The following is a 69,411-nucleotide window of genomic DNA, read 5'->3' as shown; positions in this document are numbered from 1 at the left end:
AGTAGATAGGGTTAAAGTAACCCTGAGTCGTCTCCCAACGAATACGGAATTGCCTTTTAATATTTGAATCTTATGAATGCAATGCAATGTTCAAGAATAAAAATGATGTTTGGAGAAGGTTTAAAGAACAAATAAGAAACTTAAAAACAGTTATGATGAAATAGGCTAATTCCACTGCTTTTCCAAGATAGATTCATCATCGGTTATTCACAGATAATTGTTCAATTGATTATTATTTAAGTTTTAAATTAATTAAAGTACATTCTTAATTAATTTGAGGGCGATCATGCATTTAACCAAAGTAAATTCTCAATCAAATGCAAAACCTTTCTAGATTATTCACAATGAATTCAACCAAAGTACATTCTCAATCAAATCCTATTGTGTTTAATCATGTCGAGTCTTAAATCTCCTAACCAAATTAAAAGCTAATCAATCAAAGTACATTCTCAATTGATAGTAAAAACCATTTAATCATATGAAAGTTCCTAAATTAGTGACTACTTAAGATACTAATGTCTAAATTGGTTTCCAATTAAGTGACCAATTTAGAAATTAATTTCTTTAGTAGCCAAAACCAAGTAGTTAATGTTAGAGATTAATTTAGTGACCAATTTATAATTCAATTATGTTTCTTTTTTATTCATAATAGAGATTATTTTAAATATTAATAATTTTTAGTTTATAAATTGATATCTAAAATGACTATTTTTTTTAATCTTTAAATTGGTTAGTATTTTAGTATGTTGTTGTATTATTAACTTAAATTTTATTGTTATTATGAATCCTTTTAACTAATTTGATCGGTACAAAGTATTATAAAAATATTGTTCACACTTAATATGTTGTTCATACTTAATATGTTGTTCACACTTAAGATTGTGTGACATATAGTTCTGTAATAGTGATTTGAAAATATATAACAAATTTTCATCTTAAAGTGTAGTATAAGAAATCTATACAAAATTAAAAGAATTTATTTCGTATAAAACAATATTTTAATAAATGTGAGTTTAAATCCAAAGGTAACACATATAAAATCGTGGTATAGAGTATTATGAAAATAAACTGAAGGAAAAAACCGTGTTATATGTAACAATTTTAAAAATATGATCGTACCAAACAACACTCACTACAAAAAAGTTGGGCATTACCGAAGGCCAGAAGCCCTCGGAAATTGCCATAAGCCGTCGATAAAGGGTGTTTACCGAAGGCTTATCGACAGCCAAAAATCCTTCGGTAAATCTCTTGTCGCTAATAATTACCGAGGGATTTTGCCCTTCGGTAATTACCGAGGGCCAAAAGCCTTCGGTAATTACCGAGGGTCAAAAGCCTTCGGTAATTACCGAGGGCCAAAAGCCTTCGGTAATTACCGAAGGGCAAAAGCCCTCGGTAATTTCCGAAGGGCTAAAGCCTTCGGTAATGACCATACGAGGGTATTTACCGAAGGGCAGAAGCCTTCGGTAATGACCTACTGTGGGCATGTACTGAAGGGCAAAAGCCTTCGGTAAATTGCAGAGAAGGTTTCAGAGCAATGGTATTTCTTGTGCAACCCAGACCTGTATATCAAATTTCAATTACAAACAGACCTGCATATCAGTTTTCAAGCACATACAAACATGCATAATGTGCATCTCAAAGATGCAATCAATTATCAATATCCATTGAACATCAATTAATCCAACGAACATCCATTAATGTATAAATTAGTGCAAATATAAAATAATGTAACAAAAGGATGTTCTAACATCCAAAGTCTGGAAGTAGATCTAACTAACATTGAAATCATATCAAGTCAAAAATGTTCTAATATCCAAATGTTTGTGTAACAAGTAATAAGAAAATGAAACTAATAATGTACATAACTATCATCAGAATGATCTTCATCATCCTGCTCCTGTACTGATGGCTGGACTGGTGTGGGTTGGACTGATGAGGGTTGGACTGATGTGGGCTGCTGAGTGGCAGCAGGTGATGAGGAGGGTCGTGGCTGGGTCGGAGGGATATTTTGTACGTCCTGTGAGGTTTCAGGCAAGACTCTCATGACCAGGGACTTAAAGTTTGTAAACTCTGCTCTGAGATCAGTGATCTCCTGGTCACGTTGCCGGAGTTCTTGCGTGAGGCAAAGAACGACCTCGTCAGGAGTACTGGTGGAAGAAGAAGGCTGGTGCTTCAGAGTACCTCCTCTGGATGCTGTATAGTTTGTAGCAAGCTGTCCCGCACCATACACTCGTCCTTTTTTCTTCCCACCAACGATGTCGATCCAGCACTGTGTCCTACGGATGTCATCATCTGCATTACTGGCATCATCCGGTGTAGGAGCTGACTCATGTTCAGATCTAACATGTGAAAGTCTCGTAGAAAAGTCTTCCTGTTGAAACATTAAAAGCAATGTCAGGGAACGATAGTATAACATAAATGAAAAGTTAGTAATAGTAATAGTGTTATTTGCTTACATGAGTCTTCCGAGATCTTTCATCAACAAATTGATTAGTTCCCTTCCGAACATGAGTTTGTGCAAAGACCTCATCAACATGGACCGCCCGTCCTAGAGCCTGTGCCTGTAACATAATTAAGAATTACAAGCGTACATATGAAATAGAATATACATAACTTATGTATGAAAGAAAAAGTTATGTAATGAGATTATACCATACGAATGGCATGCTCATGAATGGTGATCGACCCACCAGTATGCAGGGTGCCACCCCTTTCAGACGCTCTGTTCCTCTGGGCTTTGGCACATTTATTGCGAAACTCTATTGTATTCCAATGAGCCAGTAAAGAGTTCCAAATTATTTCACCCACTGCATTGCGGGCATCCCTAAACATCTCTGACAGTCGATGAGATGCTTTCATGTGGAAATTTCTGTGTATCTGACTTTCATGTTCAGGTTTCCACTACACCTTCATCTGTAACATTAAAGAGAACAAACATTGATTACAGAACATAGTAAAATAAGAGGGACAATTAGTTAAATAGATTGTTCACCTGAAAGCGCTGCCAGAAGGGCTTTTTGTCGTCATCAGGAATTGCTCCCCAAGTAGGCCATGGACTTAGAAGTTGTTGCTTAATTGAACGTGTGATGGCCTGGGAAGCAACCCTTGATGGAATAAACCTGCAGGATAAAAGTCAAACATCTCTTACAGTAGGGTTTAAACATCAAATTATATCAAGATATTAAAAACTTACCCTTTACCATACGGCTCAATCCATGGTCGATCATGGAGGGGCGGATCAAGACATTCACCTTCACCACTTGAATCTTGATCAGCAGATGGTCTGACAGTGTCAGAAGACGGTATAACAGATGAGGAAGGTATAGAAGTAGGGTCAGGGACAGGAGTGGGGGTTATAACCACAGGGGGAGGAGTGGGGGTTATAATTACAGGAGGAGGAAGAGGGTCTGTTGCAGGGGTAGTAGAAGGGTGTACTACAGGGGTAGGATAGGGTCTACTGAAGGTGTAGGAGTAGGGTCTACTGCAGGTGTAGGAGGCTGTACTGTAGGGGTAGGAGGAGGCCCCACAGATGATGTACTGCCGGCAGCAGTGGTAGGTAGTCTAGCAGGCACCCTAAGTACATACTTTGGTGCCTGCCGTTGCCTCTTTCTAGGCCTTGCAACCCCCTTTCCTTTATCAGGACGTTCTGAACCTTGTCCTGTCATTACTGCATTGAAATGGTTACAAATAAAGTGAAAAAATAGAAATGATTAACGAAGGATTAATGGTTTTTAAAGTAAATGTATAAATAATTGCATACAACTTTTAAGAAGGTATTTTAGATAACTCTATTGAAATGATAGTTCAATTTGCTACAATGGATGTCCAACATTCAATCGTCATCATCATGATCTTCATCTTCATCTTCTTCTTCATCATCGTCTTTATCATCATCATCTTCGTCTTCTTCTTCGTCGTCGTCATCATCATCATCATCTTCTTCTTCTTCTTCTTCTTCTTCTTCCTCTTCTTCTTGTTCTTCATCACCTTGTATTGTTGCTTGTAATTCATCTCCATCACCATCAGGGTCGACCAATGCGGTTATACGTTCAACTTCAATAACTTCTTGTGGTTGTGACATTTAGTCAAGTTGGTAGGCAACATCTTCCTCAACCTCATTTGAGTCAATGCGACCTCTAGGCTTGGTTTGTATTGCTACGGCCCAACCACGCTTGTCAATATTGCGGAATGGTGGATATGGCACATAATAAACTTGTCTGACATTAGTTGGTAGAATGAAAGGATCAAACGGTCCATATCTTAATCTCTGGTTGAGTTCGACAATATTAAAGCGTGGATCGACTCTAGTACCAGCTCTAGAAGGATCAAACCATTGACAATAAAAAAGTACTACTCTGTTTGGAGAAGTAGTGTTGTTGTACTCTAACTCATATATTTTATGAATGATGCCGTAGAAATCATCATAACAACCCTCTGTTAGGCCCTTCACATACACACCACAATTTGATGTTTTCTTTCCTTTAGACCATTCATGTGTATGGAATTTGTAACCATTGGTGAAGTAAGTGTGCCATTCTTTGACACATCTCATTGGCCAATTCGAGAGATGTCTTAACTCTTCAACCGTGGGAGTTAATGCCTGATTAAAAACCTACAAAGGTACTAACAAAATTATAAAAGCAAGAGTCAAATTAACCTTGCTCTAAATGTAGGAAAAAGAACGGACCTGATTTCTAAAGCAATGGGGAAACTCTGAATGTATTCTAGTAGAAGTATTTCCTTCTGCGACTTGCTCAGCCACAATAAATGAGCTGGTACAAATGAAATTCATTATTGTATAACAATTAAAGAAGTTACTAAGATAAGAGATGGATGATGACATACTCAAGGTACGACTTTACTTCACTGCAATTGATCAAGACATGGACATGAGCAGAGTTGAATTCAGCATCAGTTAACCAATGAGTGAATTCTTTCCCTGCGTGACGGCCTGTTTGTCGGAAAACTGATAATGCACCTTCACGTGGTTCAACTTGTCATTGCATTTCATTTCTGACATGAGTGGGGGACAACATGAAGTTCTTGAAATAATGTGAACAAAAATACGTTGTCTCTCTGTGCAAGTAAGCTGCACAAATTGAGCCTTCTACTCTAGCTTTATTTTTAACTGAACGTTTAGATTCTCCCATAAACCTTTCAAATGGATACATCCACCTGTATTGCACAGGTCCCCCAAGCCAAGCTTCATATGCAAGATGAATTGGGATATGCTCCATTGAATCAAAGAATGCAGGAGGGAATATTCTTTCTAATTTGCAAAGAATAATTGGGATATTTTCATCCTCTTTTTAAGGGAATTCTCCTTTAGTGTCGTGCAACACAGATCTTTAAAGAAGTTACTGATTTCTATCAGTGGATTTAACACGTGCATTGGCAAACAACTGAACGCAAGAGGGATGAAAGTCTCCATGAATACATGACAATCATGACTCTTCAACCCTTGAATAGTACCGTTCTGAACATTGGCACATCTGGACAAGTTAGAAGCATATCCATCTGGCATTCTAAGCTCCTTGATCCATCCACACACTATTCTTGCCTCGTCTTTTGACATGGTGTAATTTGCTTTTGGTTTAAATAATCGGCCGTTACCTTGCGCCTTCAACTCTAAGTCTTTTCGTCCACAATACAAAGGTAAATCTTTTCTTGCTTTCTCATTATCTTTTGTCTTACCTATAACATTCATAACTGTGTTGAAGACATTGTCAAAGAAATTTTTTTCTGTGTGCATGACATCGAGGTTGTGTCTTAGCAAGTTGTCTTTCCAATAGAGAAGTTCTCAGAATATGCTTCTTTTAGTCCAATTATGCCATTCTCCAAACCCTTCTATCCTATTCTGACCACATTCAGTGACTTTTGGATAGTCTTTCACTCTTCTCCAAACGTGTGATCCAGTCAACTTCGGCGGGGGCATATCCGTTTCAACTTGCCCTTTGCGAAATGCCTTTTTGTTTCTTCTAAAGGGGTGATCAATGGGCAAGAACCGTCGATGGCAGTCAAACCAACTACTTTTCTGGCCATAAGTCAATTGGAATGACTTTGTATGTTCCATGCAATGTGGACAAGCTAATCGACCATGCATGCTCCAACCAGATAACATACCGTACGCTGGAAAGTCATTAATAGTCCACATCAAGGCTGCCCTCATAAGGAAATTTTGCTTCCTTGAAACGTCATACGTCCAAACACCAGTCCATAACTTCTTCAAATCATCAATCAAAGGCTCCAAATAAACATCAATCAATGATTTGGGATTAGATGGACCTGGTATTATACACGATAAAAACATGTAAGGCTTTGTCATACACATCTCAGGTGGTAGATTGTATGGGGTAACTATCACAGGCCAGCATGAATATGGTGATGCAGCCGCCTGAATGTACGGGGTAAACCCATCAGAGCATAGACCAAGTCTGACGTTACGTGGTTCACTAGCAAAGGATGGATGTTTACGATTGAAGTGCTTCCAAGCTTCACCATCAGAAGGATGACGCAAAAATCCCGGAGTTTTGTTACCATCATGCCATGTCATGTGTTCTGATGTTTGCATTGAAGTAAACAATCTTTGTAATCTTGGAATTATAGGCAAGTAGAACATGGACTTTAAGGGAATTGGTTTTTTTTGCATCCGTCCAGCATGCATTGTATGATATCGAGGTGAGCCACAAAACTTGCATTCAACCAACAATGCATCATTTTTGCCATTGTCATTGTCATAGAATAACATACATCCATTAACACAACAATCAATCTTTTTGACATCTAATCCCAACTTTGAAACACATTTTTTGGCTTGGTAATAATTCTTCGGCATGAAATTGTTTGGTGGTGTCAAATCTAACATCAATTTTGTATAGAAGTCCACTGCTTGAATGGGAACGTTCCAATTAGATTTCCCAGCCATCAGTCTAATGCAACCTAACAATTTTGACTCAAATGAACCTTCAAATACAGGTAGATTTGCCTCTGTCAGTAAATTGTAAAACCTTTGAGTCGTTTCATTTGGAGGCTCTTCATTATGACTATTGTCTGCTTCTTCAGCATGGTGACGAAAAGCATTGTCGACCATCTCTTGCATATAGGCAAATTGATCTATCTCAGATGTATGTACAATAGTATTCGAACCTGATGCAAGCCGTTTTTCAGGTGCAGTGGAGGTCGAAGGAATTTCTTCACCATGAAATGTCCAAACCGTGTAATTAGGCATGAACCCTTTTTGGTAAAGGTGAACTTTGACGACTTCATCTTTCAAAATCCTTGTACATTCGCACTTGATACATGGACATCGAATCCCTCCATCAAGGGCATAATATTGATATCGTCGGGCCGTCTCCACGAACTCTTCAACTCTGATGACAAAAGATTCCTTCAAACCTCTCCTTCCACTATAACAACGGTCGTACATCCATCCACGATGGTTGGGAAAATGGGCCATGTTCTGTGACAAGCCAAACAAATAAAAACTTAGCCAAAACAACAACAATCCATGTGACATAAGTAATAAACCTATTACTACTCAAGTCGAACATGGAAGGCAATTTCCACACTATTGTCATAGGCATTCAATAAGGGCATCCAAAGAGAAGTCCTCAGTATTGAAATGCCCCTGACATCCTAAGTGATTATGTGTACAATTTGGGGGAGTCAATAATCTGGCATCACTAAAGTTCTCTTGTATAGAGTACTTTTACATATTTTGTACATTGTAAGTGTTTAAGGTACTGTTACCCTTCTCATTCTATTGAGAATGTTTTTAGTACCATAAGAAATTAAATGACTACTTAACTTAATGAAGGAGTAGCCTAATACATGAACATACAATATACAGGAGCATACAATAAATACATCAATATACAACATATAGATGAACATTCACTGGTGGTCTAAATGCAGGTTTGCACTTTTAGTGTATTTTAGATACTACTTTTAGGTTCTTAGTTGTCAAATTTTGAGTTTAACCTACTACTTTTAGCTACTTCATCTATTGTCTATTCGGAATAATTAATAGCTATATTATGAGCATGGCTTTATCACTTTCCAAACATAAAAGTCAGACAAAACTCCTAAAAGTTCAAAGAGAATTCATCATTACAAACTACACTTTTAATATATGAAGCAACTTCAATAAGTTGCTTCTGTCAGAGATGTTATAAATGGTAAAAACCCATATGTAGTTGCATCTTTAATTATTACCCATATTGTTCATAATATGCACTTCCATTTTCAATTATAATATGGTAGTTAGTGACAGCAAACGCTGCATCTAGAGCATTTGCTAGATTATATTTCAGTGCCTACTTCGTTTATAAACTTTTCTTAATTGCCTATTCAATCTTTGGCCATCTAAGTTGTCAAATTGAAGTCTAAAATTATGTGTTGTCCAGTAACCATTTATGGTGAGTTTATGATATACTTTGGTGCTAATTTGGTGTTCCTTAATGTTGTTTTAAACTTAGAATCATCCAAGCATATTACAGGTTCTTTGTACTTTAATGTTGTATTTCACATAAGCTTTTAATTCTAACCTTGTTCTTAGTTGTTTTGTGTAATTGTGTTTGCATACATATAGGTTCTGGTGTAGTCACACCAAAACTAGGCTCTATCTATCACTAATGTAGGATACTGATTGAAAGAGAAAGAAACAGAAAACAAAGAGGGAATAACAGCCATACATAAGATAGAAATAGGGAAATGAGAGAAAGCAGGACATGAAAGACTTGTCAATTTTCGTGCTGATGTTATTCTTTGCTAATTGGCAGTTTAAAGAAGTCCTAAATGTTGTTTTAAACTTGTTAGAACAATCAAATTGAAGTTGGATTCATCTATGTGTAAAATAGCATATTCCAACCTCATTTTTTACTGAAATTGGGAAGTAGAAGGGTGAATATGCGAAACAGTTTGCTTTTGAACCCGATTAGAGTTCAAACAAGTTTCCATTAATGAATTAAAGTTGTTGAATGTATTACTAGAGTCTTAGAATTAAGTGTCCACGAATTCAGTTTTAAAACCACCAATCTTGGGTCAATTGTTTTGGTACAAAACTGAAAAACATAAACTAATTTGCTATTTTGTCATCCAAATGCAATTTAGATTGTACCAAGACCTGGTTGATTGCTTTCATGTGAAAATAAATTATCAAAAGAATTAATGCAAGGTGTTAAAAAGGTTTTTGAGTATTCAAAGATCAATAACATCAAAACTGATTTTCATTGAGGCAATTCATGAAACAGTTTCGAAATAACTTGGTTTCAATCTGCATTTCAATTTTCTTACTTTCCTAATTTGTTCTACAACCATTCCTAAGGTCTAATTGTGTGCCTCCTTCATTTGTACACCCTTTTTCATTGCTTTAAACATCTGAACCTAAATCTTCTTATGTCTTGTATTCAAACAACCAATTTGGAAACTTTGTAAACTTTTTTTAATGTAAAACACACTTGGGAAGTGGAACAAAATTGACTTCAGTTGTTGAAGGCCAATTCCTCTGATTCTAGTAAAGATCTTAACTCTTGACGTAGAAGAAATTACTAAATTGAAGAGGATAATCTAAACCTACACATTCTATGATCTTACAAACATGGTAAGATGTGTCATGGCTAATTCTGAGAGATTAGAACCAATGGAAGAGGCCATTGTACATGCTTAATTTTATGAAATTCATCATTCACAAATTAAAGTACCAAAACAAACCTCTTACATATTTGGCAATCAGTTTCAAACCATACACAACAAAGTTTCACAATCCTCAATGTTTACAATATCATAAAACTTCAATCAGGATAACTTAACATTCAAACTCAACATTCACAACATCTAAGAACAACATCAAATTCATGAAATAAGAATCAAAAATAAAATGACATAGATACAATCATCCAATTTAAGTTTAGGTCCCCATACCTTTGCCTTTGCTTTCCTTTCCTAGTTAAGTGTTATCCGTAGACTCTCCTCCTCCCTTTGTGGCCACAATCCAAAGTCCTTTAAAAGCTGACCCTAACACATGAAACGAATCCTCTAAAAACTCCTTTAAATGTCCACACAAAATTCAATCCAATTTTAAGAACTTACAGTCATTCCAAATAGCCTAACACTTTAACATAAATTATATTAAACTAATGAACTTCCTGACAACTATAAAAAGCATATGGAAGTGATTTAAACAAAGAAAGTACAGAAGTGTGTTAAGGATGAAAGAGTAATTTCAGAAAGATGGACCTCTGCCACTAATTAGGTAACACTTAATTCTGAAACAGAGCCTATGCCACTAAAACAACCATGCTTTACTATAATCACAATGCTTAACACCCATCCATCCTTTTATTTTTTCCCCTTTTCTGGAACCTTTTTAATCATTTGACATTTACTTTGATCAAAAGTTAGAGCACTCTCTCAACCATATAAAAACAAAGCATGCAAATTAACACAGGAGATAAGACAGTTGGATTTGGTTTTGGACATCTCACTCATGAAAATTACACAAACAAAGCATGCAAATCAACACTTCCCAACACATGACTTTATCTATTTTTTTAGATTTAAAAAGACTAATCATGGGAAAGACCACCATATATGGTATTACCCTGTTGGAATCATAATGTACTTCCTTATTAAACCAAAGTGAAACGAAATGATGTTAAGCTCAACATGAGTTAAAGGAAACGCCATTTAGCTATTTTAACAAGAAGTTCATTTTCATGGGACTGACACTACAAATTGCCATGAACTCAACCATACAAGTTTGCACTCACATTTAAATTAATTTCCTAAATAAACTCATGAACCAAATTTCTATTGTAGGATCATCAATCTATAACATTATTTATTTTCTAATGATGAAGGAATAAATTTGTTTAATAACAAGACTGGTACATATATTCTAAATCATATAAACCTCAATCTGGATTATGTATTTGAGTACTACAACTTGAAGAGAAGCAAACATCATTTCCCTGGACAAGACCAACATCATTTCCCTGGTCAAGACCTTCGGGTTTCCGTTCTCCAGTAGCCATGGTTCGTGTTGGTGAGAACCCATTTTTGTTATGTGGAGGTTTTAGCTAGAAGAAACACAAGCCAAAAAATGTGATGCAGTGAGCCTTTGGTTTTGGCAGCATAAACCTAAAAAACTACAGAGGGTATCTTCTTGCAGTTACTATAGATAGCTACGTGTGTGCATGTATTTTTGTTGGTGAAACAGAAGAAGCTAAGGGTGTATTTATAATAAACCTTTTGAAATCTATGTGGGAACCTTCCTGGAAGTTTCCCTTGCTTGATATTTTCTAAAAATTCCTCTTAAAGGTCATTATTAGATGTCATTCAGATCTAAAAATTAAACCTGGTTAATATAATTTTCATTCGGGTCTTAATCCTTGTTTAACATACAAAACAAAATATGTAGCTGTTGTTTCAAACAGAGAAAATAAGGGCTGATCAAAGTACAAATCACTGTACGGCTATACTTTACCATGGATCTTTAACAACTTCACTTCAAAGGATGTAAATTTTGAACAATTATAATTATTAACTTCTCACTCTTACACCAAGATGATTTTATTATTATTACTTAAATAAAAATGTTTATAAAATACTGTAGATTTTAATACTATATTAGTGTAGAAAATTTTTTGTTTTATTTTCGATGTCAATAGTAAACTTTATATAGATTTATAAAAGGAATGTTATTTTTAAGTAAATGTTATGAACTAAAAATGATTTTGTTGAGGACTATTACAGCCGTTGAGATAAAATTTCTAACAAGAAATAAAAATTAAAAAAGTAGACATCAAAATTAAAACTGTTTATCTTTTTTACTTAAATTCACCTTTTCTCACTACAGTTTTACAAATACACAAAGTGGTAACATCTTTAGGTAAACAATTAAGTTGGTTTATAAAGAACAAATTTATGCATTTTCAAAATTATAGGACGAGAAGTGGATTAAAACAAAAAATAAGAACAAAAAAACTAGTTGTTTTGAGTTACCATTAAAAACTTCAAAATTTAGTTCATATTTTGTTCATTGAAACTGCAAAGAAAAAAATAAAAATAAAAGACTTTATAATAGAAGTTTAGATGAAACACTAGAGGGAAGATTGTAACAACTTTAAATAACTAAAACCATAGTAAATCAAAAAAGTAACTTATTTACACCTGTGGAAAATCTTAATTAATAACTAAGTGGCAAGTGACTTGAATTAAATTATGCTAATTTGTATATTTTCCTTAACTTTGCACTATTCAACATACTTTCTTGCATATGAAAGATAGTGTCTTGACTGTGCAAGACAAGAAGAAATTAACAAACAACTTAAATGCTGGAAAGTAGCTGACATTGACATAGAAAGTCGTAAGAAATTTCCCATAGCAAAAGACATAGTGTTTTTTATCTGCTCTATATATTACTCATAATCATCTTGCACAAAACAATTGTTCAAGACATTTAGAGAAGAAACCAGACATGGTCGTAGTTTTTCTCAGAGGTTTGGGAACAACCACATTCCTTAAGGTACTGTGTCCTTCGCCTTCCTTCACACTTGCACGGATTCCTTGAACTCGCTGTGTTTCTTATATTACATATTTCAGTATGATTCATGAATTTTTTCCTTTACTTAATATATTATTTGTGAAAGTAAATTACGGTTCAAGTAAATCACGGAGTCCTTTGCTTATATGTTCAAACATCATGCACCTATTCTGGCACATTCTATAGTTACAGACATTTGACCCTAATTGTTTGATTCTAGTGTGATCCACTTGTGTAAGCTACATTGTACAACTTGTGGACATTTTTGTTACTGTCAATTGTTTTGAGCACACTTGAGGTACCAAAGGAAAATGTAGTTAAGTTTGGTGTTCAAGAAAAGTAGGAGTGGTTGTTGTATTGTGGTGTGAAAGGTGAATGATGAAGCGAAAGTCTTTTAATTAGTGTTAACAGAAGGAACTTCCAGGGGAGACAGAGTGTGGGAAAATAAGAGATGAACAAAGGATAACAATAACATATATAATGGACAAATATAAAAGACAAAGAATAAATTAAGTGAAATAGGAGTAAAAGTAAGGTCAGTGGCAGTGTCATAATAAATTGGTCATGAGTTTAAAGGAGTGAGAGAAGGCAAATGTTGTGGACTGTATTATTCTCTTTCGGATTTAATAATGAGATAGGAAGATGGGAAATTTTGCATAGGGAAAAACAACATTCCAGGAGTACGAAATGGGTGGTGTTTTAAGTTCAAGAAATTTGCCATTTGGCAGGATCTTTAATTATGCCTCACTGTTCAATTGCTCTATTTCAGAATCATGTTCTAGGTCCATTAACAGAACATAAAGTTAAATCCTTAAAACTAAAACATACATAAATTCAGAACCACAGAATGATAAATGTTGATAAAATTTTATATAGGTGACACATAGATATGGGCCAAGGACAACTAAAAAAGGCACTGGTATCCTTCTAAATTCTAAGGTGCCAGACAAGGCACCAATTATTAGAATCAGACATATATCAAATCAAAACCTTTATAATTTTCCTACTTCTGTGACATTCTAGGCTTATTTTTATACTCTTTCATTGCACTCATAACATGATGATGGTGTTTGAGTCAGGATCCTGGTTTGGGAAACTAAGAAAGTGGACCCCAACTGGCCCAGTATGAAATTGTGTAAATGGTAAATGAGAGAGGGAAAATAAAAGGTAAGTGTAAAGTAATTCTGGTCATGGTAAAGGGCACACTTAACTGGTTTAAAGGTCAAAAAACGAAGGGTGATGTGCACTCAGTACATTGTATGAATATAATATTATATTGAACAAGAGGACTCAACCTAAAGAGAATAAAACCTCTAGGCTGATGTTGATTTGGTTATGAAGTCTGGGAACTTAATTTGTTGGTTCACTTAGTACTACTTTAGTTCTGAATAAGGAATTGTAAATTAGACTAACAAACTGTGCAAGAAACAAGTTATTGAATCATAAGTATTGGTTGGATTGCTTGGCTGTAATGTACAGATTCACATAAAACAACCAGAAAATGCAATACATACTTTTCACATAGTGATGTACAGTTTCATATCAAATCATCAAGAAGTAGAAGCATCCACAGCACTAAAACAGGAACTTGTAAATGCAGTTAACATATAGCGGTGGAAGTTAGCAAACCTGATAAAAAGCTCCACAGCACCCTCTGCAATGGCAACCCCAGCACAAGTAGACCACCACTTAAAGCAGCACCCACAACACGTCACCACCGCAATGCCCTCCTCACACTATCCACCAAGCACGACCCCTGCTGCCACAACCACTACTGGAAAAGTATTTATTTCCGACGGCTAATTACCGAAGGCCTTGTGGCCTTCGGTAAATGTATTTTACCGAAGGCTTTTCCGAAGGCCACAAGGCCTTCGGTAATACCCTACTTTTTTGGCCGTCGATAAGCCTTCGGTAAACACCCATTATCGACGGCCTTTGGCATTTTCCGAGGGCTTCTGGCCTTCGGTAATACCCTACTTTTTTGTAGTGAACCACAATCCAATATACAATGACTTCCAAGTATTTGCAAGAAATTGGAAGCACGAAAACAAATATCAATCAATTACGGAGCAAGCCCAAAACCTAAAATTCACATGAACAGAACACTAACCTTAATGCAATCCTAGCGGCAACACCGACCCAATCACCGTCGACGAACACCCTTCCCGCAGAATCACTCAACAAAAGCTCCAACCGCACCAAATGAAGGAGGACACCTCAGTCCCCAACCGTCCCTACTCCACGGCAGTCGCCTCAGTCACAACCGTCCTCACACCGTCAACGACAACCGGTGTCCCCCCTCACTAACACGACCGAAGGAAGGATGACGCAGTTACGCACGCCCTCACAACATCCGTGAGCACACTCACACAACGCGGTTGAGGAGAGGATTCGCAGGGAGAGGGATATAGGGTTTGGTCGACGAGCTCAAAATGGGAGAGGGAAAACAGAAGTTTTGGTTTTAATTCACCCTCATACATACCGACGGCCTAAGACCCTCGGTATTTAAAATCAGCACTTAATTACCGACTGCCTCCAAGACCTTCGGTAATACTCTAAATGGCCGTCGAGAAAACAATTTTACCGAAGGCCTTGAGGCCGTCTGTAAATACCCTTCGGTAAAACACCAATTTCTTGTAGTGACGGTCTATTATCAATGATCATGCAAACCTAGATCACGGTTGGAAAACTGTTGCCTAAACTTTAGGTCACAACTTTTATAATTTAGCCCACGCTTTTATAATTACCTAAAGTGTTATTTGTAATGAGTATATCTTTCTATTACGGTTAAATTTCATTTAGTACATAGTCCAATTGTCTACCCTAAACTAAATACAATTTCAATAACCTACATTACTTTGCTCAAATTCAAGCTCAATGTATTACAGTTTTATAAAATGTATTTTATATAGTAATGTCTTTTTCTTTCACCAATTTAAAGCGAGATAGTCTTAGGTTGACGTATTTTCATCCACGTTATTCTGAACTTGATAAAGGAAGAAAAGTTTATAATAACACCCTCACGATGAAGTAATATTAATCGAAAAATAAATGAAATAATAAATCAATCATACATTATAATATCGTTAACTGAGTTCCATTTTTAAAATCTCTAAAATAATCTTAATTGTGACTATGTCTAATGCTAATACTAGTGTAGGTCTTCATCTAATACAAGCATTTAGATTTTATTTAGGAGATTAAAGGCATTTTCTGAATAGACCAAGATGTTATTGGCCTGTATACGTATATTTACTTCTTTTAACATTTTAAAAAATAAAGGGAAAACACAGAAATAAAGATGTCCAAATGTAAATGTTTTCTGAAAGAACGTGTCCTCCTCATATACCAATTCAGAATTGCCTAATTTGAAGGTTAAAGAAAGATATATGTTGAGTCATGCATGGAGTTAGGCATCATTGACTAAAGCATGCATTTCAATCCAAATGCCTTGTTACCAAAAGATAGGCAAGTCTTTACCAAACGCTGTCTTTCCCTTGACTTTTTTTTTTTCATTTTATGTATTTATCTTCATTTAAATAACCTTCCATCCACCTAATTTACGCCCAATACCTTAAAAATAAACACTCTTCATAATACATACACCTAAATCTTAACCAATTTAAATTCCCTATTAGCCACATTGATACTTTTATCTACTAAAAAAAATTATTTATTATAACTATGATTGGTGATAACTAGTTATAAAATATTTGTTTTACACGCTCACGAGAAAAGTGAGAAATAGGAAAAGAAAAAGGGAAATAATATATAATTAGTAACATAACATGATTAAAAAAAAAAATGAGAAAGTGTTTAAAAAGGAACAACTAGCTAGTATCATATTTATAATACATACTCTTCCGAATTTTCTTTACTATTTAACTGAAATGTATTGAATCCCTTACTTTAGCCCGAGAGTTCTATTAACATTTCTAATGAGTAAAAACTATATATATAAATATAATTTAAAGAATAATTTTTTTTATAGAAGTGTTAATAATGTATCTCACTGTGAATTTTAATAAAAAAATTATATTCATTTTTCAAATCCATGGCTGATGGCATTTAACATCGCATAAAATAATGTTATTTTAGTTTTAGCTAACAAAATAAACCAAGACTCCTACCTCCTTTCTTTTTAAGTTGGTGGATATTTAGAAAAGAAAAAAAACTATTTATATTTACTTTTCTAAATTAAAGATTATTTTAATTATGATCTTAACCTTTATTCTAATAAAGGCTAAAATAACAACTCCACTACTACGACAAAAAAAAAATTATTGTGTTTGAGTTTCAATGTATAAACTTTAGAACAAACATAAAAGATGGTAAATTTTATTTTACTTCTATAAATGAACTTTTTAGTTATTTAGTCATTTTTTATAAATTGTTTCATTGAGTTTTACGTTCAAATTTATGGTATACGAATTTATTGAATGAAGTTTGAATTCAATATTGTTTGATCATTCATAATGTATTGACACGCGGGTCAAATTTTGGCGCCGCTGCCGGGGATCAAACGGTTCAGTCTTTGGTTTTTTGTTGTGTCATTATGTGTTGTGTTTTGTGTTGTGTTTTGTATTTAGTTGTTCTTTCTTAAAAAAAAATTAATTAAAAAAAAACTGTAATTTTTATTTTTACTTCATGTTATGCTTTCGTATAATCTTTGCGTGAAGTGGAAGTCCAGGTCTGAGACAGATTTTGAACTAGAATAGAGAAAATGACGGATTCTCAAGACTGGACGTATAAGCTGATCAAGAGGCTTCCCAAATTCCATGGATTGGCACATGAGGATCCACACAGGCACTTCAAGGAGTTTTATTCGATGTGCTCATCCATGAGGCCTGTTGGTGTTTCAGAGGAGGAAGTACATATGAGAATGTTTCCAATGTCACTTCAAGATGAAGCAAAAGACTGGTTCATATACCAGTATCCTTTTAATAGTTGGCAGGAAACACAACAAAAATTCCTCGACAAGTTTTTCCCAGCAGAAAAGGTGATCAGCATTAGGAGGAAGATAACTGCCATTGAGCAGTTTAAAGAAGAAAGCCTGGCAGATTATTGGGAAAGGTTCAACAGGCTCTGCACAACTTGTCCAAACCACCAAATTTCAGAGCATTTGCTCTTGATTTATTTTTATGAAGGGCTCCTGGACAGTGAAAGGATACTTGTGGATGCAACTGCTGGTGGATGTTTGATGGATACAACCCCAGCAGAAGCAAGGAAGTTGCTATGCAAGCTGGCTGGTGAAAATCCAATTGAGGTAACAAAGGAAGAACTTGAGCAGCCTGTTCTGGATTCTGACACTGATAGCCCTGAGGATGCAGTTGATGACTTAGAGATTGGTAAAGAACTTTTCAATGAGCAAAAACAGGTTTATTCTGAACCTGATATTCCAATTTTACCTGATTTGCATACACATTCAAATGCTTGTGATTTGATGCACACTGATCATATAGGGTTTGTAACTGATACAGATACAGATTTGATTGACCATTCTAAAATTTTTAATTCAGTGTCAGCCATTGAACCCATTGGTCAAAGTCGCGTCAATTTTGATTTTGAAAGAGAAACTGTGCAATCTGATGATTTTATAGAGTTAGGACTAAACTTTGATTTAACACAGTTTTCTGAAAATTTTGAATGTGATTGCGAATCTGGTTCTTGCTCCATTTGTGCTGAAATTGGTTTTGCGTTACACCCAGACTCTAAGTTTATTACAGATGCTATTAAATGTGAGTTTGATGACAAGAATGCAGATTTAAAAGAGAATGCAGGTGCTGACATTAAAGAATTGATGATTGATGAAGAAGAGTATACTGCTACTTCTTTAAGCGAGCCAGAGATATCTATTCCGGTGTCACAGACTCCACAACTGCTAGTGGAAGGAGAGATACTGCTGAAACAAATTGCTACGAGAAGAATACTGATGAAGCAGTTCTTCCTCAAATTTTCTTTGCTGAATCCTGTGATCGAAAACATCTCTCTGCTTGTCCAAGTTTGGCAACTGCCACCATAACCGGGGGAGTTTTCCTGTTCCTTCTTCCCTTAATTTTCTTGGTTTGTGAATTAGGGGAGAATTCTGATTTTCTTAGTTTTCGATTTGTTATTTTTATTTAAAAAAAAAAATAAAAAAAATTTGTTCTGTTTTTGGTCTGTTATTTTGTTAATGTATGTTTTGTAAATATGTGTTTTGTCTGCTGTTTTTGACATTTGTGTTCTGTCCTGCTTTGATATTTTGTGTTCGTTATTTGGTATTAGGTATTTTGTTTCGTTAATACGTGTTCTGTTTTATTTATTTATTTAGTTTTTGTTTTTGTTAAAAAAAAAAAAAAACTGAGAGCAAAATTGCAGTAATAGGGCAGAGAGGTGAGGTTTGAGCAGAGATATAAATCTGAGTGCTTTTATTAATAATTATGATTCACCGAAAACATTCTGTCTTACACTGCTGATAATAAAATAAAATACATAAAAACAAAATAAAGATGTTCAGGGTTCGATCATTTCTGATCGTTAAGTATTACAGACCATAAAAAAAAACATAAAAAAAAACATAAAAACATAAAAAAAAAAAAAAATAAGTGTTCAGATTACATGCCTTGTTCAAATTCTGGCCACACTCGGCCAGCAAAAACATAAAAAAAAAAAAAAAAAAACATAAAACATTAAAATTTCAGCGAAAGAATTCTCGAGCTGGTTGTGGAGGTCTAAGGGAGAGCTCCGTCGAGGGAGCTCTGGTTCGGAATGTGAGAAGCATGGGTGGCGGGATTTGTCGTACGTCCCTATCGTCGTCGATGATGATCGGAACGGGAAACAGATTCAGCAGCCTCGGTGCCCTCATAATCACCCAGTCATAATCTTTCGGCCAAAAAAAAAAAAAAATTGTGTGTTAATAATAGAAGAGGAAAGGAAAATAAATAAAAGTGAGTTTTGATCAGAGTCTTACCGTACATATATAGCGGCAGTTGCGAAAACTGAGTGCCAGTAGGGTCTATCTCCGCTTGCCAGCGCCTGACCCGATTGCCGTGATTGTTGAACCAGCAATGTACGTTGTATTCGCTGGCATCTCCGAAGATCCTTAGTCGAGACGTGATCTCGACAACTTGCGCTCTGCTTGGGTGTGTGACCCCAAAGTTGTAGATTCTGGTCATCATCTGGGTCTGATCTTCGGTAGGACGCCACCGCTGACTGGTGTATCTCTCTGCTTCCATCTCACTCATTCTTCCTCTCGCTGTTAAAAAAAAAAAAAAAAAAAAAAACAAAGCATAACTCATAAAAATGCATAATTAAAAAAAAAAAAAAAAATTTCTTAGTTCTGTGTTTTCTTTATTTGTTCTTGTTTCCTTTTAGATTTATTTTGTCCTGTCTCTCTTTGTTGTTTTTGTGTTTGGTCTCAGATCTGTTTCACGGTCCTTGCAAAAGGGTCCTAAACGGATCTACGTCTTGTTGTCCTGTTGTCCTTGTCCGTGTTGTTCTTGTTTTAATTTATGTTTCTGTGTTTTTAGTTTTTAGTGGGGTACGTGGCGTTGTTCTACCCGATTGTCTCTGCCATACCTTCAAACGAAGGGAGATTAACGTCTGGTTTCCAGCCTATATACCCCTTATGTTTTAAGACAATTGTGTTTTTAGTGTTTTAAAATTAAAAAAAAAATTGAAAAGGAGAAGAAAGAAGATGGAAAGCAGTAAAGGGAAAGCAGTAAAGGGAGAGCAGCACAGAGGAAAGCAGAGGAAAATAGAAGAAGAAAAGAGAAAGCAGAAAGAAGGAAAAGTAAGGCAAGTAGAAAGAAAGGGAGATCCAGATGAAGAAGGACTTACCTGGAGAAGTGGGCTTGCAGAGGCTCCTCGACGGTCTCAGACTCTTCAGAAGGCGCGGTGGCAGAGGCTCCGCGCAGCTCCGGATGCTCAGAGGATAGAGTGGGAGAGAGAAGAGAGAGAAGAGAGGAGTAGAGAGAGAGCAGGGCAATCAGAAATGTCGCTCAGGCGCTGAAGTTGGCCCATTTATAGCCAAATTGTTTTCACTGTAGCAATAGTTCCGGTCATTCCCACCGAAACTATTGTCACAGTACCGGTCTTTTCCTTTTTCAAAACAAAATAAAAAATAAAAAAAATAAAAATTAATTAAGTTAAAAAAAAAATTATTTTAGCATCTACTGATGGGTGCTAGGTGATTTGGACATCTGCTGATGGATGTCAATGATAACATCTACTGATGGATGTTACTGAAAATTTCTTCCCATTTCTCTACCTTTTATTGCACTTGTCCATAATATGTTTCGTGTTTTGATTGCTGATGTATGCTTAGAACACATTGAGGACAATGTGTAGTTTAAGTGTGGTCTATTGGGAGAGATTCTGATTGTTCTTTGTTTTGTGTGTTAAATTTTTTGTTTTTGAGTGTTAAATTTTTTTCTGTTTTAGATTGTTTTTAGTGTGTTTTTGTGTGCAATTTTACATTTTTTCTCTTCAATTCTGGATTTTGTTAAAGTTGTAGACTCGTCTTTCATTTCACTTGATTGATACTCATGGCATGAAATCTTTGCTTTTCTCTGCTTGGAAAATGATTATGCTGTTTAAGAGGTTGATTTGATTGTGACAAATACCCTGTGAGAATTTGAGCCACTTTATTTCTTTCTTGCGTGTGACATGTCTCTTGATTGCTTGCACATATGCCTTGGCTTGACTCTTGTTGATAATTCCTGATGGATATGCATGTTTAGAAATGATAAAGGCATTTTATTTCTTGAGCCTCGTTAGCCAAATAAGCCTACCATGTTATTATCATTTGATAACCCCTTTGAGCCTATACTGTATCCAATTCTTTCTTTTAAAAAGCTCATACACTCGACCTAAGTGAAAAAAAACCATGATTACCTTAACCTTAGGAAATTTTGGAGCTTTGGAAGTGTTTTGGGAATAAGTGTGGTCTCCGTGGGGATTCTTATAAATTGGCTAGTTGGTTCCTCATCTTGTTTTATTTTTGGAAATATGATCTTGTTGAGTGATGAAAAAAAAAAAAAAGAAAAAAAAAATTGAAAAAAAAAAGGAAAAAAAAATTGAAAAATGAAAAAAAAAACAATTTTGTGAATAATGGAGTCAAGAAGAGGATTGAAATAGAGGTTTGGTTGTGATTTGACTGTGTTTACACTTGTTCCCCATTGCTCCTCTATTTCTTGTGGTTTGTAGCTACTTATCCATATATATCCTCCCTTGTCCTTGGCCCCATTACAGCCATAAAAGACCTTTTGATTTAAACATGCATATACTTCTGAGTGTTGATTTTAGAGGCTTGCCAAGTCTGTTTGTGTTTGCTTTCTTGAGTGCATCGAATTTGTACGCGGTGCGACCCGCGTGTCAAATTTTGGCGCCAAATAATGCAGTATAGCTAGGATGTGACTCCTAGGTCGTCTCTCAAGGACCAATATTGTGGTTCAGTCTCAGATCACACACGAAGTGGGGGGGTTTGAAATGGTTATTTTTGCGATGAAAATTAAATGCGACTGAATTTTAAAAAACGTTGAAATAAATACGATGAAGTAAAACGCAGTACAGTAAAACAAAATTAAAACGGTAAAAACGAAATTACTACAGTAAAAACGAAATTGCAGTGAACAGTAAACAACAAAAATAAATCTGAACAATAAAAACGAAAATACAGAAAAACAGAAAATACAGAAAACAGTAAATATAGAAAACAGTGAAAACAGAAAATTTTAGAAAACAGTAAAAACGAAAATACAGTAACATGAAACAGTAAAAATTAAATCTGGAACAGTAAAAACGAAAATACAGTAAAATAGAAAATACAGAAAATAGTAAAAACAGAAAACAGTAAAAAATGAAAATACAGTAAAAAGTAAAAACATAAAACAGTAAAATTCAAATCTGAAAACAACATCAACATAACGGCGGCAAAACATTTAAATCCAAACTACAGCTAATAATTTAACGTGCAATAATCAACAACGCAGTGTAAACAACAGTAAAAATTAAACGATAGGCACACAACGATAAATATTAAATTGCTACTGAATTTGAATTACAACAACAAAATAAAAGCAACAAACAATTCTGGAATTTAACAACATGAAATTGCATTGAATTTAAATTGTGCATGAAATTATTACAACAACCAACACAGTTAAATTAGAACTTGCACACCGTTTTGGCCTCCAAATTCTACTGTGCTATTCTTCACTCTGCCGTGAATTTTCCAGCCTTTGTTTCTCACCACACGGATCCTACACTACAGCAACCTACATTACATTTTGCATGAGTCTACACTACTGGATTTCTCTTGGAATGAAGAATGGAAGCTACTGGAAGAGGAACTCTCCCAGACCGTGACTTCTCCTCTGCTGAACTGGGACTCCTTCTTTTATACACTAAATTCTCAAGTCTCGTTTTGGTACTGCTTGTGCGTTTCCAGCCAAGTTGCCATGCTGTTGTCTCCCATTAGCAACCTTCTTAATGAATTTCTTTAATCCACCATTGCTTCTCTGTCAGATAAAGCCATGTGGGGCCCTCCATTTTTTTACTTCTGCATATGCTCTGCACCGAGAACGCCATGCTGTTACTCCACCTAGTCTTCTCTTTGCTGAATTGCTGGACCCGTGATGCTCCTGGATGACGCTGGATGCTCCATGGACTGCTGGACCTTGGTGAAGCTTCTTCAAAGTGAAACCACCAGCTGCAGCGTGCTACTCGCCTGGAAGTCCAGCTGCTTCTTTGCTTGCTTCTGCTCTCCATCCAGCCAATGAATCCATAAACGGTGGCTGCTGTATCAGCCTTCATCACTGTGAATCTCTAACTGATGTTGTTGCTGCTCATCAAGTGCTGGACATTGAGCACGCTGCTGGAGCAAATATTTTTCTGCTGAAAACGCGTGGAAGCATCAAGTCATGGCTGCAACGTGCATGTGTTCTTGGCTGGACAGCAACTCTCAATGACTGTTGTTCTCTCCTTACTCTGGATGCTCCTGGACATGCAGCTCATCCAAGCTTCTTCTTGAATCATCACCGTCCAACCTCCATGAATGTGCCATGCTGCTGTGTGCGTTTTGGAGCTGCTTTCATGAGCTGCCCATGACTTTCTCTCCCTCTCAGTGGTTGCTTCTTCTTCCAACAATGCTGGATGTACTGGACCATGTGTGGGCTGAATGGTGGAGCGTTTGGTGGATGCTGGACGTGTAGCTCATCCAAGTAGACCGTGACAGCACCACCTAGTTGCTCTTGCTTCTCTGGCCGTGGTTGCCTATGTGTTGTTGCAAACTGGAACGTGAGGCTCCTGGAAGAATGAAATCATGGCTGCACGTGCATGTCCTCTTGCTGTGTGGTTTTTCAAAGCTGGCTGCCGTGAGCTATCTTCTTCATCTCAGCTAGACTGGACGCTCTCTCTGTCTGCTGCTGCACCAAGGTCTGCTACACCAAGGTTCCAAGAGCTCTTCTCTCGTCACCGTTTCTGCTTCTACTCCAAAGTGAAATCAGTGTGAACAATCAAAGTTCAGCTGGTGGCTTCTCTTTAACGTGCTGCTGCAACTGCTCTTAAGGTGGCTGGACTGTTTCTCCTCTCTCATGTGTAGCAAGACCGTGAGCACCTCTTGTGGACCAAGAACAAGGTTGTGTGAAGTGTGTTGTTCCCATGCTTTCTTCTAAAACTTCCTTCAATAAAAATCAAGTAAAGGGGGCCCTCCACTTTTGTTATTTCAGCCGTGAGAAATTCTTTGAATGTTGTTGCATCCTACGTGAGAGTCATGCACTCCATGCCACACAATAATGAAAAGAAAGCAAGGTGTTGTCCACCTTTTCATTCCATTATCAATTGTATTTTGGTGCTCTTCCATGTCAACATAGCAGCTCCCACATGCAACTCTACTTCTCACTCTTTGCTTCCACGGCACATGCATGACACCAATTCAATTTCCAAATTGCAATTTCAGCATGAGAGTTTTTTTTAAGGGCCGTGTGATGTGTTGTTCCAAGCCATTCTTAAAATTTAATAAATGAAGAACTTGCTTAAGAGTGTTAGGAGGTTTTAGAATCGTTCAATGATCAATTCCAGCAACCACAAATACCAAACAACAATAAAAAATGTAAAGAGATTAGAAATCACTCAAACAGTAAACACTAGACTGACATAGGAGAGTAAATAAAATACTGGGAACAACACAGAATGAATTTGAACAAAAGAAAAACTATACTTGAAACTAGACATCCAGACGAAACTATGAAAAAAAAATTGCATGCAAAACGGATAAGAATTGAACTCAAACGAAGACACACAAGATGACACAACATTCACGCAGCACTGGTAATCGTTTACAGCACTCCTGTAAACGATTACCCGAGAGGAATTGCAAATTTGTACAGAAAGTCCAACACAGGTACTCAGTTAGGTGAACACAGGTCACCATTGGCAAAAAAAACTGACTTTTAGGCACTTCTGCCCCTGTAAACGATTACCCGAGAGGAATTGGGAATTTGTACAGAAAGTCTAAATGTCCAAAAATATTTTCCAAAATTTTTCATGCACTCAATAATGTAAATCATTCGTTTCAGATAATTCAAATTAATTAAAATAAGAATTTCTGATCGGATTAGGCTCAATTCAGTAAAATGGGAAAATACTGGACAATTAAGCACAATTCCCTGATTAATTCTAGCACAATAAACTAAATGAAGTGAATAAAATAATGATTCATCATGTATATGTTTGGATACAGAAAGAAAAGAGGGAGAAATATAGATGATATTTTTTATTTAATTGAAATAAAGTGAAATTGAAAAAAAAAATCTTTTCAGAGTGTTTTGGTAGATAGGAAGTTTTATTTTTTTTTTAAATTTGGAGTTTTTGTTTGATTTACTTTATACAAAAAAAAATAACATTATCATGAGAGAAGAGATTTTCCGAAATAATTTTTGTACTAGAAGATCCACCGGACAATATCCCCATCCTGTACGTGCCAGTAATGGGTAATGGTAAGTGGAAGATTAAGATAAAATGGTTGGACTCCGATTGGACTTTGATTAAGGTTTTTTTAATCTATGATCCACAATCGAAACTATAAATACAGGTCAAAAGTAAGAGATAAGAAGATTTATTAATTACGCATTTATTACAGCACTTTACTTACTGATTAGACTATTACTGACATTGGCATCAGAGCACCTTTAACAGGTACACCTCCGGTTGGTGCACAGGAGATTGGACGAAGCTTGACCGGACGGAGAGAATGGGGAGAGCGTAGGCCGGACAATGTTTAGAGGAAATTGTGCAGGACTTAGGTGACTCGACCTTATACCGGAACATTTTGGCGTCCACCGTGGGGTCGAGTGACTTAGAAGACCCAATGATGACCACTACGAATATGAGCGTAGAAGACCCGATAGAGATGATAAGGATGCTACAACAAAGAATGGAGGAAATGCAGCAACGACACAAAGCGGAGATGGAAACCGTCAGAGCCGAGTGCTCGGCTCGCATAGCCCAAGAGAAAGGATTGGGAGCCGGAGATAAGGCGAAAGAAGAGTGTGGCAAGGCCGCCCAGGAGGGCATGGTTGAGCATAGCAGCATGTCGGATACGACGTGGAAACCAACCAAGTCGGAGGTCGAAAAGAGTAAGGCTAAGGCCGACCAGGCTGAGAGCACCACACTAAGCAAACAACTGGTGGTGAAGGTTGAAGATACCTCTGGCCACTTACCTTTCGTTCAAGCCATCATGGACGTTCATATTTCAAAGCACTTCGTCCCGCCACAACTCAATATTTACAATGGGACAACCGACCCTGATAACCACATTAAGGCGTTTACCACCCGGATGGCATTCCGAACAGGGAACCAAGCGGTATGGTGTCGGGCATTTTCTTTGTCACTAGAGGGGGAGGCTTTGGAGTGGTTTAACTCCCTACCTCCAAACTTTATTGAAAACTATGAGGGCTTGAAGGCTATGTTCGGTAGTCAATTCGCCAACAGCCGTTCCCAAGACTTGACCATCTTTGAACTCTCGAACCTTAGGCAGGGGAAGGAGGAGACGTTGAAGGCATTCATGGATTGTTACCAGAAGATGATCCGACGAGTGAAGGGCCTCAGCTCCGAGTTGGCCTTCCAATATGTCATGTCCGCCCTCAAGTAGGGACCCTTTAAGGACAACGTTTGTCGGCGGGCACCGAAGACAATGAAGGAGTTGCATGAGAGGGCGGCTGATGAGGTAAGGGTGGAGGAGATGAAGCGATCACACCGGAAAGAAGCTCAGGAGGCAAAGGAGAAAGCCGAGGGGAAGCGGCCGGAAGGGAAATCATGAAAGACAAGGGGGTTCAGGTAGAAGGAGCCTCCCAAGGGGCCACGTTTTCAGCAATACACCCCGTTAAACTCCCCCCACGCTAAAAATTGCAAGAGGCATTGAGCGCCAAACTCATACAAGCACCCAGGAGGCGCCCTACGCCGCCCGGGGCTGATGGGAATAAGCATTGCTTGAACCATCAAAATTTGGGCCACACCACTGAAGAGTGTTTGATTCTTAGAGATCGAATTGAGGAGTTTATCAGAGCAGGACAATTGAAGAAGTATGTCAAAACCAATAGTTAGGTGGACTCATCGGTACAACCGCACAATCCCCGAAGAAGGAGACCGACAAGGCGGGATGACCTGGGCCGCGCACGGTACAGTAAAAATGATTGTCCTAGATCAGAGAGACGGCGCAGCAAAAGCCGTAGCAGAAGCAACAATCGCCCGTTACGCGACATTTTTAACACCATTTCATGAGGGTTCGCTGGGGGAGGATCATCCTCCTCAGCCAAGAAGCGTCATGTCCGGGCCCTCCGATCAGTCAATAGCTTGCAGAGGCCTAAGAGATCCATGCCGACAATCACTTTTACGGATGATGACTTTCATGCACCAGATCTGGAGCAGGATGACCCCATGGTGATCACGGCAGAAATAGCCCGTTATGGGGTGAGCAAGGTGCTGGTTAATCAGGGAAGTTTTGTCAATATTCTGTACTGGAAGACTTTTCAACGCATGGACCTGTTAGAGGATCTCATCATTCCTTATAATGAACATATAGTAGGCTTCGCTGGAGAACGGGTGGACACGTGCGGTTATGTTGACCTTCGCACTCGCCTAGTTGCCGGACGAGAGGGCGATGAGAAGAAGGTTCATTATTTGCTGGTAGACGCTAACACGTCCTACAATGTCCTCTTAGGTCGGCCATGCCTAAACGCGTTTAGAGCAATAATGTCCGCCCCCCATTTGACTATGAAGTACCCCTCAAAGAAGGGAGTGATGTTCACCGTCCGGGCCGACCAGAAGACGATTAGGGAATGTTATGCAGCCGAGTTGAAACTCCATCCCCAATCGACTAGGCGAAAGATGGTTAGGTCAGAGGTGGTGATGGAAGACCTTGACCCGCGCACTAATACTGACCACCAGATAGAGCCGCTTGGAGAGTTTCACACAATTAAGGTGGGACTGGAGGACAAAGACCGGTCGCTCAGAAGAAAAGAAGATTAGGGATGGAGAAATGGGAAGCCTTCAACGAAGAAGTAAGGAAGTTGAGGGAAGCCAGCTTTAGCCAGGAAGTGACCTACACCATGTGGATGGTGAATGTGGTCATGGTTAAAAAGACTAGTGGGAAGTGGCGAATGTGCATAAACTACACGGACCTCAACAAGGCATGCTTAGGGACTCTTACCCGCTCCTTAGCATTGATGGCCTGGTCGACGGGGCGTCCTGCCATTATATGCTCAGTTTTCTAGACGCGTACTCCGGTTATAACTCGATCCCGATGTATGCCCCAGATTAAGAGAAGACGGCCTTTATAACTGAAAAGGCAAATTACTGTTATGAGGTCATGTCGTTCAGCCTCAAGAATGTTGGGGCCACATATCTGCGCTAAATGGACAAGTTCTTTGCGGAGCAGATCGGTCGCTGCATGGATGTATATATCGATGACATGGTGGTAAGGTCGAAGTCCGGCAGTGATCACATAAAAGACTTGGAGGAGGTTTTCGGGCAGGTCAGGCGGTACAGTATGAGGTTGAACCCCGCCAAGTGCACTTTTGGGGTGGCCGCTGGGAAATTCGGGGCTTCATGCTGATCTCCCGAGGAATAGAGGCAAATCCGGACAAATGCACGACCGTCCTGGAAATGAGGAGCCTGACCAACCTAAAGGAAATTCAACGGTTGGTCGGTCGGCTCACCTCACTCTCTCGATTTATTCCCAAACTAGCAGAGCGCATCCGGCCCGTCGTCAGACGAATGAAGAAGGGAAAAGGTGCAGAGGTGTTGGATGCAGAGTGCGAACGAGCATTCGTGGAAGTCAAGGGCGTCCTAGCCAACCCTCTGGTCATGAATCGATCGTGGCCAGACGAAGATTTACAAATTTATCTAGGTGTGTCGATTGACGCCATCAGCCACTTTGGTAAAGGATAACCTAGAGCCCCGGCTCATTTACTTTGTCAGCAAGATACTCCAAGAGGCTGAAACTCGTTACCAGCAAGTGGAGAAGGTTGCACTCGCACTTCTTAATGCAGCTAGGAGGCTCAGCTCGTACTTTCAGAGTCACCAGGTGGTCGTACGGACGGACCATCCCATTTCAAAGATCTTAAGAAAACCCGACCTGACTGGGGGATGGTCGGTTAGGCGGTGGAATTATCAGAATTTGGGCTACGATACGAGCATTGAGGATCGGTCAAAGGCCAACATTTGGCCAATTTTGTAGTAGAACTACCACAAGCACCCCTTGTCGGTTGAATGGAATTTATATGTGGATGGAGTATCCAGAAGGACGGGTGGGGGCGCCGGGGTTGGTTTGGAAGGGCCGGACGGTTTTCTGCTGATGTACTCCCTCATATTCAGGTTTAAAGCGTCCAACAATCAGGTGGAGTATGAAGCTTTGATAGCAGGCCTTGAGTTGGCTCGCGATATGGGAGCACGCAGATTAAGTTGCCGAACAGATTCCCAACTGGTCGTAGGGAAAATGAATGGCAATTTTCAGGTGAAGGAAGACCACCTCCTCAAATATTTCCACAAGGTCAGCGTCTTGATCAAAGAATTCGAGCAAGTTGATATCAAGCACATCCCATGCGAGAAAAAAACCTGAGCGGACATGTTCAAACTTAGTAGTGGGAAGGAAAAGGGGCAACTAACGACTGTCATCCGACAGATGCTACCAGAGCCCTCAATAGAGTGTTTGACCATTAGTGGCACCGACGCAGAAGATTGGCTGATCGAAATTCGCAAATTAATGCAAGAACCGGATACCGGACATCCCATTCGACCAGGTGATGCCTGCAAGATTGCGCGGTACGTTCTTGTTGGAGATGATCTATACAAGAGAGGATTTTTCACTCCTCTTCTCAAGTGCCTAGCTCGCCCGGAGGCATTGTACGTATTAGACAAACTCCACAACGGCATTTGTGGTTTTCATACCGGCCAGCGTACCTTGAAGGCACGCGTCATTCAAGCCGGTTATTATTGGCCGACGATGGAGGAAGATGCTAAAAGTCTTGTTCAGAAATGCGAAGGATGCCAAGCCTATGCTAATATCCACAAAGCCCCGCCCAGCAAATTACACGCAATGGTCTCACCTTGGTCGTTCACCCAATGGGGGAATGGACATTGTGGGACCCCCTCTTGGACGAGCGAAGAAGAAGTTCATTTTGGTCGCCATCGATTATTTCACGAACTGGGTAGAGGCTGAGGCCCTCGCCACAATAACCGCCCAACAGGTGCAAAAATTTGTGTGGAAGATAATATGCCGATTTGGCCTTCCACAGATGGTGGTTACAGACAACGGCATGCAGTTTGACGACAAGAAGCTGGGATTATTTTAACAAGGTCTGGGGATAAAACCCGTCACAAGCTCAGTAGAGCACCCCTAGATGAATGACCAAGCAGAGGCCGTAAATAAGATAATAGTGGCCGAACTAAAGAAAAGGTTGGGAAACAAGAAAGGTGGATTGGTATAAGAACTCCCGGAAGTCTTGTGGGCGTATAGATGCACCCCGCATGGGACGACCAGTGACATGTCTTTCAATCTAACATATGGTACTAAAGCCATGTTACTAGTCGAGCTGGGAGAACCCTCCTTACGGCGACAGTTGGAAGACCTCTGGATCAATAATGAGGAGCTCAAGGTTGAATTGGACACCCTGGATGAGCGACAAGACCGCTCGGTCTTGCGTGCAGAAGCATGCAGACGAGTTGTGGAAAGGAAGTACAACACCAAAGTACGGCCTAGGAGCTTCAAAGAAGGTGACTTAGTCTGAAGGAAAACAGGAGATGCCCGAAGAACGGCCACCCACGGAAAGCTCGCCGCAAAATGGCAGGGGCCATTTAGAGTGGCCGAAGACCTTGAAAACGGGGCCTAGCGTCTGGCCAAGCCAAACGGCCAGCCTATCCCAAACACGTGGAATGCTTCACATTTGAAATTTTATTTTAGTTAAAATTACTGTTGTAATATGTTCTCCCTCTTTAGAAGGTAATACAATGATCAGGATTTTAACTATACGCATTTCACTTAGCATCAACGCATTACCAATGGACCAGCAATAGAAAGAATTTACAGGAGTTATCCATTCACTAAGCCGGGAGGTGAACGACGAGTTCATTAAAGAACCACTACCACTCGGTCCGCCAAAGAAAATTGAGTTCTTAAGTGAACCATTCACTAAGTCGGGCAGTGAACGACGAGTTCATTAAAGAACCGCTACAGCCCGGTCCGTAAAGAAAGATTGAGTTCTTAAGTGAACAATTCACTAAGTCGGGCGGTGAACGACGAGTTCATTAAAGAACCACTGCCGCCCGGTCCGTAAAGAAAGATCGAGTTCTTAAATGAACCATTCACTAAGCTGGGCGATGAACGGCGAGTTCATTAAAGAACCACTACCGCCCGGTCCGTAGAAAAGACCAAGCTCTTAAGTGAACCATTCACTTAGTTGGGCGTAAACAGTAAATTCATTAAAATTATCCACCGTCCTAACTGGGACGGTGGAGCACAAAATGATAAATAAACTTAGACCATATTCTGGTTTCATTGACGAACGATCATTAATGAATTACAATAACAATAGACATAAACATAAAATTGTATTACAAAATAGAAAGGGATGTACATCAAATTGTATCAACTGGTCGGCAAGAAAACGACAAAACCTGTTTGACTCCGATTGAAATCATCACCATAAAACAAAAAGAACAAACAAGTTACCCTCCCCTCACTTAAAGCTATCTACTGTTTTCCGTCCTCATCAGCCACACGCCCTTCCGCCTCAGCAGCTTCCTCCTCGGCCGCCCCAACGTCATCACCGGAGGAGCCCATTATGGGAAGTAGATTCCCATCATACACATCCTTCGAGATGTCAAAGCCGGAGGCCAAAGGGTCTCCTCCCAAGAGATAGGCTGCTTGGCGAAGGGCCTTGTTGAATTCCTCTTCATGTTCGATTTGCACGTTGGAGTTCAAAGTACTGATCGCCTCATTCGCCTTGACCAATTTCGCGGTCAAGCTCTCGTGTTGGGTCGACAAATCTTTTTCTCTCTTCCTCAGCAGCCTCACCTCCACCTTCAAATGACCGACCGCTTCCACCAGCTGATTGCCCTTCACCCGACTATCCTTCAACTGTTGAACAACTGTCCCTAGCTCTCGATTCGCCTCGTCCAACTTCTTCTGCAACTCAGATTACTGCTCCCCATATCCATTATGTTCAAGAGTAAGGGCTTCCAATTGGGCCCGGAGATCTTCGACGACCTTCTTCTCTTCGGCCAACTCAGCTTGAACATCCCCAACGCCACGCTGGTCGGCAAACTCGTGGAGGTACCAAGTGAGCACAGCTTCCCTGGTTGCAAACTCCAGGGCGACATTAGTGATGTCCTTTTCAGACAAAGGTTCCACCACCGCCCTCCGAGAGGAGCTCATACGACAATCGACCCGATCCCTAATGGCGAAGGTCGGACCAAAAAGACCGCCCAGAATAGGACGACTTCTCTTTGAGGAGGACTTCTCCCCTTCTTTGGATTTTCTTCTCTTTTCCGGAGGGACATTTGGGACCGACTCCCCGCCCGTGGATGCCAAGTCCATAATAGGAATCGGTTGAGCAATCTCCTCTACAGCCGTTGATGGGTCGGCTTCACCATTGAGCGAGATTGGGCGGCCGTAGCATGGCTGGAACCGGCCGAGCGAGGATCCCTAGCTTTCGAGCTAACTATCCCCTTGTGCTTCGCCGAAGGCACGTAGCTAGTCTTGTGAGGGGTCGGGAGAGACATAACTCCTGAAAAGAAAACAAAAATTTAGCTAAGTTAATATCAAAATGACACACAGCTAATGGCAAACGCCATACCGAACGCCATCTGATCAAAATCCTCATGGCCAAGGCATTCAACCAAACCGCGGGCAAGGATACGGTAGGGCAAGGCGCTAATCATCTTAACAGCGTCTACTTCGGTGAGGGTCATAATGCCGATCGGTGTAACATTTAACTTCTGAGGATCCCTTGTCCAATAAAAGGGGACAAGAGAACGCCTGCCTCGTCATAAAATTTGGATCAACCAATCTCTTTAATTATTACTTTGAAGTATCTCTTGTTGAAGTTCTTGAAAGACTCTGAGTACGGCTTGAACAACCAACAGTCTCGAATGGAGGTTAGGGACACCCAACCGGTTTTTGCGAGCAGTCGGACATGGTAGTAATGAAGAAAAACGGATACGGTTGGAGTGATCCCTAGAGCGGAACACATGGCCACGAAAGCTTGCAGGCAAGCCAATCCGTTCGGGTGCAATTGGGAAGGAGCAACGTTTAACTTCCAAAGCACGGTTGATTCGAATGAAGTAAAAGGTACCTGGACGAACATCTGGTTGAATAAATAAGTATATACAAAGAAAAAATCTTCAATGCTGGATTCCTTCCCGTGAAAAACCCGTTCGTTAGGGTGACTAACGCCAGTCGAATCAAACAAGAGTCTTCCCCGTCCTGCACCACAAACAAACGATTGACCCACCACTCCAGCTCCTCCCGGGTCCTATAGTCTAACACGTACAAGCCCACATCATGCGAGGCCCATCCGTACCCATCAATAAATGCCCAACCACCCTCCGGTTTGGCCCGCTCGACATCGATCTCAACCCCTCCCTGAAGAAGGAAAAGTGAAACCCTGTTTATGACCCTCTCACCACTGAACACTGGGGAGTTTGGTTCCGACCCCCTCTCTCGGTCAGTCCTGTCAAGAAAGGACGACGACACGGAGTTGGGGGAGGAAGACCCATTGCCGACAGATGAGTCGCCGTCGTCCCTTCCCACTGACCCCTCAGAGGAACTCCCACTAATGATAACCATTTATTAGTTACCTTGGAAAAAGAATGTTGTCGGACGGTATGTATGAAAGGAAAAAGAGAAGTGTGAAAGTGATGACACCCCACACACCTATTTATAGCAAAATTTTCGAAATCGTTAGTTCATCGCAGCCGTTGAAATCTTCCACGATCAACGACCCAGATCGAACGACACTCCGATTACCCGAGGATAACAGCTTGCAATAACGCGCCACGTGTCTTTCCTGCCAAAGCCCAATTCAAAACTTACCGACCGGTTTTAAACCCAACGACAATTGATTCTCTAGGGCTTGGGGGGCCTGGTGTACTGGAGGATCCACCGGGCGGTATCCCCATCCAGTACGCGCCAGTAATGGGGCAGGCGACCACAAAATGGTAAGTGGGAGATTAAGATAAAACGATGATTATGAGTGATTGGGTTGCTATTGGGCCTTGATTAAGGTCTCGTTAATCTATGGCCCACAACCGAAACTATAAATACAGGTCAAAGGTAAAGGGATTCATTAATTACACATTTATTACAACACTTAAATTACCGATCGGACAATCACTGACTTTGGCATCGGAGCACCTTTAACAGGTACACCTCCGGTCGATGCACAGGAAATTGGACGAAGCTTGACCAGACGGAGAGAACGAGAAGAGCATAGACTGGACAACGTTTGGAGGAAATTGTGTAGGAATTAGATGACTCGAAAAAAGTTTTCAATCAAGTTTTCCAAGAAAAAAGTATTTTCATGTGGAAAACTAAGTTTCTTGAATTCAAATAAATAATTATTATAAAATACATCGATATAAATTAAATACTATAATAATAATAATGTAATAAAACAAAATATTTTTTAATTTGAAAAAATACATATGAATAGTTTTATCCATTAACTAACATTTGAGGCGAGTCTTCAAAACACACCAACTTTTAATTTCCATTAAATATTTTTCTGTCGAATCCAATTAAAACTAAAATTTATTTCGAAACTAAAATTCACTTTAACTTCATTGAAACTAAAATTCGAGCATACACTTATTAATCCATAAACATCATAATTCGAAGATTATTTATTCTTCTTAAAGCATATTTAAGAAAATTCTTCATGAAAATGCACCCCTTCGTTTAAATTAAAAATAATACTGGAACTTCGCTACCTCTTCCATGGTATATAAAGTAGGAAATGAAAATACTGTGGCGCAAATTCCAAGCATTGATTGATAGTGTACATGACACTGATTCATTCATCAACCTCGTTTATGTCAATATTTTTTTATAGGAGTGCGATACGTTGACAACGCAAATTTGACAATATTTTGACAATTATATGTGTCAGTGTTGTATTGGGTTATTTTGAATATATTATTTTTAAGAAAATCTGATTTGAAAAAGAGTTCAGGGTTTCAGATTTCATTATTCTGAAAGCAGTCTTCTTCGTTCAACACTCTCTCCTCTCTCAATTTTAGGATTTTCAGTTTCATTTGAACTTCTCTCTCTCCATTTTGTGCATTTCTCTCTCGACGTTCAGCAATCTCTCTCGACGCTCAGCAATCTCCATCGTCGCTGGCCCCGTTCGAAGTCTCTCTTTCTCTATCAAGTTCGTGATTTCGACGATCTACGTTCACTGATCTCCGTCGTTGGTTTGTTCAAAGTGTCTCCTTCGGTGTCGATTGTGTCGAAGTTTTGAGCTTTTTTTGTGCAATGGGTTTATCCGCTGACATAGGTTCTTTGAACAAGATATGTACTTTTTTCCTTTTTCGTATTCGTATTTTGGGGTTGGGCTTTTGCTTTTGGCTTTTTTTGATTATTTTGGTGGTTTTTGTTGGTATTCGTATTTTGTTAACCAAAAATATTTTTTTCTGCAGTTGTTTGTTCGTCATTCATTGAGAGGTGAGGTCCTGCACCATTGACACAGGACATATGCACTTGTAATCGATTACTAGGACCCTGTAATCGCTTACTAGGGAAAAAAAATCCCTTTTGTATTGAAAGTTGACAAGAACTACCCAAGCTTGGCTTAAGCACACCCAGGGTTGTTTTGGAGTCCTTATCACTGTGTTTTCCGGATGGATCACCTTGTTGGTGATGGTTCAAGGTGTCCACAACAAGAAATGTGAAGTTTGGTCAGTCCTATGTGTAGAGAAGACCAACTAAGGGTGTTTATAGGTTGACAAGTGAGGTCCTGCACCATTGACACCAGATAGATGCACTTGTAATCGATTACTGGGACCGTGTAATCGCTTACTAGGGAAAAATTCCCCTTTTGTAATGAAAGTTGACAAGAACTACCCAGGCCTGACTTAAGCACTCCCCAGGGTGGTTATTTTGGAGTCCTTTTGACTGTGTTTTGAAGGTTTTCTGGATGGATCATTATTGAAATACTTCAAGTTGGAATACTTCAATATTAAACAAATAAAAAAGGAATAATGAAGGGTATTGAGTAATGAAAAATTATAACAATATTAAAAATCACATACATTAATAGGAAAATGTAACAACATTTCATCAAACCACAAGTTTTGAAATTAAAAAGTACATAACAGTATTAGAAAACGTACATAACAATTCATCATACATTGGTGCACTAAATACCACTCATGACCATTAAACTCACTCAGCCATCTAAAATAACAAACATGAAACAATACCTTGAAATGAAACTCATTTATGAAGCTTAGAAAAACGTTATTTTGGGGAAATTAATTTCACCTAGTACAATGGTCTAAAATTTATGAGTTAATAGTCATTCGAAAGCTCTTTGAGTCTAGATGCCAACAAAACAATAACCAACTCATTTAGAGTTCGGTAGAGAAAGTTAAGAGCAAAAACAGCAACAAAGGTCAGAAAAACACAGTTGGGGAGTGTTGTTCATCCAGTTGGGGAGTATAGTTGAAGTTTCTGTACAAATGACCATTTTTCCTCTGGTAATTGATTACAAGACCCCTGTAATCGATTACCAGGGCAGAAAATGGCCAGAGATGCATATGGAGCTCATCTAACTTACATGAAAATGGCTAGAGGAAAAATGATCATTTGTACAAAAACTTCAACTATACTTCCAAGCTAGATGAACACTACTCCCCATGGTGGTTATTGCTCCATTTTTGTTGAATTTTTCAACTTTTAAGATGGGTGAGTGAGTTCAATGTTATTGGATGTGCTCCCTGCACCAATAATGAGGTTAAGTCATTGATTTCTTCCAAAAAAATGTCCATTTAGGTGGTTTTGTCCAACTGAGGTGAGGTGCATGACCATTATTGCAACACCCCTTCTCGGAGTCTCATAGGAAAAATTTTCATTTTATCAATAAAGAAATATGCCATCTAATGTTGTTACAATACAAAAATTTTAAAAGACATTTTCAATAAATAATAGATCTATCAACAAGAGGGAAAGATATACATATAAGATAACATGTTGTCAACTTTTTCTTTGCTGACTATTTTAATCATAACTTTTTCCACAGACCTCCAAATGATGTGATTCTTTTTTGTTAGAAAATAGACTCAAATATCTTTCCAATGACTACTAATTTATAATTTTTGGACATCTGAGTAGGTGCAGTTAATTCCTTAAAGTTAACGTTTTATATATTTCTACCACCTCTGACCTTTGCTGGTTGTGTTGCTCATAACTTTCTCCACCGAACTCCAAATGAGTTGATTCTTGTTTTGTGGAATGTAGACTCAAAGATATTTTAAATTATTACTAACTCATAATTTTTAAACCACTTTAGTAGATGTAGTTAATTTTCCAAAAACAACGTTTTTCTAAGCTTCCTAAATGAGTTTACTTTCAAGTTATTGTCTCATGTTTCTTATATTATTCTAATTTATTTTATTTCTTTATAAAATGTTCATAATTCAAGGTAAAATAGTAGTATAATTAAGGTGTGATGTGATTCTACTAGCATAAGCCAAACACTTATATGGACTTCACCTACCTTGGTTTAAACACCTATATGAACTATTTGTCCACAATTGAGTGGGGTAAATTGTGTTTTGATGGACTTGACACCATCAGCAACATGAGACATCCATGCAAAAACTGGAAAAAATCACCCATAAGGACACAAAAATAACCCTAGGGAGTCAAGTTCTCCCAACTGGGGAGTACAGTTGAAGTTTGTGTACAAATGACCCTTTTTCCTTTGGTAATTGATTACAGGGGTCTTGTAATCAATTACCGGAGGAAAAATGGTCATTTGTACAGAAACTTCAACTATACTCCCAAGCTAGATGAGCACTACTCCCCATGGTGGTTATTGCTCTTGTTTGTGACTTTTTGCATATCTTGTGAATGGGTGACTGAGTTCCATGTGAATGGATGTATTCGCCAAGCGTTTCATTTACTTTTCAAACAAACTCAATTACTACATTTTCCTCAAATTCCATTTCTCACCAAACAAAGCTCAAACCTTGGAGAAAGGAGACACCTTTACTCGTTGATGGAGAGCGCGAGAGAGGCAAAGAGGTGGAATGCTACAAAGCTGATGGAGCAACGTTAAGGGAGGTCACCTTCGAGCTCACAATGGATGGATGAGAAAGCAAGGACAAATCGCGAGAGAGAAAGGGAAAATAACGCGACACAAACAAAAAGAGAGGGAGGAAGAGAGGGGAAAATGCGGCAGAGAAAAGCGAGAATGGTAATGGGACCAAGTTCTTTAACAATGGAAAAAGGAAAAGCGAGACAGATAGATGAGGGAGACAGAGTGAGAACTTTTGTGGAGAGAAAATGAGAGCTTTCGCGAGAGGAAAAAGATACAAAGCATGAAGATCTTCTCAAATAAAACCGTAAAACCCTTTTTCATTCCAAAAATTTTCTCATGTAACATTATTGGTTTTTAAAAAAACATTTAAAAGAGTCAATCCAGTCCCCCACGTGGTGTCAAAATATAGTTGTTAAAGAAACATTTTCCTTTTTTATAACAGCAGCACCCGGTAAAAGTTAATTGGATTTGTGTGAGATTAGGTTGAAGACAACTCCGTTGACAGAGGAAAAAGGTTTTTGACTATTATGTATACATCAGCTAAAGAATAGACGCGTAAAAGAAAAACAACTATATTAAAGTGGCAATGGGCGATTATATATTACCACAAAATTTAATGGATATATATTTTTTAATATTTTCTCTTTTATATAAATGTCAAACAGTATACGTGGGACAATTTTGTGAATCCTTATAAGATATATACCATGCGTGAAATCTCATTGATGTCCCAAAATAATAACTTGTGAGTGCAAATGTACTTGCCAAGCATATTCCTTTTCCCACTTTTTCAAACTTGCAAAGACTGGTCTATGATCTCCAACTTTGCACTGCAATTGCACTAACACCCAATTGCCCAACAATATATGCATTCATACGTACATGTAAAAAGCTAAATGCATCACACAATCTTTCTATTTAGAAAACCACCACCTTTCCTATATAAATACCAACGATTGAACTCAATTTCCATCTCACACTCAGCTCTTCCAAACTACCCAACTCTTACTCTAACATATCAAGTCCCAATGGCAAATAAATTACGTAATTCTCTCCCCAAAACATCACCATTTCTCAACCTTTTCATACCCTTGTTATTCATCTCCCTGGTTTTCGCAGAAACCCCACCAACCACTTCTGTATCTCCCGTAACCATATGCAAATCCACCCCAGACCCATCTTATTGCAGTTCCGTCCTCCCTCCCCGAAACGCCAACGTTTACGACTATGGCCGTTTCTCAGTGAAAAAGTCTCTTTCACAAGCAACCAAGTTCTTGAACTTGGTTAACAGATACCTTCAACGCCGCTCTTCTCTTTCAACCTCCGCAATCCACGCGCTCCAAGATTGCCAAACCCTCGCCGAACTCAACGTCGACTTTCTCTCCAGTTCCTTCCAAACAGTCAACCGCACAACCACGCTCCTTCCCACTTCGCGAGCTGACGACATCCAAACCCTTCTAAGCGCCATTCTAACCAACCAACAAACCTGCTTGGAAGGCCTCCAAGCCACAGCCTCCGCTTGGCGTGTCAGCAACGGACTCTTCCTACCGCTTTCCAACGACACCAAGCTCTACACCGTCTCTCTCGCGCTCTTCACCAAGGGCTGGGTCCCCACCAACGCTAACGTCACCGCGTTTCAACCACCCGCCAAACACCGCGCCTTTCGAAACGGTCGTTTACCGCTCAAGATGTCCAGCAGAACACGCGCGATCTACAACTCCGTGAGTCGGAGAAAGCTCCTTCAGGGGAATGTGGGTGACGAGGTGAAAGTGAAGGACATCGTCACTGTCAGCAAAGATGGTAGCGGGAACTTCACCACCTTGAACGACGCCATTGCGGCGGCGCCCAACAAGTCTTCCTCTACATCGGGGTACTTCCTCATCTACGTCACTGCTGGTGTTTATGAGGAAAATGTGTCCATTGATAAGAAAAAGACATACCTGATGATGGTTGGAGATGGCATCAACAAGACAATTATTACAGGAAATCGAAGTGTTGTTGATGGCTGGACAACTTTCAAGTCCGCAACTTTTGGTACGTACCCTAGATTACATAACGACTATAAAAGAAAAATAAATGAAAAATGTTTTCTCAACAATTTTTTTTCAAAGTGATGGATTCGTTTTAAATATTTTTTTGAAATAAATTCAAAGAGACAAATAAAACAGTAACATACGACCTATTATAAAAAAGTTGTTATAAAAACTTATTAATAGTCTAAAATAAATACAAAACAAAGTATATATTATTTGATAAAATGATTATAAAAAAGTAAATTTTATATTTATTTAAAAAATAAAAAAATGGAAAATAATAGTACTAAATGAATATAAAAAATTTATGCTAAATACTTTTTAAAAAAAAATTATTAATAAAAACGATACACAAAAATTCTTACATTTGATACTATTTTCTTATTTTTTATTTTTTTCCTTTCTTAAAAATACAATTTTTTTATTATTTTACTTTTATAAAATGTATCAGATCAACATAAATATATCTCTTAGCATATTTGTCATGTCTCATGAATAAATATAATTTCATAAATATATTTAAAAACAATAGATTAAGCATGTGTGAAAGAATAAAAATAAATGTAAGATCGTAATTAATAATTATGAAAAAAAAATAATAGAACACACATATATATATATATATAATATATATATATATATATATTATATATATATATAATATATATATATATATATATATATATATATATTATATATATATATATATATTATATATATATATATATATATTATATATATATGTATATATATATATATATATTTATATATTTATTTAACATATATTATAAAAATTTATTTAGCATATATCCGAAAAATAAAATATTCACAAAATAATAAACTTTCATAATTTAAAAAAATAAAAATAAAAGAAAATAATATCAAATAAATATGAAAATTTTGTGTGTTATAAGTAAATTTTATTTTCGAAAAAAGAAACTAGCTTTTAGTTATATAATCATTAGACATGATGAGTTTCACCTAAAGAAATGAGGCATTATGACTGATATTATTACATTATGCACTTTTATGCAGCGGTGGTTGGAGCAGGATTTGTGGGTGTTAACATGACCATTCGCAACACTGCTGGAGCAGAGAAGCACCAAGCCGTAGCACTTCGTAACGGGGCAGATTTATCGACGTTTTACAGTTGCAGTTTCGAGGGGTACCAAGACACACTCTATGCGCATTCCCTGCGACAATTCTACAGGGAATGCGACATCTACGGCACCGTGGATTTCATATTCGGAAACGCGGCGACAGTTTTGCAAAACTGTAACCTTTATCCTCGTCTCCCAATGAATGGCCAATTCAACGCCATAACCGCACAAGGCCGAACCGATCCCAACCAAAACACCGGAATTTGTATCCAAAATTGTACGATTAGAGCAGCCGATGATTTGGCTGCGAACATAAACGCGGCTGAAACTTATCTGGGAAGGCCTTGGAAAAATTACTCAAGAACGGTTTACATGCAGAGTTTTATGGACAGCGTGATCGATCCAGGTGGGTGGCGTGCATGGGACGGTGATTTTGCTTTGAACACTTTGTATTATGCAGAGTTTAACAACACTGGACCTGGATCGACCACTGCAAACAGAGTCACATGGCCCGGTTACCACGTGATTAATGCCACCGATGCTGCTAATTTTACTGTCTCTAACTTCTTGCTCGGAGATAACTGGCTGCCCCAGACCACAGTGCCTTACGCAAGTAACTTCGTATAGATACATTCATTCGCCCATTCACTTTGTTCTACTTTTAAGCTTTACTTTATTTTTTTTCTTATGATTAAATAAGCGGGTGATCCTGTGTAACAAATACACCGTCCCTCCAATACAGCATTTTAATGTAAAACCTTCGTTGTTTTGAAAATATAGTGTTATAATTAATGTTCAAAGCAAATATTACATGTTTAATTATAACTCGTACACTCACTTCTAAACTAATTGCATAACAATTCCAACAACACTTTATTCTGTATTCAATCTGAAAAAAATGTGTTCTCTTACCAGTTTTGTTACTCGTCGAATATAAACAAAAGATAAAAAAGATATTATTTTTTTTTATATCTACTGTATCCATGATATTTGCATATATTTTCATGATAGGTGACACATATTTACACACTACAAATATAAAATGAACATAAAATAATAATTTATTGTATTTTTTTAAGAGAAAAAAAAATATTTTGACACATAAATCTTTTTACATTTATTTTGAATTACCATTTCTTATTTTTATTTCTTATTTTTATTTTTTATTTTTTAAAAAAATATAAAAATTCACTCTTTTATAATCATTTTATTCTTGTATTATATTTTAAATAAATGTAAAAATGTGTCAATTTACTATTACTCATAACAAAAATGAAAAAAATAGTATCAAATGGATGTAAAATATATGTGTATCAAAATATTATTTTAATTTTTATATTTTATTTTTTAAAATTTTAAATAAAATTATATAAAAACAAATATTTAATTAAATTTAGATAAAAAATCTTTAAATACAATTTAAATCAAATTATTCAACAAAGACCCCTTTACCTACTATTTTTTCCATTAAAAAAATCACATACTAAATTAATAATGGATCGTTTTTTTTTACTATCTTTTTAGCAGAGTGTTTTTATTCAAATTTCGCATTAAAATAAAAAAAATGAATATGCTTATTATTTAAAAGTATAATTTTATATATTATTCATAGTTATAACAACTAATATAACTAGTACAGTAAAGGAAGACGATAACGGTTATTTTCGTTTATACGTAGTGATTCTGCAACCGAGGTATATATAGGCGAGACAAAAAGGCTAAAAGGTGTGTACTTTTGTCTCGGTTCAAATCCAATCGAGGCAATAGAGGGTTCTTTTTTTTTCACCATTCGCCAGGTGAGTTGTTAACCCTTGGACGCAATCCATCAATGCCCACCGTTCCATCTCACAACACCATCATCAAAGATTCCCAACTGCGAAGAACAAAGAACGAGAACGGCGCGCTCCCACCACCACCTGCAGAGAATCAATCAAACACCACCACTCCTGCAGAAAATCAATCAAACATAAAACAACCCAATCAAAATCAGAAAAAGGGGACGAAAGGAAGCTTCCTCCTTTGCTGCGAATCAGAACGGAGAGAAGAAGAAGAGGAACGAGAACGACCACCGCGCCCTTGCGCCCCCGCTGCGTCGTGTCTCCGCCGCTCCTCCGTCGCGCCATTGATGATCCCTCCGCCACGCCTCCATCGGAACAGAGAACAGGAAGGAAGCCTCCCTCTCACCAATGATAGAAAATGGGAGAAAAGAGAGGAGGGCCATAACTTTTATCTTTGTTCGCAAAATTTAACCCTAAACACATGTTATTACCTTGGTTATTTTTTTAACCGAGACAATAAGGGTCTACGGCCTCAGTTCTATAAAGAACCGATGCCTAAACCCTCTTAAAAAAATAAAAAATAAAAATTTCAACTCTTTTATGTCTCGATTCTTTAAACAACTCAGGTAATAGACCTTTGCGATATTTACAAAAATTTCACCGTGCCAGTTTTAAGCATCGGTTCTTTTTGAACCAACGCATATATGTTTGCGATAATTACAAAAATGCCACCACGCCATTTTTTGCTTTGGTTACAACTAAACCGATGTCAAATGAGCGAGTTAAAATCCTTTTTTTTACTAATGTATATTTCTGGAAAATTACTCTACACTCTTTTTAATTATAAGATTATATAATTTCTTAATAAATATGGGAGAAGATTTTCATTATAAACAAAATCATAATAGCGTATATTTTTTAGGCTTAATATAATTGTTGGTCACTATTTTCGTCAACGTGGGACTTATTTTTTTTCGAATATTCAATGTAGTCTCATATATTATAATTTATGTTCAATTTGATCTTTTGACTAGCGACGTTTAAATCGTTAAAGGTTAAATGTCCACGTAACAATAAAAGGAAATGAGTTGTCACGAATGTCCCCACGTCATCACCATCTTCCCTAAGACAGAGCCCTAATTTACTTTCCACCAGCGCGTCACCGTGCACCACACTCATGCCATAATCTTCTTCACGACACCAGACCATCATGAGCTTCACCGTTACCAACCACACAAACCACCATAAATCAAACAAGAAACCCAATCTACAAAAGAAACCTTCCACTATGTTAGAATTAATGAGCTTTTTTTCTCAACAACAAGAGGGGGCTGAATTGGTGTTATATCAAAATAAACGCTTTTCAAATCTTTATCGCAAATTATATGCTTCTTTAAAACTTTCTTGGACAGTATGCAATATGCGTGCAATGTAACATTATGCTTAATCAATTAATGACAATATGTAATCGATTAATGCAGAGAGATAGGGAGAAGAAAAATCATACTCTGATTTTTATATACTGGTTGGGCCTCAATGCCTACATCCAGTGTCCTTCCAATCAACCTAAGATTGAAATCCAATTGCACTATGGAGATCTGAGTTTTTACAACAAGGCTTTTATAGCGACCAACCTGTCAAAATGTAAACAACCTCTCTAACTCACTAATCTAATATAGTCAATACAAAAACCTGCAGCAAGAACAATCCTCTCCTGCTGTCACCCCTTTGAGAACCCTCTCAAAGTACAAAGAACACCATGTTCTTCTTCTTGGCCGCACGCACAGGGAACCACAAATCAAATATTGTGAATCTTCTTCTCCTGGTCAAACAGCAAGCACCTTAGTTGTGCAGAACGATCAGTCTCTTCAATCCAGTCAAGTTTTGCTTCACAAGAATTCTTCAAGATCCTCTAATCTTTTACGTTCTTGATTCTTGGAGCTTCTGAGTAATCTGTAAGCTTTCTAAACTCAATAATAATCAGATATGAAAATCTTAGAATCAATTATTCTTACAGGAAACAATCAATGCGTCAATATATAGTTTAAGTCAATCCTGATGCAATTTAATCGATTAGCCAACTTATGTAATCGATTAAATTAAATAGGTGTAACAGAATTACAACCAACTTGGCTTCTTAATTGAATACGCAATTAATACAATTGATTTTCATTAAATGCTTAGTCAAACACATTTAAAACTATGACCGTTATAACAGTTAGACAAGCATAAGTCAATTTTCAAATCTTAACAGACTTAATTGAATACACAATCCATGTAATCGATTAGGCTTTAACACTTAGAAGATTTTTGAAAACTTTTCTTTCCAAAACTCATCACAACACATTTGAAAATTATATGTGCAATCACACGAGTTTTAATCGATTTACCAACTAACGTAATCGATTCAAAACTTGTTGTTTTGCCACAGTTTAAAACTCAAGTTGTCTGATGACCTTAATTGATTATCACAACACTGTAATCGATTATGTCATGCATATATGATTTTGAGCATGTGTTTTTTCTATTCCAAACATATATTGCACATACACAGATATGATCACTTTACAAACACAGTAGTATGCATTAGTCAATGCAATATGTAAAATGTGACAATCACAATATGTGCATATTTCACAATAAGTATAAACACATATAACACAGTACATACACATGTGTTTTTATTAACAATGTGTTGTCATCATCAAAAACCAATATGACAGAGATTTGGTTAAGCTATCACAGTACTCCCCCTATCAACACATTACAACGAATTAACACAAATTTCGTGAGCCCAAATTGTTATGCACCATGACAACCACCATCTACCATCTTGATCTTCTTCATCGCAAACTAGAGAACTTCAATTTCGCGAGAACCTTCAAAGTAAAACCCCAAAAATCACATAACTATTAAACCTGCAGAAAACCCATAAGTCTCAAATTGAACATCAACCCTAACTCACAAATCGCGCCTCTTTTGTGAAAACCTGCAAAATCCCAAATTGCACCACCATTGAACTCGTTGAACCTCCATTGAAGATGCAAAACCATCTGCAAGAAGCGAAACCCCCAAATCACTTTCCATTAAATCACAAAAATCTACAGAAATCAAAATCAACCACAACCTACAGAAATTAGGGTTGTTGATTTGGGGAAGATGGTGATGACGTGGCGAGATGATGATATGAGTCAGCCACTGTGAGCATTACTGTGTGACAGCTTATTCTATTTTTCTTACGTGGACTCTACGCCTTTAACGATTTAAACGTCGTCAGCAAAAAAGACCAAATTGAATATAAATTATGAACTTAGGGACTACATTGAACATTCGAAAAAATGAGTCTCACATTGAACAAAGTTGACGAAAATAGGGACCAACATTAGTATTAAGCCTAATTTTTATTATAAAATGTTAAATAATGTTTTATTAAGGAACAATAATTAAATAAATGAAACTATATTCAACCTATCTAATTTTAATTTTTATATTTGTTTTAAGCTATTTTTAAAAATAAAAACTGACCAAATTGAAATCCGGAGACTCTAATTTTTAACACCTTGGAGCAACTCCAGAACGTACAGAATGAAACACGTTGTTACACTACAAAAATATCTAATTTTATAAGAGATTAATTTTTGATGATTTGAAAAATCTCTATAAATTTCTAGCGATTATATTCAATGTTATAGTTATGTTTTTCTTTCCAAAAAGAAAATTTTAACAATTTATGTAGTAAATCATCGATAAGGGTTACAAACTTATACTAAATTATCCTATATTTGTTAAACAACACTTGTGACTTCTTCTTTAGTTGTTTCTCTTTTTCGTTGGTTTGTGCTTCTACACGTATTCTTCCTAAAGTTCACTTTTTCTTTGTCTTTGGTCTCGTCATCGTATCGTCGTTGTCGCTTGCACGTGTCTTCTATTCTTCGTTCATTTTGTTCGTCGTAGTTCGTCAAACCGTAATCCCTAAGTTCAGGTTTTCTTTGTCATTGTGTCATCGTTGATGAACATATCTTATGTTTTTTGTTTATTCTCTTCATGTTGTTGGGCATTGTCGCAATCCCTAAACCGGATTCATTGTTTTAATTCACCGTTAAGTTGTCTTCTCCCGCAATTCGTAATTCCATCGTGGCATGAACCTCAATTTCATTTCCCATCTTCCTATCCTCTTCTCACCACCTCTGAATAATCTCATAGAAGGGTGTCATTCGCATAAATGTTGTGTTCTCCTTGATGATTGAGGGCCGAAAGTGGTAAAGAGAGCACGAAATTCGAGTGGAGATGTTAATACAATCTCTTTACATTAATTGTATATGTGTTTAGTTCACAAAACTTATTTTAAAATAATTTTAGTGTTTTCAAGGATGATAAAGTGATAGATAAAAATAATGGCAAGTGAGAATAGTTGAAGCATGAAAACCAATGTAAAATGATGTTTTCATTCTTTTTTTTCTATCCCTTTTGAAGACTCTCAATTCTTCACTCTCTTTGCCTTTTCCTTTTGTTTCACTAACATGTCTTGTGGCTTGTATCATGGACTTTCCTAATTCAAGTCTATTATATATATATATATATATATATATATATATATATATATATATATTATAATATAAAAATATTGTCATAAAACATTTTATCCTTCTTAAACTGGTAGTGTTTTTTAACACCATTTGAAAACTAAGAAATACAATGGGACAAGTGATCTAAGATGAGAGGTTGATATCTATTACAAGTTTTAGATGCTAAGAAACTATTGTTGCAAAAAGAAAAGAAGTCATGTATTACAAATTTAGTATATATGCAATTGTTTTGGTTAAATCTATTTTGAAATTGTAAACTATTTGGTTCTTTATAAATCTGTTTTGAAATTATGCAATTGTTTTCTCTCAGTTTTACCCTTATTCTATTTTATTATAGCTAGTAAATATGGTACACAATTTCACTAGCCATTTATTAAACATTGTATGGAGAAAACAACTAAAGCATATGAATCCACAACATCATCATCTCAATCAAAAGAAATATTCAGTTCAGATTTGTATTGGCTCATGCTTTAGGAAGCAAGGAGTATTGTGGATGCGTTCATAGTCTAGGTTTGAGTCTTTGCTCATCTAAAGTCTTTGGAGTCAATGTTCGTTGTCATAGTGGATCATTTTAAGCTTTTCCTTCTTATGTTGGATTACACACTCAAATTAATGAATATGTTTATCAATATTTACTTGTTTAGTTCCTTTTATGATTAACCTTGTTAGCTACCATTTTTCTTACCTTTAAGTTAGTTTTTTCAATTACAGGTATTTTCATTAATATCACAAGTCAATGAAATGAAGGCAATGATGACATTTATGTTGCAAAATTATCAGAGTCAATTTTCTTCACAGTTTTTCATATTTCAACCATCACGAGTAATAATTGATAAATTTGCGAAATATTTTTTTAAAAATGTATTACTGACTAACTATTATTTTATATTATAGGTATCTGATCAAGGAATTGTACCAAACGATAAATGTAATGAAGAAGAGCAAAATTAATCATTATTATTGAAGATGTTTCTCTTTCATGTTTACCATTGAATAATGTTATTATTTTATGTTGAACACTTTATTGTATCAAAACATGTTTATTGTTTATTTTATATAATATTCATTTTCGGTTTCAATTTATTTGATTGTGTGTTTAGTTTATTAAAACATTTTTATCATAATCAAATAAATTAAATAATACCCAAAAAATTAATAATCTCATTTGCATTCCCAGCGGTTTTGGAACCGCATTAGTATCAACGGTTTTCCAAACCCTTGTATGTAATAACGGTTTCGTAACCCCTTCAAGTAGCGGTGGTTTTCTAAACCCCAGTAGATAGCAGTGGTTGCAAAATTTCAGTTAGTTTCGACGATTTTTTAAAACCTCTACAAATAACCATTATTAATAAAAACTTCTGCAAATAGCGACGATTTCCCAAAATCCCCATAAATCATAGTGGTTAGGGAAAAAATCGTCGGTAATATTTATCGACATTGTTTTTCCCAACAATTTTTGTATTCGCGGGAAATATATTTTTCAAGAGCTATCGATAATGTTAAAAATAACCCCCTAGTAAAATTCCATGTTTTTGTAGTGATACAATTGAATTAATTATATTGTATAATTAATTATTAAAATGAAAATAGAAAAATTAAAGAAAGAAAAAGAATGAAAGTTAAAAATGAGAAAGTAAAAGAAATTGTTCATATCCGACACAATAGGCATATCAAATAGTGTGACTCAATAATACCCTTTAAGCCCTTTAATTATGGAGTAGTCCAAACCTACACCTATTTGGATCATCTATACATATTATAACTAAATATCGATAGTTTGATATGTTGGTTATTATTTACCATTATGTTACTATTTATTATATTTTCATCATACTTCGTAGATAAGTAATATTCTAATAGAAACATAGGTTCACGGTCCATGTTGATCCTATAAATACAACTAATATTTTTAAAGGAATACTCACTTCATAAACAATTACTCTTACTATAATATCCTAACTCTATTATTAAGTCAAAGAGTCTTTTGCAGGTAAATCTCTATCTCTTTCAAGAGCAAGGAGGCCATTTCCAAACAAAAGGAGCAATCAAACCACTATTAAGACCTCGTAACTTGCCCACAAGTCCACACTCAAGATCCAGGTAAGAACATTGGTTCCAACCATGTTCCTCCAATAAAATGCTTCCCTAGCCTCACCTCTTTATGGTCACCACCCAAAGATCTACACAGCTCTCCCACAAGATGGAGGTCAAACAGGTGGCCACCCTTCAGCAAGAAGTACAAATGCTCATACAACAACAGGATGAACAACATAAACAACATGACACTGAGCTTAAGGCCTTACGCACCTAATAGAAAGCCAACCTACAAGAGCTCTAATAAAGAATGAATGGCCTCGAGAATATGTGACTATCCATTTAACCTCGTCATGACCTTCAAGAAGAGGATATTTGGAACTCCCGTAAGAGAGACAACTTTCTAGCTCAGGAAGAACGAAGCAGGTTAGCCGACCCTAGAACCGAAGGAACGCGAGAACGAACTTGCCACTTCATTTGTGATAAACACCAAGCTCACTAGAGTATATCAAACCCACATAGAACAAGGGAAGGCTTTGAATGCTCGCTGCAACCCAAATAGGAGCTCGACATGAACCGGTATTACACTAGAGAAGTAGAATCGGTGCATTGCACAAGATACCCCGATAGAAGGATAGATCGGCCAAATCGCTAAGCTGACCAAGGACGCACAACAAATCATCATCATGGGATCGACCACGTCATTAGATTCCACCCTTTCATGCCCGAAGTGGCCTATGCCTAGATCACCAACGGAGCTATTATCAATATCTAGAAATACGATAGGACAACTGATCCAACAATACACCTAATGGCTTACAAAATCCAGGTTAGTCTTTGCACTCTAGATGAACGAGTTTTCTGCAGGTTTTTCCCAACAACCTTGGATATGGACTAGCCTTAGAATTGCATTATACATTAGAACCATGCTCGGTTGATTCTTTCAACACGGTGTCGTGATCATGCACTCACTGATGTGTAGACTCCACTCTAGACCTTTCTTGGATTCCCTTTATACGGAGAGCTCAAGCAATATACATGTTGTGTCTCATTCATAGTGAGTCTATAGTAGTTTATGTTGGTGGCTCAATGAAGAGGGAGAATGGGAAAGGGGAGATTTCGATTTTCTAGTGGGTGGCTTGTGGAGAGAGAGAGAAATAATGGATGAGAAATTTGTCACTCTTTTTCTCGACAAATTTTATTGACAAAAAAATTCATCGATAAAAAAAATATTATTTAGCGACTAAAAATTCTATCGATAATGAAATATGTATTACCGATGGATTTGTTGACAGATTTTATCTACAAATAAATTCACCAGTAATTAAAATTTCAAAAATTTGTCAATAATTCAAATTTATCAACAAATATTTTTTTTTCTATAATATTTAGTCAACAATTTTCAAAAAAAAAATTGTAGTGTGAATTTCAATTTTAGATCAAATTTTAGAAAATACAAATATATTTAACCCTTACTAATATTTTATAAAATTATATAAATTTTAAAATATAGTTGTATAAAACTTTAACTTATTTTGTTAAAGTTTATTCTATGGAAAAACCAATTAGTTTGCTAAGGAACATATTTTGTTTCTATAGTTACATCCATTAGCATCATCGGTGTATAATCCAATTAAACCCTAAAGCTTATATAACACAAACGAATTAGTTGATAATTGTGAATCTCTTAGCAATAGTCTATAAAGTTAAAAAAATAAAAACTTAATTAATCTTTAAATTTAACTTTATACTTATTTTTTTGTCAGATTTAGAACGTTTATATTCTACACATTTAATATAATAAATAAAAAATATAAATCAATCATTTATTCTATTCATCTATAATAACTATTATGAGAAAAGAAATGATGAAAATTGTATATCTTATTCATTCATAAGGAGAGAGTACAATTTATATATATAGCTGTTTAAAATAATATAAAAATAGAATATAAATATAAAAATAGAATATAAATATATGAACAAATATGAACGTAAAATAAATTAAATCCAATATCCCCTCAAGCTGCAGCACACACACACATATATATATATATATATATATATATATATATATATATATATATATATATATATATATATATATATATATATATATATATATATATATATATATATATATATATATATATCCTTAATACTCAACTTGGACAACAAAGATTGAAATTGTGCTGGATGCAAAGCTTTAGTAAATGTCTGCAAGTTGTGGTGAAGTAGAAATGGGCAGAAGTTTAATTACACCAGCTTGAACTTTATCCCTTATGAGATGACAATCAATTTCAATATGCTTTGTCCTCTCATGCATGGTTGGATTCTGTGCAATTGGTATAGCAAATTGATTGTCACAAAATAGAGGAACTGGTTGTGGTAGAGGCTGTTTCAAATCATGGAGTAAATACAGAAGCCATTGAATTTCACATGTTGTGGAAGCTAAGGCTCTATATTCTGCTTCGGTTGATGATCTAGATATAGTCCCTTGCTTCTTGGATTTCCAGCTGATTAATGAATCACCATAGAACACATTAAAACCAGTCACAGACCTTCTAGTGTCAGGGCAAGCAACCCAATCATATTCACTAAAATCCTTGAGAGCATGTTCTGTGTTGGAGAGAAAGAATAATCCTTGTCCTGGATTATTCTTGATATATCTCAGGATCCTTATTGTTGTTGCATAGTGATCTTCCAAAGGATTGGAAAGAAATTGACTGAGAGTACTAACAGCGAAACATAAATCTGGTCTTGTGTTAGTTAGATATAGTAACCTGCCAAGAAGTCTTCTATAGGCATGCACATCTGAATATGGTTTCCCTTCTGTCTTGGAAAATTTTGTGCTTGACTGTGTGGGAGTAGAAACAGGTTGACATCCTAACAATCCTACATCTTCTAGTAACTCTAGAGCATACTTCCTTTCTGAAAAATTAATGCCCTATTGAGATCTTGCAATTTCTAAGCCCAGAAAATACTTGAGTTGGCCTAGTTCTTTAATCTTGAACTTTGCATTCAATAGAGCCTTCACAGTTTGAATTTCCTGGATGTCATCACCTGCCATGACTATATCATCTACATAAAAAAGTAAGATGGTAATATGAGCATAATCACTTTTGACAAAAAGTAAATAATCTAATTTTGATTGTATATAGCCCAAAGAGAGTAAAGTAGTTGTCAACTTGTAATTCCATTGTCTAGAGGCTTGTTTGAGTCCATATAAAGACTTCAACAACTTGCAAACTTGCCTTGGTTTTTCAGTTTTGTAGCTAAGAGGAAGAGACATGTATACTTCTTCATCTAGATCCCTATGTAAAAAGGCATTATTTACATTTGGTTGATGTAAATACCAATTTTTGGAAGCTGCTAAAGCCAGAACCAATCTTACTGTTGTGAGTTTGACAACAGTTGAAAAAGTCTCAAAGTAATCTAAGCCTTGTTGTTGTGTGTAGCCTTTGGCTACTAACCTTGCCTTATATCGTTCAATACTCCCATCAGTGTGCCTCTTTATTTTGTATACCCATTTACATCCGATAGGTTGCTTTCCATAAGGTAGATCAATCAAAACCCAAGTTTTGGTATTTTCTAAAGTTGCAATTTCTTGATCCATGGTATTTCTCCAACAATCATGTTTGATGGCTTGGTTATAGGTTTTAGGTTCACTAACTTGGGAAAGATTAAGGATATGATTTATGAATAGATGATAATGCATCATATGAAAGATATGAAGAGATAGGATATAAGGTATATGTAGATGACTGAGTGGCGGAAGAAGTAGATAACATGTTGCAATGATAGTCCTGCAGATAAGATGGTTTATGTTTTGGCCTGGTTGATTTCCTTTGTGGAATAGCAGTGGCAGGTTCAACAAAAATAGGTTGAGAAGAAAAAATAACAGGGTCGGGAACAATAGAGGGAGGAGATGTAGGTGGTAAAGAGGGTTGCTTAGTAAGAAAAGAGATGATGGAGATGAAACAATGTTGGTGACAAAATCCAAGGAATTTTGTGTATCAATAGGTGAGTGCTTGTCACTAGTAAGAAAAGGAAATATGTTTTCATAAAATACTACATTCCTTAATAGAAAAAATTCCCTAGAGTTGAAATCTAACAAAAGGTAGCCTTTCACTCCTTTTTTAAAACCAAGTAAAACACATTTTCTTGCACGCGGTTGAAATTTTGTTCTATGAGCTTCAAGATTTGAAGCATAGCAAAGTGAGCCAAAAACTCGTAAGTAATGTCAGGTTTAACATTGTGTAACAACTAAGATGGAGAAAAATATGCCAAAACTTTGGAAGGTAAAATATTAATGAGTTGCATAACATAATGAACAACAAAAGACTAGAAAATTATGGGCAAATGGGGTTGAAACATTAAAGATCTAGCAACATTGAGAATGTGTTGATGTTTTCTCTCAACGACTCCATTTTGTTGAGGTGTTTCAACACAAGATAATTGATCATTGCAAACTCATTACTATTATCTGATCTAACAGCTTTTACATCAATGCCAAATTGTGTTTTTATATAAGAAACAAAGCCAATAAGTTGTGATCTTGTATCTGATTTACTTGCCATCAATTTAATCCATGTGTATCTAGACATATCATCCACTATAGTTAAGAAATATTTGAAACCATCAACAAAAGAAGTATAGGACCCCAAATATCAACATGAATTAAATCAAAAGGAGCTTTTGAAACAATAGTACTTAATCGAAAAGGCAATTTTCTTTGCCTAGAATAGTGACAAGTATCACAGTGAGTGTATTTTGTATCAGGTAAAGTGGCATACATGTTGCGTAATTTGATATAACAAGAAGAAGAAGGATGCCCTAGTCTAGAGTTCCAAATATCTATAGAGTTATGTCTTATAGTAGAACAAGGAATAAAATTCTCAAGAGTAATAGAAGTTGGTGAACTAAGGGATGTGGATGCAGGAACTATCATGATATACAAGCCATCTCTTTCTTCAACTTTCCCAATCATCTGCAGGGTTGACTTGTCCTGTATTTCACATGAAAATTCAGAAATGGTAATTTTACAAGATAGAGATTTAGTTAACTTGTGGCCGAAAAAAGATTAACTAAAAAATTAGGAACAAAGAAGACATTATGTAAAGTAAGGTGTGGGCTAAGAGAAACTATGCCAGAAAAATGAGCAAATGAAGAGTTCTTGTTGGGTAGTGGTATTCTAATTGGTGAGATTATATGATAAAAAATAAAATGAGACAAACAACTGGATATATGATCAGTAGCACCTGTGTCTAGAATCCATTGGGAATAGATATTACCTTGATCCTAAGAAGAAGTGGAAACATTATGAGAACTCACTATACTGGTAGAATGTGTGACTGTGGGATTAGATTGAGGAAGAAGTGCCAATAGACCATGAATTTGCTCTTGAGAAAGTCCCAAAGTTGAGGAATGTGACTATACCTGAGAATTATTAGAAGAAGGAACAACCGTAGAAGCCATTGAATTTCACAACCTCAAATTGGACAAAATTTCACAACCCGAATCTCTGGAAACTCCTCCAGATTCCTAAAAAATCAATCCAGGGCTACGAGTGATTAAATCACCCAATTGTTTCTCATTGAAAACCCTAGAAAGAAAAGTCAAAAGATGAAACATAATTATGCGAAGGTAACAGAGGGAGGAGCCATATAAGGAGAATAAATTGTAGGAAAGTCAAGAACAAAAGGTAAAAGATGAAGATCTTGGCAGTAACAGAATTGGTTGCGGAAGAACGTGATCAAGAATTAATTTTCTTCTTATACCATGTTATGAAAAAAGAAAGAATAAAAGTTGTATATATTATTCAATGATAGACAGAGAATAGTTTATATATATAACTGTTTAAAACAATATAAAAATGAAATATAAATATAAAAACAGAATATAAATATATTAACAAATATTAACGTAAAATAAATTAAATCCAATAGTAACATGAAATATATGTCATATAATCAAATTATCAAAATTGAATCATGTACTAATATAGGATAATTGAATCAACAAATATATTTTTAAATAATATTAACCATTTTATTTTATTAATATTACAAAATAAAAATCAATTTCACTAGTATCAAATTACATTCAATCAAACTTAATTTTAATTCATTTAAAATAAAAAATAATAAAAATATTAATATACTTTGATATACATTTAAATGTCATTACCATTATTTATACCAAAATATATTTGTCTAGGAATTTTTTATTAGATTTAATTTTTTATATTATTTTATTATATTTATGAATTTCCATTTATGTTTTCAATAGCATAAACAAAGATCATGCCTTTCTCTTATCTTTTCATTTTAATAAATTATGGTAATGCCTAATCATGAGCTAAAAATGATATTGATCGGAAAAATATAGTGGATGAAGAAATATTTAAGTAGAATATTATGAATATGTCTAAATTCATTATCAATTATGACGTCAGTCATAATCTTAATCTCTATCTCTTCTTCTCATGTCACTTGATACAGACAATTAACGAAAATTGGTGTCCGATTTTTTATTTAATAGACACTAAATTGTTGGAATTAAACACAATATTAATGTAAAAATGTTTTTTCTTCTTTGTTTTATGTAGTATTGCATTTCAATTAGGCGTATATTTCACACCATAATTTATTATTATATGAAAAATATTGTTTAAAAAAAATATGGGAACTAACTAAATTCTTACACCAAAATTACATAACAAATTTCTTTCAAAAGAAATTTAAACATAAAAAGTTTATATTTATGATAAAAAAATAAGAATTAAATAAAATAATATCATATATAATAAATTTTATTTTCTAATCCTAAAGAACCAAATTTATCCGTGTAATAATTTATCTTCTAAAAGTAAACACTTAAACTTTACAATCGCTTAATGAAAGCAGTTAATTATTCTTAGACAACCACCACATATATAATAAGAAGTTTAATAATCCCTAGACAACCACTACATATATATGTAATAATGCTTTGTAGCCATATCAAATAAGCAGTTTCACATTAAAATAAATTATGTTGAATAGACTCTTCTTTATCCTTACAAAGATAGAAAATGAAACAAATTCAACCATCTATATTGTACTTTTTTTTATCAATTAGAACCATGTTATGCAGAGAGTCTTATTAAACAAATGCTTATTTATGCACATATTTTATTTTATTTTTGCATTTTTAAGAAGTTTACTGTTTAAATTTTTATAAATATATTGATTTTTTAAACTTATAAATCATTTTTCAAATTAATTCTATTCAAAATTTAAATATAAATTTTAAATTTTTTATTATTTCACACGTAGATAAACACTAATACATTTCCAGGAAAGATTTAAAACTAGAATTCCTTTTAAAATAATTCACAATGGTACATGCGCCAACCTCCGCCCTACGACTCCCACACGTTCCAGCCAGCATGGAAGAATTTTGTTGTTTCCGAAGGAGAAGCTTAACTTCTTACTTCCCATTTTTTTAATGAAAGGAACCATGTTGAGTATTTTAAAAAGTATAAAATATATTAAGTCAGAAATAAATTAAATAATTACTATAAATGTAAGAATCAGTATTAAATTAATTAAAAAACAAAAACCAACGGATCAACCACCTTTTAGCGGATGTGGCCTCTTTTGTTATCTATAACATTTAGGTTTAATAGGTTCGGAGGTTCCTATATTTGTGGGTTCGTTTCAATTGGGTCCTCCAATTTTGAAAGTGATCAATTTGGTCCCTAATTTAACAAAATTGAGTCAATAATACCCTTTCCGTTAAAAGCAATGGACGTCATTAACTTTTTAAACATGTGGTATGTTGAAGTATCCTTCAAATAAAACTGTGCCACCTGCAAATAAAAGGATGCCTCAACATGCCACATGTTTAAAAAGTTAACGCCGTCCATTATATTTAACGGAAAGGGTATTATTGACTCAATTTTGTTAAATTAGGGACCAAATTGATCACTTTCAAAATTGGAGAACCCAATTGAAACGAACCCACAAATATAGGGACCTCCGAACCTATTAAACCTAACATTTATTATTAAAACTGTGACTGTAATATCTAAAATTTTATCTACATTTTTAATAAATGTAACTATATGAAAATGTGTGAATTTGTCTGAGATTATATATGTTAAAGACAACTCTGTTGACAGCGTGTGGAAAAAGTTTTTTGACTAGGATATATATATATATATATATATATATATATATATATATATATATATATATATATATATCATCAGTTAAAAAATAGACGCGGAAAAGAATAACAGTAGTATATTAAAGTGGCAATGAGTGATTATATATCAGAAAGAATATAGAGAGGCGCCAAAAGAGATATACATGAACAACGAAAAGTAAAGAGAAATTACTTTTGAACACCCTAATTTCCGAACTTCTTGTATTATTATCACATAATTTCATGGCCGTAATATATATTTTAATCTTGTCTCTTTTATATAAATGTCAAGCAGTATGCGTGGGACGATTTTACGAATCCGTATTACATATATACTGTGCAAAATTCCATGGATGTCCCAAAATAAGTTGTATTGACAAAGGATCATGATACATTAACAATAAAATTTTGACAACATCACTTGTTATAGTATTATGGTCTATTTGAATATTTTAAAAAAAAAAAGCTGACCTAGAGAACAAAATTGTGGTCAAATTAAGTTTTCAATTTCATTTTTCCAAATTTTTTGTTCCTTTTTTTTGAGAGCTCTCTCCTTTCCTTAATCACTGACGAATCTCTTTTCATTCCTTCACCACCACCACCGTCGTGATCAGGTAGTTTGCTATTTCAATTCGTCGACCATTGTTGTTGTCATCGCTTTGGTGGTTTTGTTCGATCTTTCGAAAATGTATTTGTTGTTTTGCGAAAACATTTTTTTCCTTCATTGTCGTTGTCGTGCTTGTGGCTAGGTTCTATGTTTGTTTCGTTCTTTTTGACGTTTTCTTGTTGGTCTTTGGGGTATTGAAAACTTGTTCGATCTTATTTGGTGTACCACCATTGTCGTCCTCCTTGTGTGCTCTGCTTTTGGTTTCTTGTCTTCCTCTTTGTGTGATCTGCTTTAATTGTTTTAGAAAACTTATTTTGGAAACCTTAATTTTTTGGGTTTATGTTGGTGTTGGTTGTTGGGTGTCTCTATGTGTTTGTTTCTTATTTTCTTGGTTGTCTTGTGGTTGTTGTCCCTTTTCCCCTTTCGATTTGTGATTTTGGACATTTTTGCTTTTGTCCATTTACAATAATAGAGTCATCTCAAAGCAAGGTACGTTAATGTTTGGGCGTTTTCTTTTTCTCCATTTTCATTAAATGATTGTTTTTAATGTAATAATAAAGCAAAAAATCTCATTATCTTTAAATTGGTTTATGTTCTTTAGGAGGACTTGCAAAGTAGATTTGCAACCTTCACAAGAAGCGAAGAATTGGCGGAGGTTCTCATGGTTGGACATAAAGATGGGGTTAAGTGCAAAGTGTGGCTTTCCACATCACGTAGTTCGACAAAGTTTAGAAAATAGTGGAAGAAATTTTGCAAATAATATGGGTTGAAGGGAGGAGATTATCTCGTCTTTGAGGTCGAGAACGAGAGAACATATACTATTGTTCAAGTTTGTATATATTATGGTTGAAGTTTGTATAAATGGATGTCATTGTGATGTTCTTAACTCAATTTCAATGTGTATATATTATTGTTCAAGTTTGTATATATTATGGTTGTACGATTGTGTTGTTATATAAATTGTATTAGATGTGCACCTAAATGTTGGGTTTGACATTTATGTTGTACAAGTTATTCATTAGGTTTTATATACAAAATTTTAGAGCTGTCAAAACGGGTCGCTCGGCCCGACTCAGTCTGGCCCACCACGGGTTGGTCACTTAGTGAGCCAACCCAACCCGGCTCATTTATTAGCGAGCCAAAAAAATTCAAACCCAGCCCGACCCACCACGGGTTGGCTCACTCACTCATTTAATTACAATTTTTTTTTAAAAAACAAAATTTACAAACTTTTTATAATTCAAATCTAAACAAATTTCACTCCCAAGTTTCACTCCCAACATGAGTGTTTAATTAATTATGAAAATAAGGAATTTAAATAATTTTTTCAAGCAAAAAGAAATAATAAATATTTTTTTATAAAATTAAAATTAAATTTTAATAAAATAAAATTAGGTAGGTAGGTTGGTGGGCCGCCACGGGTTCAACCCGCATGAGCCGGGTTTAAATCTGACCCGCATAAAAAAAATACAATTTTTTCAAACCCAACCCGGCTCGAACCCGTGGTGGGCCGGGTTGGCCTGCGGGTTGTGACCCATTTTGACAGCTCTACAAAATTTTATGATTAAAGATGTTGGATCAAATGTACTCATTAGATATAATCTTAAGAAAATTTCCAATTTTGGTCCACAATCGTATTTTTGTTGTAATGGTTGTTGCAACATATGTAATTCAACACACTAGTAATCGATTAAGTCCACAATTAAAGGAATAGATGTTTTTCAGGCATTAAAGACTACCAAAGACCATGAAAATCACTCACCCAAGTTAAAAAATGGAAAAAATCATCCGAAAACACAGCCCAAACAACCCTGGGGAGCCCAATTCCCAAAATGCCTCTGATAATCAATTACAAGAACCCTATAATCGATTACCAAAGCCTAAGTTGGGCACCGATGTTCAAGCCGCTGACCAACCTTTGTTCAAACCACCTATCTAGGCTTTGGCCTCCATATTTGAATGAACCAAGGTGTCTTTTGATGTACTAAACACTACCAATTATGAGGAAACTCACTCATCCAACCCAAAAATTTGAAAAAATCACTCAAAAAATAGTCCAGGAAACCTTGGGGAATCCTATTCTTCCAGTTGGGTAGTCACGTTGAACTTTCTGTACAAACGCCCCTCAGGTCTCTAGTTACTAGGGTAGAAAATAGACAACAATGAGTGCATCTAACTTACAAGCACCTAAATGACTTTTTTTCTCAACAATTCAATGACCTAATGTGTTCATTGGTGCACTAAACATCACTCATGACCATTAAATTCACTCACTCATCTCAAAAATTAGAAAAAGTCACAAGAACAGAGGCAATCTCATCCCGAGGAGTCATGTTCTTCCAGCTGGAGAGTCATGTTGAACTTTCTGCATAAATGCTCTCAAGCCTCTGATAATCGATTACAAGATCTCTGTAATTATTGATTACCATAGAAGAAAATAGACAGTAATGTCGTTCATTGATGTACTAAACACCACTCATGACCAGTAACACCCAATTGCGAAGAAAATGTATACATACATGCATGTAAAAGGTAAATGCACGAGGGAATCTTTCTATTTAGAAAACCACCTCCTTTTCTCTATAAATAGCAAACTCAATTTCCATTACAAACTACCCAACTCTTACTCTTCCGTATCAAGAACTTGGTTCCTTAACAAATTACGTAATTTCTACCCGAAAACAACAACATTTCTCATCCTCCTCATACCCTTGTTATTTATCTCCCTGGTTTTCGCAGAAACCCCATCAACCACTTCTGCATCTCCCATAACCATATGCAAATCCACCCCAGACCCATCTTATTGCAGTTCCGTTCTCCCTCCCCAAAACGCCAACGTTTACGACTATGCCCGATTCTCACTGAGAGAGTCTCTTTCACAAGGAACCAAGTTCTTGAACTTGGTTAACAGACACCTCCAACGCCGCTCTTCTCTTTCAACCTCCGCAATCCACGCGCTCCAAGATTGCCAAACCCTCGCCGAACTCAACGTCGACTTTCTCTCCAGTTCGTTCCAAACATTGAACCACACAACCACGCTCCTTCCCACTTCACGAGCTGACGACATCCAAACCCTTCTAAGCGCCATTGTAACCAACCAACAAACCTGCTTGGAAAGCCTCCAAGTCACAGCCTCCGCTTGGCGTGTCAGCAGCGGACTCTTCCTACCACTTTCCAACGACACCAAGCTCTACACCGTCTCTCTCGCGCTCTTCACCAAGGGCTGGGTCCCAACCAACGCTAACGTTACCGCGTTTCACCCACCCTCCAAACACCACGCCTCTCGAAACGGTCGTCTACCGCTAAAGATATCCGGCAGAACGCGCGCGATCTACGACTCCGTGAGTCGGAGAAAGCTCCTTCAGGGGAAGGTGGGTGACGAGGTGAAGGTGAAGGACGTCGTCACTGTCAGCAAAGATGGTAGCGGGAACTTCACCACCTTGCACGACGCCATTACGGCGGCTCCCAACAAGTCTTCCTCTACCTCAGGGTACTTCCTCATCTACGTCACTGCGGGTGTTTACGAGGAAAATGTGTCAATTGATAAGGAAAAGACGTACTTGATGATAGTTGGAGATGGCATCAACAAGACAATTATTACAGGGAATCGCAGTGTTGTTGATGGTTGGACTACCTTTAATTCCGCAACTTTTGGTACGTACTAGATTACGTTTACTGGATAATCAGCATGAAAAAAATGATCTATTATTAACAGAACTATACCATTTATTTGTCATTTCTTCTTGGTCAATGACCGATCAAAAATTCCATAAATACGTGTGTGTGTATATATATATATATATATATATATATATATATATATATATATATATATATATATATTGTTTTATCCCGTATCTATCTTCAATTACATATGCTTGGTGTGGATTTGCAGCTGTTGTTGCTGAAGGGTTTGTAGCTGTTAACATAACCTTCCGTAACACTGCTGGAGCGAGCAAGGGTCAAGCAGTGGCACTAAGAAGTGGAGCAGATTTGTCAACATTCTATAGCTGCAGCTTTGAAGGGTATCAAGATACATTGTATACACATTCTCTCAGGCAATTTTATCGAGAATGTGACATATATGGCACCGTTGACTTCATATTTGGAAATGCTGCCGTTGTTTTGCAAAACTGCAATATCTATTCTCGTCTCCCTCTGAAAGGACAATTCAACACGATCACAGCTCAAGGAAGAACTGATCCGAATCAAAACACAGGAACTTCCATACAGAATGCAACTGTGAAAGCTGCTGATGATTTGGCTCCAGCTGTTGGCACCGTAGAAACCTACCTTGGGAGGCCATGGAAGGAATATTCAAGGACAGTTATCATGCAGTCCTTTATGGACAATTTTATAAACCCTGCTGGTTGGCATGAATGGAGTGGTGATTTTGAATTGAGTAGCTTGTACTACGCAGAATATAATAACACAGGACCTGCTTCTAACACTTCCAACAGAGTCACCTGGCCTGGTTATCACGTCATCAATGCCACAGATGCATCCAATTTCACCGTCTCTAACTTCTTGGCTGGGGATAATTGGATTCCACAAACTGGGGTCCCATACTTAACTGGCTTGATACAGTAAACTAAAATGTTCTTCAATGTTTATTTTCGTAATCTGTATGATTTAATTTCTCAATAAGTATTTGCTTAACAAAAATAAATAAAAATAAAAATACGATCAAGAACATAGTGAACAAGATTAAATTAAAACACTTTTATTAATACTAAAAAAATTTAAATACACGATCTCAAATAATACGGTGCATCGTTTAATGATTTTTAAACAACAAAATAGATATTTAATGTAGGCCAAAAATAGGCATTAAATAGTTATTGGTGTCGGATTTGCGTCGATTAGTGTTGGTCTTAAAAGTTGACCCTGAGTACAGTCGATGCTAATTTATTAATACTTCTTAAATTGATTTTCTAATTGAATTTGTTTAGCATTATTAAGGCGACACTAACACATTTTTATTTTATTATTTATTTGTGTTAAGTAAAATTTATTTTTAATATTAGTTTAATTGGTATTGATATGGCCGATGCTAATGCAATAGTATAAAAATATCTCATGCAGTACCTCTATGTTAGTATAAATGAAACAAATAGGAAAAAAGTTATAACACATGAAGGAGACAAGTATAGATAAAACATATGAGTGTACATAAAAGACATGAGTTTAAATAAAGAAAATAAGGAGAAGAATGTGGATGAAGTAGATGAGAAAAAAAATGTATAGGAGAAGAAGACGTGTGTGAATAAAAAAGATGAAATTACCAAAAAAATACTAGAAAAAGGAGGTAGGGGTGAATAATGTTTTTAAAATATTTTTGGAAGATAGCGACTAATAACTTGTAAAAAAGATGTCTAAGGATTTTGAAACGTATAATGTGAGTAAATGGAAAATGTTTTGAATAAGAAACTGCATATTTTTATATTGTTTCACTCAACCTGAGTTACGTCCAGTTCTTCCTTAAGAACTAATAGTCTTTTCATATTCCATGAGTTTTGCCTCTTTATGTCACCGTGTATACTCACCACACTCCTGGTTACAAAACACGACTTTTGGTTACAACAAGTATTAGCACCACTCTTGGTTTCCTAGTCAACACGACTAGAATGAGTTTAACCTCTCTAGAATCTAACTCTAGACATTTAACTCAACCTAAGTTGAACAACCAAGTATTTGAGTTCTCTTCAAAACTTACAACAAATCCACAAATGGGTTTTCTACAAGGTACAGACGAATAACTCTTAGCAAGAGGATATATAATCAAATAAAATACAATTTGGAAAACTTGAAAGTGTTTTTCTCTTTACAAAGATTTTCTCTCAAAAGATATTAAGTGTCAAACAATATAAGAACATTTTAAGTTTTTTTGTCTTTTCACGTTGTTATTCTTCTTATGTTATCTTTCTTGTACTTTTCATTGACAACTTCTTCTCTTTAAGCTTTCTTCTCTCTCTATACATACATACATACATACATACATATATATATATATATAGTTTCTCTTGAAAGATGATTGTTGGATCGAGAAGTGAACTTCTAAAGAGTTGGTAGTCTTTAGATGTGAAGTCTGACTTTAGTATATTTTATAGGGTTCAAAGCTTTTGCTTATAGCCTTAAGCGAAACTTGAGCTTGTACAATATGACAGAGCAGATGGCTTCAAGAAAACATTCCCAAAATGTTCTTCTTTTCTCACTGTTAGATATATTATCTTTATTTTATATTTATCTTTTATCTTTAGTTTGTTTATTTATATTTATTATTTGTATTTTGGGCTTAGTCCATATCTCTTCTATTATAAATAGAGGACCCTATGTGTATATTCAAGAAGAAGGAGATTAATCTCATACATAGTTTTCACTATTTCAACATGGTATTTAGAGCCTAAGGTTCGTTTAAGGAAAAAAAAGTTGTTTCCTCTGCCAATACACACACCGCTGCTGGCGGCGATGCTATGTACCGTAGTTGGCGGCACCATCGTCTACCACCACTACTACTACTACTACAGTTCTAATTCCGACCGATGATCACATGGTTTTCATCGTCTTGGCTAGGCGACCACCATGCCATCAACGACACTTTCATTGGAGCTCCTAGGCGCTCTCAGTGCCTTTTGAAGTTGTAGATTTACTCTTTTTTTTCCGTGCATGGTGACATGTCTAGTAGAAATTCAGAGCGTCGAGGTCGCTCATTTTCCTCTTTCAGGTTCATCGTGCATTGTCGCACGTCCCGTCTTCTCTTAAGCAGTTATTGAAAGCATCGAGGTTGATCTTTTTCCTTTTTCTGGTACCTTAATTGGAGAATCTTGGATTTTTATGATTTTTCTTCATCCATGGCTTCTTCCATTGTCATCTCTTGTGACCTCCCTTTTGTCACCATTGTGTTTGACCTATTCATATATGTTTTTTCTCCCATGGAAAATATGGCTTCTGTTAGTTTATTTACAGCCGTAATGGCTCTCCAACAATGACCTCTTTGTCCACTAGATGTCAATAATGCATTCCTCAATGACAATTTGCAAGAAGAGATTTACATTGAGCAACCTTCCAGATTTGTTGCTCAGGAGGAGTCTTTTAGGTTGGTATTTCGTCTTCTATGTCGTCTTGCAAATCATTAACAATTTGGTGTCACTCGAGTGCGGAAGCAGATATTTTCACTAAGTCTTCATGTATTATATTAGTAACAAACTTGGTACATACGATTTGTATGCAATAGCTAGAGGGGGAGTATTAGATATGTTATCTTTATTTTATATTTATCTTTTATCTTTAGTTAGTTTCTTATTATTTCTTATTTTTATTTTGAGCTTAGCCCATATTTCTTCTATATAAATAGAGAACCCTATGTGTATATTCAACACAAAGAAGATTAATCTCATACATAGTTTTCACTATATTCAACACTCACAACGTCTTTTTCTTGGGTGTTGTGATTATGAACATATATTTCTTCTTTATCAATCTACGCGAATATCAAGAAGCCATGTATACAAGTATCGAAGTACTTCGTACATGCATTAAATATTTTAAACGTTGATAAGCGTTAAGTAGTGTAGCGTATTCAAGGCATTTTATCATTTGTCAATTCATTAATAAATGCATCGTTTGGTAGACAAATGTATATTCAGCATATCCTTAAGACATATAGGTTTCAAAACCAGTTGCGGAAGATCAGCTAAGCATCCAAAGATAGGAATAGAATAGCTTCCAGAAATCAGGGAAGAAGTCTGTAGGAAGCTATCCGAAGATAGGACTTTCCTCTAAGGCAACCAAAGCCTTTAGCTACTCAACTCCCCTTCCTTCTTCTTATAACGCGAGTGACCCATATCTATAGCCAACAAGGTCCTCACAGCTTCACAAGTAAGTTCCCCCTTTTCTAGAGCAGCTAGCACACCAATTCCAACAATCCCGTATATTGCTCCTTCTCCCGTCCTTCTTACTGCTACGTGGGAAGAGCCTTCAATTCATTTCGAAGTCAAGCAGGTATACCTGCTAAATATTGGCTTGAAGCTCTCCATTTTTGCAGTCTATGCCATGAATAAGTTGCCAAGCCGTACAATTATTTAATTTTGAATAACTTCTTTGTTTTTTTATTTAGTATTTAGTTTAGAATATTTTTTGTTATTTTGTATTTATTGTACACATTTTTTTATGTGTTAATTTTTTTAACTTTGGTTTTATAATATGTTTATATTTGGTAATTTTTATTTAAATTTTAAAATATTTTCTTATTTCTTATTTTTTATTTGTTATTTATTACTTAATTTGTAATATGTAATAATAATTTTAGAATTCAATTTAATTGATAATATGTTAAAGTTTTGTAATTATAATATCATTGATATTATTTTTTGTTGTTTATTTATTTAATTGATATTTTATATCGTAATGTTTATAATATGTGTTTTATGATTTATTATATAGAGTTGAATATGTTATGTTGTTTTTTTAGTAGTTAAATTTTAATATTTTAGTGTTTATTGTTGGTTGTATTTAATATTATAAGATGGATAATTATTTATTTTCCGATTCTCAAATAAATTATGGTTTTATGTCAAAATTTTCTTCTTTCCTAAATGAAGTGGCTGAGAGTGATTACACAAATAAGTTTTTCATTGATCAAATCTTCCCCTCACGCGTCGATTTAATTGATCGACGCGTTGTTGTCACTGACACAGACCTTGCTTTGATGAATGTCATTGGCAATGTATTTCTTGAGATGGTATCAGATGCTTTATACATTCCACATTATGAAAAATGTCAAAGTGAAATGCAAGATGTTAGTGGATAATGTTGAGGCATGAGATGTCTTGATGGAAGTGTGCCAAAATGTGATGGATTGTGACGACCTGTTGATGTTTGGTGTTTATGTTCATCGTCTTGAGTATGTGTTTACTGCATGGGCTCTATTTTTTTATTATGTGAACCGTACTTGGATCATTCCGTGCAAGGCATACTTCGTGAAAGCGTGGACAAACAGAGTAATGCATCTAGGAAACACTACAACAAAAAGGTAATTATTATTGTTAATTTTTTTACTTATGTATTTAATATATTTTGTGATAGTATTAATGTGTTTTATGACAGGGTTGAATCTGCGCACTAGAACCTCAAGAGATTATTAGGGTCTAGTATGAAAGACCTAAGCTCGTGTTGGGATGCTATGCATAACGTCAATGTCCTACAACATAATAAGATTGAGGCGTCCTTTGAAAAAAGTCTTAACTTAATCAGCGTTGCTTATAAAGGATTGAGATATATAAGACTTGTTGGATGTGTTTCACGATACGCTCTAGGACTTATTCCCGATGAAGTTGAGAGAATGAATTAAATAGGTTTGGATTGTGGATGCATTTTAAGATCAACTTACGACCTATCATGTGCTTGTGTATTAGCACGATATGAGCCTGAAATAATTTCTCCGGTGAAATTCATGTTATTTGGACCCGTTTACGCATTTCAAGTATTGTGTCTACTTAATCGCTTTCAGAGTTTAACATTGATCGTGAAGTTGAACTAGTACAGGAACAATTCAACAAGGTTGACATTGGTGATAATGTCAACATCATGTAGAAACTAGTCGAAATTGCTTGCCCAAAAATTGCATCTATGGTACCTCCTTAACATAAGTGAAAACAAAATATGCCACAAGACTAAAGTTGCACGACATGAGAAGTGATAAAGATAAAGGCTCACCTTGAGAAGATGAAGTCTCACCACGAGAAGACGATGCACCTTTAGTTCTAGCCATTTCTAATAACCAATTATATGCAAACAAATACAAAAAAAAAAACAACAAATAATTACATAATAAATATTGAAACAAATAGTAAATAATCAAAAAATTTAAAGATTAATAATAAACTAACAAAGAAATACACAAAAATAACAACAAAAATTACTTAATAAATAATAATTAAATAATTACAAATTATAACAAAAACATTAAAAATTTAAAAATAAATTAAGAAACAAATTAATAAGTCAAAAAAAATTAGGCATAATAATTATCATTTAAATAAATAAATAATTTCAAATACATTACATATTAAAAATAAATTTAGAAAGAAATAAAATTAAATGAAAAAAAACAAATACATAATAAATAATATACAAAACAAATTAAAATTAAATTAATAAATATATGGGTTAAATATGTTTTTAGTCCCTCAACTATCAAGCGATTTTATTTTTTTGTCCCTCTTTCAAACTTTGGTACACTTTGATCCTTGTCCTTAAGGAAACTATAATTTTTCGTCCTCCAAAACTAACGCCGTTAAAAATAGGCTAAGTTGGCTAACAGTGTGCCACATCACTTTTCATTTTTCTCAAATGTGTCAATCCTCTCTCCTTTTTCTCCTTTTTCTCTTCACATGGGAGGCTATCCCCTAACGAATCCTCAACATCTCACCTCAAAATCTCTCAGGATCAATCAATGTCGACGCTCTGACGGAGATTCACGGCATCAGAATCCTCAGCTTCATTAACAACTCCTTCTCGAGGCCATTCCTAAGGTTGGGCTCAATGAAGTCCCTCCTTTTAACGTGGACACGCATGAGTGCGACCCATGAGTGCAAATTTCTAAAGGGCATTGTGTCAAACAGATGGCATGCGTTCTGGAAAGAGTAGTTTCTTACATACATCTAGAGCAACTTGGTGGTGAAAAACTCATGGGCGTGAAATTTTGACTTTATGGAATGGGCATGAAGCTGTTTT

General features: G+C 36.1%; 3 protein-coding genes across 3 annotated transcripts; all 3 read left to right on the top strand.

Moving 5' to 3' along the window:
- The first annotated feature begins 29,648 nt into the window (after positions 1 to 29,648).
- On the top strand, positions 29,649 to 30,242 carry LOC108344002 (uncharacterized). Its single transcript, XM_017582464.1, has one exon. It carries the CDS (start codon positions 29,649 to 29,651, stop codon positions 30,240 to 30,242), a length of 594 nt encoding a protein of 197 aa, XP_017437953.1.
- A 9,109-nt stretch (positions 30,243 to 39,351) lies between these two features.
- LOC108345173 (probable pectinesterase/pectinesterase inhibitor 41) lies at positions 39,352 to 42,212 on the top strand. The gene is made up of 2 exons (XM_017583756.2): positions 39,352 to 40,377; positions 41,412 to 42,212. Exons 1-2 carry the CDS (start codon positions 39,372 to 39,374, stop codon positions 42,101 to 42,103), a joined length of 1,698 nt encoding a protein of 565 aa, XP_017439245.1. The 5' UTR covers positions 39,352 to 39,371; the 3' UTR covers positions 42,104 to 42,212.
- Positions 42,213 to 61,196: 18,984 nt separating this feature from the next.
- On the top strand, positions 61,197 to 63,267 carry LOC108344003 (probable pectinesterase/pectinesterase inhibitor 20). Its single transcript, XM_052874520.1, has 2 exons — positions 61,197 to 62,331; positions 62,573 to 63,267. The coding sequence occupies exons 1-2, from the start codon at positions 61,197 to 61,199 to the stop codon at positions 63,265 to 63,267; spliced, it is 1,830 nt and encodes a 609-aa protein (XP_052730480.1).
- The last annotated feature ends 6,144 nt before the right edge of the window (positions 63,268 to 69,411 follow it).

This window comes from Vigna angularis, chromosome 3 (assembly GCF_016808095.1).
Source record: "Vigna angularis cultivar LongXiaoDou No.4 chromosome 3, ASM1680809v1, whole genome shotgun sequence".
NCBI lineage: Eukaryota > Viridiplantae > Streptophyta > Magnoliopsida > Fabales > Fabaceae > Vigna > Vigna angularis.
The sequence above is the reverse complement of the archived record's forward strand: the minus strand, read 5'-3'. Positions and strand labels throughout refer to the sequence as shown.

Coding starts and splice junctions, on each gene's coding strand:
- LOC108344002 (XM_017582464.1), top strand. CDS start 29,649: ATGTTCAAACTTAGTAGTGGGAAGGAAAAGGGGCAACTAACGACTGTC.
- LOC108344003 (XM_052874520.1), top strand. CDS start 61,197: ATGCATGTAAAAGGTAAATGCACGAGGGAATCTTTCTATTTAGAAAAC. Junction 62,332..62,572: donor CTTTAATTCCGCAACTTTTG/GTACGTACTAGA, acceptor GTGGATTTGCAG/CTGTTGTTGCTGAAGGGTTT.
- LOC108345173 (XM_017583756.2), top strand. CDS start 39,372: ATGGCAAATAAATTACGTAATTCTCTCCCCAAAACATCACCATTTCTC. Junction 40,378..41,411: donor TTTCAAGTCCGCAACTTTTG/GTACGTACCCTA, acceptor ACTTTTATGCAG/CGGTGGTTGGAGCAGGATTT.